Consider the following 72,089-nt stretch of genomic DNA (forward strand, 5'->3'; position numbering starts at 1 on the left):
CGTATTAGGTGGGGAATAAAGGGGGGTGCTATACACCGACCTGATCGGTGGGTGGAAGGCACCGCACACCCCCCACGGCCCACGTACTTCAGTGGGCCGCGGCCTGCCCACCACATCAGGTGAGTTTCTTTTTCCTTTTTCTTCCTTCTTTTCTGTTTTTTCTTTTCTGTTTATATTTTTGTTTTTTTTGAAATAACTTCAAAAAACTTTTTTCGAGAAAACATTTTTCGTAAAATTTGAACAGTTTTCTGAAACTAGAACAGTTTTTACATTTGAACATTTTTTGGATTTGTAATTTTTTCAAATTCAAAATTTGAACAATTTTTTAACTTGAACAATTTTCAAAATTTGAACGTTTTTTGAATGTGAACGTCCTGGCGATGAAGAGTGGTGGCTGGTGGCTGGATGATTCAGTCCTTGCTTGATGGGTTATTGAATGAATCCAGCTAAAGAGAGAAGTTGTTTCAGTCGTGGATTCACCTATCTTCTACAGTACCATAGATAGAACTTAGTTATGCCCATGGTTTGCTAGCAAAGATCCCTGTTGATCTGCTCACCTATCTTCATGTTTGTATAAATGTGTACTCAGTCTATTTTTTGTATGACGAATCTCTGTCTGTTTCCTGTTGACAATTCCGATGTTATGGGAACTGTGGTTATAGCTTGTGCAGGTTTCCTTTTTTGTGTCTGTATCCAGATTACTTCATTAATTAATCAAGTGTAGTACATACGAGCTATAGTAGATAGATGGGGGATCAATGATTTTCATTAATCTCTTGTTAGCTTACATATTGTATCCATTTGGGTACCACGACTTTACTTTTGAGATGGGCACCATGGCTTTAGCAATATAAGTAGTGCATGCAAAGATATCTTAATGGGTGTTAGCTTCGATTTATCTTTGAGGCATTGACCATAAAACGAAACGGATCTGTCCAGGACTTCAATTTGTGTCACACACACAAATTCCACGGAGAACACTGAGAATTTAAACACGGAGAAGTGGATAGATGAACGAAGAATTTTACACGGGGAAATTTTGTATCTAATCTTGCGTTTCATGGTCTCAAAGCTATTTTGTAGAACATCTTTTGTTGGCGGAGTTATTATTGTGCACGGAGGTTGGAATTCTTGCTGATCTTGCAAATGGTGGGGTCGTCGCTGCTATAGATAGTCTGATCTTAGACGGGCGACAAAAGTTTTATATCTTACGGATCATCCTCACATGTCCGAAAACTTTGAAAGCTCAAGAAATCCCACCTTAAATTCCAAGAAATTTATGCAACCTATGATCTGGTTTCTGAAAGTTGGAACACAATTAAGTAGTTGAAAACTCAACTTTCTGAAAGACGGTTTGAATGTTTTTGCAACATTTGATCCAAATTGCATGAAAAACCACACTCCGACAATTTCGAATGCTTACTATTTTCGGACATGAAAGCTGGAAAGAAAACGATGTGCATACATGTGGATGGAGTGGCTGTCAACTAGTACAAAGTTGAGCATGGACCAAAGTTTCAGCTTGCATTTCGAACAGAATGAGGGTAATGTATCGGCAAGAATATCAGACCATAAAGAAGCTGTCATATCTCATTTAAATTGGGCTAATCTCTTTCTAGGATTCCATACTGTGGGCATTTATGTTCGTAACGATGTCATGCTTTCTTTTGGTATTCCAGAAAAGCAAATCTTGATCAAACCTATATTTGCCCGACATATGAGTTCGATGTAAAATATATTAAGTAATTATCCGTTCAAGTATCAGACATACATAACTATTTAAAAACATCTACATATTAAGCATCTCCTATAGAATCATGCTCAAGTTCAACTTATAGAACTTTCCCTTTTTACTTTCTCAACCCATAAGTGGTACGAATTTTTCGTGATTTTTTCTCCAAAGGATGCCACCATACCCCGGGTGGCCGTGGCTATAAAAGGGCAAGCAAAAGTAAGCTCAAGCAACTGAAGTGATTCCAACCTTACATATCCACAGTTCATAGGCTGACCCGAGAGGCTTGCCTCTTGGTTGGTCCAACAACTTTTAGAGCCCATTCCATCGCAGTTTACACCACCCTCGTTAGGCTACTTCCCCTAGCAAGAAAAAGAAGTTTGGCCGGCCGGGCTCATCGAGCACTTATCTACTATAAATAATATATTCACACAGGACGTAGGGCTTTTACAGGATCATCTTGGAACATGAACATATATACGCCCCACCTACATATAACTTCCGGGAATAAAAACACCAACACCTGGCGTCTGTTTGTACTGAACCAAGCGCGCGGGGGCTAAATTGTGTTGCTCATCGAGCTAGTCGAGGGCATCCTGACCCGATATATTGAACTCATTTCCGCGTAGTGGATGTTGCGGAGGGAGTTATAAATGTTGGTTTGGAGGACGGCTTCGATGCCATAGGCCATGAAGAAGGGTGTATTACCCGCGGCTCGACTGGGTGTGGATCGGAGGCTCGAGAATTCGGAAGGCAGCTCGGCCACCCAGCGGCCGGCAAACCCCTTCAGCTCATGCTTGAGGAGGGGCCTGAGCCTCTAGAGGATCGCCCCATTGGCTCGCTCGACCCATATGTTCCCATGTGGGTGTACCACAGAGGCATAATCGACACGAATGTGCCATTAATTGCACAAGTTCTAAAAATGTCCTTAGTGAAATTGGACCAATTGTTCGTGATGATGTTGTGAGGGATTCCAAAATGATGGATGATTGGGTGAAATCTGCCGGATAGATAAACGTAGTAGTGATCACCGGTTTGGCTTCGGTCCAGTTGGTGGACTTGTTTTTCTCTAGTTTTTAATAAAATATTAAAAATGATGGGAAAAGGTTAAAAACCACACATACCGAAACAGTTTGATTATTTTCGATCTTGGCCTCGTCTCCAACACGATTCTGGCGGAGCTCCTCCGAGCTCGCAGGGGCGCCACGGTGACAGAGAGATGTAGGAGGGGTGTAGACAAGATCATGAGGAGATTGCGCTCACGGACAATAGCGGAGTCGGAGGCGAGTAGGTGGTCGCACAATGGCATTTGGCTGGGAGTTTATTTTCGTCGTTAACTCCAACCACCATTTGGGTTGGCAAAGGTAGAGAGGGTGCTCTATGGAATGGGTAACTCAGTGAGAAGTCGATTGGGGGGGGGGGGGGGGGGGGTGGGGGGGGGGGGGGGGGGGGCCCGAAAATTAGGTGCACTGGTTTTTATAGGGATTTGCCGAGGTGGCCGTCTGTGCGTGTGCAGATGTGGTGGAGGTTATTTCCTCCGTTGTAGCTTGGATTAGTCCGCGAAATTGTGACGCATCACGTTCGGGAGCAGGAAAATGTTCTGGCTATGGTAGCTTGGCTGCGCTAGGTCACTGGCGGGTCAGCATAGTGCGGTTGCGATGTAGGTTGGGCACAATGGTGGGGATTAGAGAAGTGGAGGGGTGGCTCTAGCACATGGAAGAGGGAAAGTGAGGCTCGGCACATTACAGGGGAAGGTGGCCGAGCAAGGGGACGCAGGACGATGGCAACCACAAAGTAGCGGCACCTCCTGGCACGCAAATGCCGATACTGACCACATTGTGGCCATGCCAATCCTCAGGTTTGGACAAGAACTAGAGCTAGGGTGAATGTGGTGTTTGGCTGAGATTTTTGTATTGCGGTTTCCTGTCAATTTCAATAATAGCGGTATACTTTTCTTTAGTTTTGAAAATTATGTTAATAGTGTGGCTTATTAGTAACACAACACTAGGTTTATGTTACCTATGGTGTGTATCGGTCTGTCGGTCACTCCACCAGCATGAACAGGACATGCCACCGGTATCAAATACTAGTGTCGAAACTGTTGTGAAGTGTATATGTGGATTGCCTAGCCCTTTCCATCAGTTCGGACTTTTGGTTCAAGTGGCTAGTGCATGAAGCTTAACACGGTATCAGAGCTCCAGGTCTCAAGTTCAAATCCTGGCTTTCACATGGTTTTCGCAATTAAGCCTAAAAATTGATGTTGCCCCCCTCTTTAGCCACCGCTGTTTCGGTGTGCTCTTATTCTTTCACGTGTTGATTTTCTCTTCTCCCGTCACACGCGAGTGTGGGTGTTGTGAAGTGTATATGTGAATTGCCTAGCCCTTTCCATCAGTTCAGACTTTTGATTCAAGTGACTAGTGCATGAAACTTAACAGAAACACCGTTAAGGTGTGAGTAGATTTGACAAAATCATTTTCAGCTATTCTCAGCCTCTTTCTGCAATAATCAACACGAGAGGATTTGATGCGTGATAGTGACCTATGACATCACTGCCATCGCTAGCGAGCTCTCGCAAGTTGCAGCTCCATAATTTGACCAATGATCCATCCTCCTAGCCGCCATACCCCACCAACAAATACAGTCCACCAACAACACCTCTCTTTGTTGACTAGATGCACGCTCCAGTTAGCAGCCATTATTACATTTCCACAAATAGTATGGCTTATGAGACGACGTGGATAGTCCTAATCTCACATGATTTTGGATATAATATATACTCTCACGGATTCCTTGCCATGTGATGTATAAAAGATACCTCCATCTCCTCCATTGATACGAGCTCAAGAGCTTGGAGTTGCAGCAATGGAGCCCAAGCCGGAGGCGATCCCTCTCCTGACGCCGTACAAGATGGCCGGCTCGTCCTTCTCCCTAGCGCACAGGGTGGTGCTGGCGCCGCTGACACGGCAGCGCTCCTACGGCAACGTGCCGCAGCCGCACGCCGCGGTGTACTACGGCCAGCGCGCCACAGCCGGCGGGATGCTCATCACCGAGGCCACGGGGGTCTCCGACACGGCCCAGGGGTACAAGGACACGCCGGGGGTCTGGACCGCGGAGCAGGTGGAGGCGTGGCGGCCCGTCGTGGACGCCGTGCACGCCAAGGGCGCCGTCATCTTCTGCCAGCTCTGGCACGTCGGGCGCGTGTCGAGCTACGAGTTCCAGCCCGGCGGCGCCGCGCCGGTGTCGAGCACGGAGACTATGGTCGGGCCGCAGGTCAGGCACGACGGTACCGTCGAGGAGTTCTCGCCGCCGAGGAGGCTGACGGTGGAGGAGATACCGGGGATCGTCGATGACTTTAGGAAGGCCGCCAGGAACGCCGTCCAGGCTGGTATGTGTATTTCTCACTAGGTCTATGCTTGATTACTCTGTCTCAATATCTAGCTTCCATTTATTTACACTCTGCTTTGCTCTGCACGCTGGTTGTGGGCAGGCTTCGACGGCGTCGAGATCCATGGTGGCAACGGGTACCTGATCGAGCAGTTCCTCAAGGACAGCGCCAACAATCGCGACGATGACTACGGCGGCAGCCTCGAGAATCGTTGCCGCTTCGCTCTTGAGGTGGTGGATGCTGTCGCCAAGGAGGTCGGCGGCCACCGCGTGGGCATCCGGTTCTCGCCCTTCATGGACTACATGGACTGCCACGACTCCGACCCGCATGCTCTTGGCCTCCACCTCGCCACGAAGCTCAACGACCATGGAATCCTCTACCTTCACATGATCGAGCCCAGAATGGCACTCGTCGATGGCCGGCGGGTGGTGCCGAAGCGGCTGCTGCCTTACAGGGAAGCCTTCAAGGGCACCTTCATTGCCAACGGCGGGTACGACCGAGAGGAGGGGGACAAGGCTATCGCCTCAGGGTACGCCGATCTCGTCTCCTTCGGACGGCTTTTCCTAGCGAACCCCGACTTGCCGAGAAGACTAGAGCTCAATGCGCCTCTCAACAAGTATAACCGGATGACCTTCTACATTTCTGATCCCGTTGTCGGCTACACCGATTACCCGTTTCTTTCTTGATGTGGCATGGAACCACGACTATCCACATTGGTGCTCCATTGACTACCATTTTCTACCATATGGAATCAGAATAAAAATGATCTTCATCTGCTTCTAAAATGTGTTCAACTTGTTACAGTCTCCACACGATTGTAACTTCAAATTTCACCAATACTGCATCCGTACTCCATTAATGTTGAACTTCAAAAACTACCATCGAATGCACATGTGTGAGATCAAAACATCCCCAAATTAATGTGATAACCAGGAGTAAACAAACCCAAATGAGAAAACCCCAATATCGATGAGATCGAATATACCCCAACGCACGTACATTGCATAATCAAGCATGAAAGATCATGCGCCCCATGTTAGAGCATATCCAGTCGCGTCCCCCAAATGACGTTTGGGGGACGGCGGACAAGAAATGGAGAAAAACGCGTTCAGTCGCGTCCCCCAAAGCTAAATAGCGCCTCATTTTATGTCCGGCGTCCCCGGTAGAGACTCTATGTACATAGTCTCTCTACCGGGGACGCTGGACACAAAAATAGAGTCCGGATGCATGCAGCCCCTACTCCCCACATGTCATTCTCTTTTTCCACACTTTCTCTCACCTACTTTTCCCACATGGAGTGGTCCCTTCTTGCTACGACACCAACCATCAAGACATGGCGCCGTCGTCGCGACCAAAGACGGGCCTTAGCCCGCCAAGCACGGCCCGTCACCGAGAAGGCCCAGCCCAAGAACTTTGAGGCCACATCGTCAGACAAATAGGAGATAGCAAAGGGAAGGAAATCATCGACCAATTATTGTAACGAGCTCGGCTCCGTTCCCCTCCTGTCTCTGTTCTTCCTCCTCCTTACACGAATTCATCCGTGTGATACTCGATACTATGATCTAGTACCTATGCGTGCCGCGAGGTGTCGATCTAGTCCGTAGCAAATGGTATCAGATGCCGTTTCGACCCCGGGAAATCTCTTCTTCGGAGTCGCGAAATCGCGGATTTCCGTCGGTAAAATCCTGTCGAAGGGTGCGAATCCTCCTCGGATTCGCGCAAAACACCGCCGGTGTACCCTAGATCGGTTCGACGGGAGGATAGCCAGGCGCGACGGCGAGATCCGGCCGACCTTCCCTCACGCAGCGAGTCGAGATGGCGGAGGTGTCCATGGCGGATCTCCGCAACCTGCTGGCGGCCGCGGCGGAGGCCAACAAGGCCACAACGGAGGCGGGCCAAGTCAACGCCGAGCGAATCTCCGAGATCAACTCCTCCCTGGAGAAGCTGACTCTCGCGCAGCAAGAGGGCACGAAGGCGGCGTCGAAGATGGAGACGACGCTCGAGCGAGTGATCTCCGCCAACACGGCGCACGATCGCTCGGTGGCCGATCTTCGGCAGTCGATGGAGCGGGTGGTGACGCGGTTGACATTAGTGGAGGCAACAACGGCCAAGCTCTCGACGCATGAACAGCCCAGCGGGCGCCGCTCGTCACATCGAACCCAGGGTGTTGGTACTGGAGAGGATCAAACCTCCAGCCGCGCCCTGGTAAGGGGTGAGCAATCCGCAACCTATGATCATGACAATTTTGATAGTGCTATAGAGGTGGACGAGATATATGATACTGATAACACAAAGGATATACATCACCATGGTCGCAACAATTTTGGGTCCATGTTGCTCAAAGCAGACTTTCCTAGGTTTGATGGGGACAATCCAAAATTGTGGAAAAAGAATTCTGAAAAATACTTTAAACTGTATAACATTGAGTCCAAATTGTGGGTAGATTTTGCTACTATGCATTTTAAAGGAAATGATGCATTATGGCTCCAAACGTATGAGGCGTTGCATAGCATTGATAGTTGGGCCGCGCTGTGTGTAGGAGTGCTTAACAAATTCAATGGAGACAAGTATGGTAAAATCATGGACATATTTTTTGCTCATAGGCAGAGTGGTAGTGTAGATGAATATGCTCATAAATTTGAGGAAATCATGCATAAAATCTTGCTTTACAACCATTCCTATGATGAGACATTCTTTGTTAGAAGATTCATTTTGGGACTCAAGCCTGACATTCGTAGAGCTATAAAATTCCATAATCCTAGAACTGTTGATTTGGCGTATTCTATGGCTCAAACGCAGGAGGCTCTGTTGGTAGAGGATACTCACCTTGCAAACACCAAATACAGTCACAAAGACGCTGTGAAGCTTAAATTCAAACAGCATGCTCAGCTACCTGGCTTTCTTGGGGCAACTCCAGAGGATAAGAAGACTGAGGCTAAACCACAACACACTCCATCTCGCTTTGACTCTCTCCGAGCTCAACGAAGAGCCAAGGGTGAATGCTTTAAGTGCGGTGGAAAGTATGGGCCGACGCACAAGTGTCCTGATCAGGTCCAACTGAAAGTGTTGGAGGAAATTCTAGAGACACTCCAGATTTAGGATCCAACTCCGAATGCCACTGACTCTGACACATCAGATTCCGAGGATGCAGATTCTGATACTGAAGAATCAATGAAAATCTCAGTGCAGGCACTGGCAGGCACCACAAGCAAACGAAGTATGCGCCTACAAGGTCAAATTGTCAAATACACAGTGCTGGTACTCATTGACTCAGGCAGCAGTAGCACCTTTATCAGCCAACAGTTGGCTGACCGTTTGCAGTACAAAATGGAGGACATCCCACCAGCTAAGGTTCATGTCGCCGGAGGAGGTAAACTGGCTTGCACAAAGATGTTGCCGGCAGTGACTTGGCAAACTCAGGGGCATCATTTTGTCACTGACCTAAAGGTGTTACCACTAACATCATATGATGTCATCTTAGGCATGGACTGGTTGGAAAATCAAAACAATGGTAAAATGTGGATTAAATGGAAGCAAAAGACAATGCGGTTCAAACTGTAGGGATTCGTTGCATAGAAAACAAAAAATTTCCTACCGCGAGAACGCAATCCAAGCTAAGATGCAATCTAGAACACGGTAGCAACGAGGAGATGATCGAGACTAACCCTTGAAGATTTCCAAAGCCTATAAGAGTAGGCTCTTATTGCTGCGGTAGACGATCACTTGCCGCTTGCAAAAGCGCGTAGAAGATCTTGATCACGGTGCCACGATCGGGCAGCACCTCCGTACTCGGTCACACGTTCGGTGTTGATGAAGATGACGTCCTTCTCCCCGTTCCAGCGGGCAGCGGAAGTAGTAGCTCCTCCTTGAATCCGGCAGCACGACGGCGTGGTGGCGGTGGTGATGGAGAACTCCGGCGGAGTGATACGTCTCCGACGTATCGATAATTTCTTATGTTCCATGCCACATTATTGATGATATCTACATGTTTTATGCATACTTTATGTCATTATTATGCGTTTTCCGGAACTAACCTATTGATGAGATGCCGAAGGGCCAGTTCCTGTTTTCTGCTGTTTTTGGTTTCAGAAATCCTAGTAAGGAAATATTCTCGGAATCGGACGAAATCAATGCTCAGCATCCTATTTTTCCACGAAGCTTCCAGAACATCCGAGAGTCGCCAGAGGGGAGCCCTGGTGGGCCCAGGAGGTAGGCCGGCGCGGCCCAGGCCCTGGCCGCGCCGCCTTACCCTCTCACCGCCTCTTCGCCCCTCCGACTCCGCCTCTTCGCCTATAAAAAGGTCCCTGACCTAAAACTTCGATACGGTAAAGCCACGGTACGAGAAACCTTCCAGAGCCGCCGCCATCGCAAAGCCAAGATCTGGGGGACAGGAGTCTCTGTTCCGGCACGCCGCCGGGACGGGGAAGTGCCCCCGGAAGGCTTCTCCATCGACACCACCGCCATCTTCATCACCGCTGCTGCTCCCATGAGGAGGGAGTAGTTCTCCATCGAGGCTCGGGGCTGTACCGGTAGCTATGTGGTTCATCTCTCTCCCTATGTACTTCAATACAATAATCTCATGAGCTGCCTTACATGATTGAGATTCATATGATGATGCTTGTAATCTAGATGTCATTATGCTACTCAAGTGGATTTTACTTATGTGATCTCCGGAGACTCCTTGTCCCACGTGTGTAAAGGTGACAGTGTGTGCACCGTGTGGGTCTCTTAGGCTATATTTCACAGAATACTTATTCACTGTTATGAATGGCATAGTGAAGTGCTTATTTATATCTCTTTATGATTGCAATGTGTTTTGTATCACAATTTATCTATGTGCTACTCTAGTGATGTTATTAAAGTAGTTTATTCCTCCTGCACGGTGTAATGGTGACAGTGTGTGCATCGTGTTAGTACTTGGCGTAGGCTATGATTGTGATCTCTTGTAGATTATGAAGTTAACTATTGCTATGATAGTATTGATGTGATCTATGCCTCCTTTCGTAGCGTGAAGGTGACAGTGTGCATGCTATGTTAGTACTTGGTTTGGTTATGTTGATCTGTCATGCACTCTAAGGTTATTTAAATATGAACATCGAATATTGTGGAGCTTGTTAACTCCGGCATTGAGGGTTCGTGTAATCCTACACAGTTAGTGGTGTTCATCATCCAACAAGAGGGTGTAGAGTCTAGCATCTATTTATTTATTCTGTTATGTGATCAATGTTGAGAGTGTCCACTAGTGAAAGTATGATCCCTAGGCCTTGTTCCTAAATACTGCTATCGCTGCTTGTTTACTGTTCTACTGCATCTGTACTGCCCGCAATATTACCACCATCAACCACACGCCAGCAAGCACTTTTCTGGCACCGTTACTACTGCTCATATATATTCATACCACCTGTATTTCACTATCTCTTCGCCGAACTAGTGCACCTATTAGGTGTGTTGGGGACACAAGAGACTTCTTGCTTTGTGGTTGCAGGGTTGCATGAGAGGGATATCTTTGACCTCTTCCTCCCTGAGTTCGATAAACCTTGGGTGATCCACTTAATGGAAACTTGCTGCTGTTCTACAAACCTCTGCTCTTGGAGGCCCAACACTGTCTACAAGAATAGAAGCTCCCGTAGACATCAAGCACTTTTCTGGCGCCGTTGCCGGGGAACGAAGGAAAGCTACACCATTTCCTCCCTCGTCAACTACGCGCCAAGCACTTTTCTGGCGCCGTTGCCGGGGAGGAAAGGTAAAAGGCACTCATACTCCGGTTCCAGGTAACAGTACTTTTCTGGCGCCATTGTGTTTGTGCTCGAAGCTATTTCCTTTAGATCCTGCAATTGCATCTTTTTGTTTCTTGTTTACACTAGTTAGGCATAATGGAAAACAACAAAAATATGAGAGATCTTTATGAACTTTATCTTGAATTAGGACATGATGTGTTTGAAGAGAGAATTAAAAAACCCATGGAACTTTATATGCATGCTAATGGGAATGTTATTAATATGAATTCTTTGAACACTATTGTTGCTAATGCTATGGAAAATTCTAAGCTTGGGGAAGCTGGTTTTGATGAGCATGATCTTTTTAGTCCCCCAAGCATTGAGGAGAAAATTTACTTTGATGATACTTTGCCTCCTATTTATGATGATTATAATGATAGTAGCCTTTTGGTGCCGCCTGTTATGGAGGATAAATTTGATTATGATTACAATATGCCTCCTATATTTGATGATAGCTACTTTGTTGAATTTGCTCCCACTACAACTAATAAAATTGATTATGCTTATGTGGAGAGTAATAATTTTATGCATGAGACTCATGATAAGAATGCTTTATGTGATAGTTATATTGTTGAGTTTGCTCATGATGCTACTGAAAGTTATTATGAGAGAGGAAAATATGGTTGTAGAAATTTTCATGTTACTAAAACACCTCTCTTTTTGCTGAAAATCTTGAAGCTGCACTTGTTTTATCTTTCTATGCTTGTTGCATTATGCTTCTTGAATTTATTTATTTACAAGATTCCTATGCATAGGAAGCATGTTAGACTTAAATGTGTTTTGAATTTGCTTCTTGATGCTCTCTTTTGCTTCAAACATTATTTCTTGCGAGTGCATCATTAAAACTGCTGAGCCCATCTTAATGGCTATAAAGAAAGAACTTCTTGGGAGATAACCCATGTGTTTATTTTGCTACAGTACTTTGTTTTATATTTGAGTCTTGGAAGTTGTTTACTACTGTAGCAACCTCTCCTTATCTTAGTTTTGTGCATTGTTGTGCCAAGTAAAGTCTTTGATAGTAAGGTTCATACTAGATTTGGATTACTGCGCAGAAACAGATTTCTTTGCTGTCACGAATCTGGGCAATATTCTCTGCAGGTAACTCAGAAAATTATGCCAATTTACGTGAGTGATCCTCAGATATGTACGCAACTTTTATTCAATTTGAGCATTTTCATTTGAGCAAGTATGGTGCCTCTTAGAAATTCGTCTTTACGGACTGTTCTATTTTGACAGATTCTGCCTTTTATTTCGCATTGCCTCTTTTGCTATGTGGGATGGATTTCTTTGTTCCATTGACTTCCAGTAGTTTTGGGCAATGTCCAGAAGTGTTAAAAATGATTGTGTCACCTCTGAACATGTGAATTTTTGATTATGCACTAACCCTCTAATGAGTTTGTTTCGAGTTTGGTGTGAAAGAAGTTTTCAAGGGTCAAGAGAGGAGGATGATATACTACGATCAAGAAGCGTGAAAAGTCTAAGCTTGGGGATGCCCCGGCGGTTCATCCCTGCATATTTCAAGAAGACTCAAGCATTTAAGCTTGGGGATGCCCAAGGCATCCCCTTCTTCATCGACAACATTATCAGGTTCCTCCCCTGAAACTATATTTTTATTCCATCACATCTTATGTGCTTTGCTTGGAGCGTCGGTTTGTTTTTGTTTTTGTTTTGTTTGAATAAAATGGATCCTAGCATTCATTGTGTGGGAGAGAGACACGCTCCGCTGTTGCATATGGACAAGTATGTCCTTAGGCTTTACTCATAGTATTCATGGCGAAGTTTCTTCTTCGTTAAATTGTTATATGGTTGGAATTGGAAAATGATACATGTAGTAATTGCTATGATGTCTTGGATAATGTGATACTTGGCAATTATTGTGCTCATGTTTAAGCTCTTGCATCATATACTTTGCACCTATTAATGAAGAAATACATAGAGCTTGCTAAAATTTGGTTTGCATAATTGGTCTCTCTAAGGTCTAGATAATTTCTAGTATTGAGTTTGAACAGCAAGGAAGACGGTGTAGAGTCTTATAATGTTTACAATATGTCTTTTATGTGAGTTTTGCTGCACCGCTTCATCCTTGTGTTTGTTTCAAATAGCCTTGCTAGCCTAAACCTTGTATCGAGAGGGAATACTTCTCATGCATCCAAAATCCTTGAGCCAACCACTATGCCATTTGTGTCCACCATACCTACCTACTACATGGTATTTCTCCGCCATTCCAAAGTAAATTGCTTGAGTGCTACCTTTAAACAATTCAAAATTTATTACCTCTGATTTGTGTCAATGTTTTATAGCTCATGAGGAAGTATGTGGTGTTTATCTTTCAATCTTGTTGGGCAACTTTCACCAATGGACTAGTGGCTTCATCCGCTTATCCAATAATTTTGCAAAAAGAGCTGGCAATGGGATTCCCAGTCCCAAATTAATTAACAAAAATAGACACTCCTCCATGGTATGTGATTGTTGGACGGCACCCGAAGGATTCGGTTAGCCATGGCTTGAGAAAGCAAAGGTGGGGAGGAGTGTCATCATAATAAAACTAAAATAAAAAGGCACTCCTTCATGGTATGAGATTGTTGGCAGGCACCCGAGGATTCGGTTAGCCATGGTTTGTGAAAGAAAGGTTGGAAGGAGTGTCACCCAAAAATAAAAATAATTCATGGGAGCCGCTCTTTGAAGGTTTGTCTGGCAAGGGGGTTAGAGTGCCCACTACCATTCGTTCACAACAACAAATACCTCTCAAAATTTTACTTTTATGCTCTCTATATGTTTTCAAAACCAAAGCTCTAGCACAAATATAGCAATCGATGCTTCCCTCTGCGAAGGGCCATTCTTTTACTTTTATGTTGAGTCAGTTCACCTATTTCTCTCCATCTCAAGAAGCAAACACTTGTGTGAACTGTGCATTGATTCCTACATACTTGCATATTGCACTTGTTATATTACTCTATGTTGACAACTATCCACGAGATGTACATGTTACAAGTTGAAAGCAACCGCTGAAACTTAAATCTTCCTTTGTGTTGCTTCAATGCCTTTACTTTGAATTTATTGCTTTATGAGTTAACTCTTATGCAAGACTTATTGATGCTTGTCTTGAAGTACTATTCATGAAAAGTCTTTGCTATATGATTCATTTGTTTACTCATGTCATTTACCATCGTTTTGATCACTGCATTCATTACATATGCTTACAATAGTATGATCAAGGTTATGATGGCATGTCACTCCAGAAATTATCTTTGTTATCGTTTACCTGCTCGGGACGAGCAGAAACTAAGCTTGGGGATGCTGATACGTCTCCGACGTATCGATAATTTCTTATGTTCCATGCCACATTATTGATGATATCTACATGTTTTATGCATACTTTATGTCATTATTATGCGTTTTCCGGAACTAACCTATTGATGAGATGCCGAAGGGCCAGTTCCTGTTTTCTGCTGTTTTTGGTTTCAGAAATCCTAGTAAGGAAATATTCTCGGAATCGGACGAAATCAACGCCCAGCATCCTATTTTTCCACGAAGCTTCCAGAACACCCGAGAGTCGCCAGAGGGGAGCCCTGGTGGGCCCAGGAGGTAGGCCGGTGCGGCCCAGGCCCTGGCCGCGCCGCCTTACCCTCTCACCGCCTCTTCGCCCCTCCGACTCCGCCTCTTCGCCTATAAAAAGGTCCCTGACCTAAAACTTCGATACGGTAAAGCCACGGTACGAGAAACCTTCCAGAGCCGCCGCCATCGCAAAGCCAAGATCTGGGGGACAGGAGTCTCTGTTCCGGCACGCCGCCGGGACGGGGAAGTGCCCCCGGAAGGCTTCTCCATCGACACCACCGCCATCTTCATCACCGCTGCTGCTCCCATGAGGAGGGAGTAGTTCTCCATCGAGGCTCGGGGCTGTACCGGTAGCTATGTGGTTCATCTCTCTCCCTATGTACTTCAATACAATAATCTCATGAGCTGCCTTACATGATTGAGATTCATATGATGATGCTTGTAATCTAGATGTCATTATGCTAGTCAAGTGGATTTTACTTATGTGATCTCCGGAGACTCCTTGTCCCACGTGTGTAAAGGTGACAGTGTGTGCACCGTGTGGGTCTCTTAGGCTATATTTCACAGAATACTTATTCACTATTATGAATGGCATAGTGAAGTGCTTATTTATATCTCTTTATGATTGCAATGTGTTTTGTATCACAATTTATCTATGTGCTACTCTAGTGATGTTATTAAAGTAGTTTATTCCTCCTGCACGGTGTAATGGTGACAGTGTGTGCATCGTGTTAGTACTTGGCGTAGGCTATGATTGTGATCTCTTGTAGATTATGAAGTTAACTATTGCTATGATAGTATTGATGTGATCTATGCCTCCTTTCGTAGCGTGAAGGTGACAGTGTGCATGCTATGTTAGTACTTGGTTTGGTTATGTTGATCTGTCATGCACTCTAAGGTTATTTAAATATGAACATCGAATATTGTGGAGCTTGTTAACTCCGGCATTGAGGGTTCGTGTAATCCTACACAGTTAGTGGTGTTCATCATCCAACAAGAGGGTGTAGAGTCTAGCATCTATTTATTTATTCTGTTATGTGATCAATGTTGAGAGTGTCCACTAGTGAAAGTATGATCCCTAGGCCTTGTTCCTAAATACTGCTATCGCTGCTTGTTTACTGTTCTACTGCATCTGTACTGCCCGCAATATTACCACCATCAACCACACGCCAGCAAGCACTTTTCTGGCACCGTTACTACTGCTCATATATATTCATACCACCTGTATTTCACTATCTCTTCTCCGAACTAGTGCACCTATTAGGTGTGTTGGGGACACAAGAGACTTCTTGCTTTGTGGTTGCAGGGTTGCATGAGAGGGATATCTTTGACCTCTTCCTCCCTGAGTTCGATAAACCTTGGGTGATCCACTTAAGGGAAACTTGCTGCTGTTCTACAAACCTCTGCTCTTGGAGGCCCAACACTGTCTACAAGAATAGAAGCTCCCGTAGACATCACGGAGCTTCGCTAAGCGTTGCGGGAGAGGTGGAGGAGAGGGGGCGGCTAGGGTTTGGGAGAGGGGGTGGCCGGCCACTATGGGGTGCGGCCTCCTTGAGGGCTTGTGGTGGCCGGCCCCCTCCCCTATGCCCCTCATTATATAGGTGGAAGCCCCAAGAGTTGTAGTCCAAGTCTTCGAATAAGACCCCAACACCAAAACTTCCCAAAGGTGGGAAACCTACTCAAGGGGGGAGTCCTACCCAAGGTGGGACTCCCACCTTTTCCTTAGGTGGGGTGGCCGGCCACCTTAGGTGGAGCCCACCTGGGACTCCTCCCTTAGGGTTTGGCCGGCCAAGCTTGTGGAGTCCCTCCGGGACTTCACCTTCCATAGTGCCTTTCTTCCGGACTTTTCTAGAACCTTCTAGAACCTGCCATAAATGCACCGGATCATTTCCAAACTTGGAATATGACTTCCTATATATGAATCTTATTCTCCGGACCATTCCGGAACTCCTCGTGATGTCCGGATCTCATCCGGGACTCCGAACAAATATTTGAACTCCATTCCATATTCAAGTTCTACCATTTCAACATCAAACCTTAAGTGTGTCACCCTACGGTTCGTGAACTATGCGGACATGGTTGAGTACTCTCTCCGACCAATAACCAATAGCGAGATTTGGAGATCCATAATGGCTCCCACATATTCAACGATGACTTTAGTGATCGAATGAACCATTCACATACGATACCAATTCCCTTTGTCACGCGATATTTTACTTGTTCGAGGTTTGATCATCGGTATCACTCTATACCTTGTTCAACCTCGTCTCCTGACAAGTACTCTTTACTCGTACCGTGGTATGTGGTCTCTTATGAACTTATTCATATGCTTGCAAGACTTTAGACGACATTCCACCGAGAGGGCCCAGAGTATATCTATCCGTCATCGGGATGGACAAATCCTTTGTTGATCCATATGCCTCAACTCATACTTTCCGGATACTTAATCCCACCTTTATAACCACCCATTTACGCAGTGGCGTTTGATGTAATCAAAGTACCTTTCCGGTATAAGTGATTTACATGATCTCATGGTCATAAGGACTAGGTAACTATGTATCGAAAGCTTATAGCAAATAACTTAATGACGTGATCTTATGCTATGCTTAATTGGGTGTGTCCATTACATCATTCATATAATGATATAACCTTGTTATTAATAACATCCAATATTCATAATTATGAAACTAATCATCCATTAATCAACAAGCTAGTTAAGAGGCATACTAGGGACTCTTTGTTGTTTACATATCACACATGTATCAATGTTTCGGTTAATACAATTATAGCATGGTATATAAACATTATCATAAACCCAAAGATATATAATAACTATTTATTATTGCCTCTTGGGCATATCTCCAACAGTCTCCCACTTGCACTAGAGTCAATAATCTAGTTTACATTTGTAAAGATATAACACCTTGGCCTTCCGGTGCTTTATCATGTTTTGCTCACGGGAGAGGTTTTAGTCAATGGATCTGACACGCTCAGAAACGTATGTATTTTGTAATTCATTTGCGTCTCAACGCATAACTCATTTCCTAATGAGTCGGCATTAAATATGTTTGGTCTTCTGGTGGAACCTTAATTCCGCGGTCTGAAATATGTCACTAATATTGTCACACACAATATAGCTTCAAAGTTCTGACTCTGTCGAAAGTACACCAAGTTCTCAAAGAACCTCTTGACTTAACATCCTTTGTCATTGTCAAAACAATGACATACTCTGCCTTCTTTTGTAGAATCCGTCACAATATTTAGAACTCTTCTAAATCTAGCATAGACAACTTCTAGCTCATTGTGCTACCTTTTAAACAACACTTAGTCTAATTTGAGATTGAAATTTTATTTTCATATGTGACAAAACAAATATCGGTGCAACACCTTACAGTGATTTGTTTGTCATTTCTCCATACAAAACTATATATATATATATCCTTGGTTCTTCTTAAGTACTCAAGAATATTCTTACTGTTTTTCAATGATCATCACATGAATCATTCTGGTACATGCTCATAACATTTTTAAGAGCACATGACATCTGATTGTGTACATATTATTTGTGATCTATAATCACTCATGTGTTTTTACTCATTGAGTGTCAGATACACTCAAGTCTTGTTAAACCTTCACATGACAAGAACATTTTCTTAATATTTCTATATTGAACTACTTCAATATTCATTTTATGTACTTTGACTTAAACTTATTATGTGTTTCAATCTATCTTCATAGATCTTGACACTAAATTTGTTTCAGTCCATATCCTTTCATTGAAGTTAATTTCTCAATGAAACCTTTTAATCAAGTATATAATTACATCATTTATAATCAACTATATGTCATCTACATAAAGTATTATAAATACGTCTTAGCGCTCCCACTTAATTTCTTGCAAATGCAAGTCTCTTCATCGTCTCTGATGAAATCAAAAACTCTTTGACTATTTCATCTGGTGAAGATTCCAACTCTGTGATACTTACTTCATCCAATTGAAGTTTATATACCTATCTAGTATTCCACGAACTAGCAAAACAATTGGTTGTATCTTTTATACACTTTTAATACACACTTCTGTTAAGTAATGTATTTTGCCATCCTACTAGCATATCTCATAAAAGAAATATGTATCGATTACTAGAATAATCCATATAGACTATAAGCATTGCTACGGAAGATCTAATCTTATCGTAGTCAACTCTTTGAACTTTGTCGTAAACAACTTTCGACAAGTCAATTTTCTTCAAGGATATTCTATCCAAGTCCATCAATTTTATAGATCCATTTACTTTCAAAAAGTATTCATCTATCTTGGATTTCATGGCGTATAGCCATTTTAACGGAGTCAGGGCCCATCATAACTTCCTTATTTGTAGTTGGTTTATCATTGTTAAAACTCAATCCTTTGTCCACAAATCATTTATTTGATCACAAAGTAAACCATACCTACAAGGTTCAATAAGTACTTCGATCTTCATGGCTAAAACATTTTGTAGTCATGGGAGCCATGATCGTCGTGGCCGCTTCCGGAACCAATTCCAATGCTGCACTACTCTGATCATTATGCTCAAGTTCATAAACCTTATCAAGTTCTATTGTCCTCCCACCCAAATACTTCGCTAGAAACAATTTCTTGGAAATAAGAAACATTGACAAACACTTTTGTCTTTTCTCCTGATACGTTCAAAACGTATCTACTTTCCCGAACACTTTTGCTATTGTTTTGCCTCTAATTTGTGTATTTTGGATGCAACTAACATGGACTAACGTTGTTTTCAGCAGAACTGCTCTGGTGTCTCATTTTTGTGCAGAAATCCAACTTTCAGGAAAATCCTCGGAATTTATGCAGAAGGTCCTATTTTCCCAGAATATTGGCGGAGCCAGAAGGGCAAGCCAGGTGGAGGCCCGAGGGCCCCACACCATAGGGCGGCGCGGCCCAGGAGGGGCCCGTGCGGCCCTACTGTGGCGGCCTCGGTCAGCCTCTGACGCCCTCCTTCGGACTATTTATTGCCTTCGACCTAAAAACGCACGGGGAGAAGTCGAAGTCGCCAGAAAGCCTCCAGAACGCCGCCACATCGCGAAACTCCGTCTCGGGAGCCAGAAGTCTCCGTTCTGGCACTCCGCCGGGACGGGGAATTGGAGGAGATCATCGCCATCATCACCACCGATGCCTCTTTATCAACCAGCCATGTTTCCCCCATCCATGTGTGAGTAATTCCCCCGCTGTAGGCCGAAGGGGATGGTAGGGATTGGATGAGATTGGTCATGTAATAGCATAAGATTGTTAGGGCATAGTGCCTAGTGTCCGTAATTGGTACTTTGATGATATTGTTGCAACTTGCTATGCTTAATGCTTGTCACTAGGGCCCGAGTGCCATGATCTCAGATCTGAACATGTTATTATTTCATCATGATATTCATTGTTTATGGTCTTACCTGCAAGTTGTATACACATGTCGCTGTCCGGAACCAATGGCCCCGAAGTGACAAGAATCGGGACAACCGGAGGGGATGGTAGTGATGTGAGGATCACATGTGTTCACGGAGTGTTAATGCTTTGCTCCGGTACTCTATTAAAAGGTGTACCTTAATATCCAGTAGATTCCCTTGAGGCCCGGCTGCCACCGGCTGGTAGGACAAAAGATGTTGTGCAAGTTTCTCATTGCGAGCACGTACGACTATAATTGGAACACATGCCTATTGATTGCTTTGTACCTGGACACCATTTTATTATTATCTGCAAATGCCCTGCTATGATTGTTACATGAGTTTCTCTCATCCATGCAACGCCCGTTATCCGTCCCCGTGCCTACAGTATTTTAATCCTGCTGTTTACTATAATCACTACTGTTTTACATTTACTCGATCTGCTTTCTTGTTATTTCACTACTGCTCTTGCTATAAAGCTGTTACTCTTGATAAACTCTTGCGAGCAAGTCTGTTTCCAGGTGCAGCTGAATTGACAACTCCGCTGTTAAGGCTTTCAAGTATTCTTTGTCTCCCCTTGTGTCGAATCAATAAATTGGGATTTACTTCCCGCGAAGACTGCTGCGATCCCCTATACTTGTGGGTCATCAAGACTGTTTTCTGGCGCCGTTGCCGGGGAGCATAGCTTTATTTGGAAGTTCACTTGGATTGATATTGTTCGCTGCAAATTCTCCATCATGGGTAAAACTCGCGATCCTAAATTCGCCATATTACCATCCACTACAAGAAAAGGTACAACTCTGAGTACCTCTGCTACTCTTGATTCACCATCTGTGATAAGTCAACTTGTTTCACTGCCGCAAGTTTCACTTGCTGGTACTTCTGCTGAATCTGAAAATTCTCATAATATTGATAATGTTTCTGTTGTGCTTGATGATAGTGGTTCATTGGGATCCTTTCTAGATGCTACAATTGCTAGGTCTAGACAAATTGAAAATGTTGAAACTCCTAATGAAAATGCCACTACACCTGTTAATTCACCTGAACTTGATTATTCTAGTGATGATCCTGATGAAGATTATGTGGAGCTTAATGATGATTTTATTAACAGATGCAATGCTACTGCTGATGCAAGAAAAATTAAAAAGTTTCTCACACAATATACTGTTAGACATAAGCTATCTCCTGATCCTAAATTTGCCACATCTCCTATATGCATTAAGGATAAAGATTATGATTTTTCTCTTGATCTATCTCATAGCTATTGTAGAGAAAGCACCCTTTTGTGGTACTGAAAAAGAAAGTGCTGTAGAACACATGATTGAACTTTCTTCTATGAGTAGCTTGTTTTCTGATGATGTCAAGATGCGTACTTACTTTGTCGCTGAAATTTTTCCTTTCTCATTAAAGGATGATGCTAAAACTTGGTATAATAATTTGCCTCCGGGTTCTATTAAAAGTCCAACTGAGCTGCGTGATGTTTTCTTTCGAAAGTACTTTCCTGCTAGTGCTCAACATGTTGCTTTACAGAAAATTTATAGGTTTGACCAGGGAGATGAAGAGAAATTGCCTGAGGCTTGGGCAAGATTTTGTTCTCTTATCAGAGCTCGACCTGGACATGATTTAGAGAAGAATGATCTACTTGATATATTTTATAGTGGACTAACCATTGAATCTAGAGCATATTTGGATAGTTGTGCTGGTTGTGTTTTTCAGGAAAAGAACTCCAGACGAAGCTGAAGAATTATTGGCTAGAATAAGCCGGAATCATGATGATTGGAATACACATGAACCAACTCCAACGCCAATATTGAAGAAGAGGGGTTTAATTGAATTGAATGATGAAGATATGAGGGAAGCTAAGAAGTCTCTCAAGGAGAAAGGTATTAAATCCGAAGATGTGAAGAATCTACCTCCCATAGAAGATATATGTGAGATAATTCCCCCTTCACCCATGATTGAGGTAAACTCTCTTCAACGCTTTACTAGGGAAGATACTCCGTATTCGAAACCTCCTGCGCAATGCTTAGATGAGTTTGATAATTATATTGTGAAGCAAGAAAATTTTAATATGAGAGTAGAGAATCATCTAATGGAAATTCTCAAGCTATTAGCAATTTGCATGATATTGTGGAGAGAACCTCCAATGATGTTAAGATGCTTGTTAAACATTTTCAAATGGTTCAAACTCAAATTGATCAACTCACTAAAGTGCAAAGTGACCTGTTAAAAAATAATTCTAAAGAGAAACATGCTTATGAAGTAACAACTAGAGGTGGTGTCTCTACCCAGGATCCTCTATATCCTGAAGGGCATCCCAAAAGAATTGAACAAGATTCTCAATGCATTGAACCTAGCGCTCCTTCTAAGAAAAAGAAGAAGAAACATAAAAATGTTGTAGAATCCTCTGAACATGCTAATGATCCTAATAGTATTTCTATTTCCGATGCTGAAACTGAAAGTGGAAATGAACATGATAATGATAATGATAATGATAAGAATGATGCTTCTGATAAAGAAGAAGTTGAAGATGAACCTGAAAAGCGTGATAAAAACAAAAAGTATACTAAAGAAGATTTTATTGCTAAGAAACATGGTAATGAAAGAGAACCTTGGGTGCAAAAGCAAATGCCTTTTCCTGCTAAGAAACTAAAATCAAAGGAAGAAGAACACTATAATAAATTTTGTGATTGGATGAAACCTTTATTCTTGCAAATCCCTTTGACTGATGCTATTAAATTGCCTCCTTATTCAAAGTATATGAAAGATATTGTTACTAACAAAAGGAAAATCCCCAATGAGGAAATTTCCACTATGCTTGCTAATTACTCTTTCAATGGCAAAGTTCCAAAGAAGTTGGGCGACCCAGGTATACCTACTATTCCTTGTTCTATTAAGAATAATTATGTTAAAACTGCTCTATGTGACTTGGGAGCCGGTGTTAGTGTTATGCCTTTTTCTCTTTATAAGAGACTTTATTTCGATAAGTTGATACCTACTGATATATCTTTGCAAATGGCTGATAAATCTACTGCTATTCCTGTTGGTATATGTGAGGATGTTCCTGTTCAAGTTACTAATAACTGCTTGATATTAACTGATTTTGTTGTGTTGGAAATGCCTGAAGATGATAATATGTCTATTATTCTTGGGAGACCTTTTCTTAACACTGCAGGGGCTGTTATTGATTGCAATAAAGGAAAGGTTACTTTGAATGTTGATGATAAGGAGCATACCGTCTATTTCCCCAAGAAGATTGATAAAATATATGGAGTCAATACTATTTCTAATGTGAGAACTATCAAAATTGGAACTATTGATTGTCCTATATATGAGCCTAAAGAAGGTTATCAAAGTCTTATGATTGGATCCATATCAATACAATTCAAGGTAACATGATTGATTTGAGGTTTATTTCTTCTTATGCTATGTAAAATTTATTTGGTGGCAAGACCTGATCAACCTTGTTAACAAATACCTTTTATATGCATAGAGGAGGTAAACAACATCTCTTTCTTCCTCCACTTGCTTTACTTGCTGTAGCACTTTTGATTTGCAAAGTTCCTTAGTTAATTAGAGATTTCAAAAAATTTCCTGGCCAGTAATAATAAACTTAATACCCAGAAATGTGCATTTTTCAAAGTTTTCGAAAATTCACAAAAATTATACCGTTGGTCCTATTTTTTGAAAATGCACAGGGAGCACACAGGGATGACCAGTGGGGCACCCCAGGGTGGCACCCCACAGGCTGGCGCGGCCAGCAAGGGGGGCGCGCCACCCTGGCATGTGGGCCCCCCTTTACCCCACTTCAGCATCTCTTCCTCCCAGACTCTTCTCTCTCCCGAAAAAATCGACACCAGCTTCCTCTCACTCGCATTTTTGCTCAAGAGCTCAGGATTTTTTGATCTCTTTGCTCAGCCCAGATTTCTGTCTGAAATTTGGCACATTTGCTCTCCGGTATGTGACTCCTCCGATCATCCAAGTAGAATTTTGTTTGGTTGAGTATATCTTGAATATTTTGTTGCTGTAGGTAACATGTTTAGTGAGCTTGCATGCTTGTTCTAAGTTGTATAAACTAGTTTTGATGCATGATTAGTACTCTAGCAAGTTCCTATAGTAGTTCCCCTTGATTATATGTCACCAAATCAAATTTTATATTGTTTGTTGAAAAATTTCAGAAAATGGAGTGGAATAGATATCAACTAAACCAACAAGAATTGGAGGTGCAACAAGTCATGAGAGTGAACCGCGAAGAGGGAGTATACCCCTCTTACTACCCGTGCACAGATTTCATGAGAAGTGCGGGAATATTGGAAGATGTTCAGAATCTAATTTCTCATGCAGGGTTGAATGATTTTGTTGATGGAGAACCATGCCAATATGCAAAATTGACTATGTCTGTTGTGCAGGATTTTAAGTTCAATTGGTCGCGATCTAACCCCATGGTTCAGTATAAGATTTATAATAAAACTGTCAACTTGCCATTCAATGATTTTTGTACAGCAATTAGAGTACCGCAATGGGGGTCATGCGAGAAGATAAGGGGATCGCCGCGAGAGCTCTTAAGCCTCTTCGAGATGATTTGTCATGGAAGGAGTTTCTCAGAGGATGGTCGTAAAATCACTAGCATTCAACTCACAGCTATCCGCTACTTTGCTTATTTCATTACTAAATGCGTTCTTGCTAGAAAGAATGGTGGTAAACTATCTATCCAGGATTTAGCTTTTCTAGCTGCTGCACTGCAAGGTAGTAAGACTTATAATTTGGGGGCATTGATAGATTATAGACTTGCTACTAACCGTGAGAAAGGTGGAATTTGTGGGGGTCTCATCGCCTCTCGTTTACTAGCTTTGCATGGTGTAGAACCTCATCATCTTGATATTCAACTTTCCATAGAAAAACTTGACATAATCTCTATGATCAGACATGAATTTGTTTCTGATTCATCTAATTTGGGTAACCTGTCTTACAAGATAACATTTTACAAGAAGTCTTGGAGAACAACTAAGAAAACTCAAAAAACTAGTGAGATTGCCTGCACCTGTTCTATTTAACCTTGATTCCAGGGAGGATTGGTCAGTCACAGAAAGTGCACTGAATGCACACATAGAGGGAGGAGGCCATCATGCAAGAGACAATGTGGAGGAGGCCGAGGAACACCTCGACTCATCATCCGATGCAGCAAGTTCTTCGCATCAACATTTTGGACATGTGGAGCCTCCGCGCTTTTCTTCTGCACAGGGACCTTACTATGACTACGCCATGCATTATCCACCGGCGAGGAATAGCGACCCTCGCTGGGATTGAACTCCACTTAGGCCAAAAGCCTAAGCTTGTGGGGAGGTATACCGGCATCACTCATTCTTTGCATATTATGATTGCTGGATACTTGTATATACTTGTTTGGTTTGTTTGAGTGGTTTTCTAATGAGAGGGAGACGATATTTGGGGAAGTGCTGCCTGAAAACAGATTCTGGGCTGTTACCGAAAAAATTCCCAAAAATAGCCAGAACAGTATTTTGCGAAGCCAATTTTTGTGCATGTTCCCCAGGTTGTTATCTAACTTTCATTAGTTGAACACTTTTCGATTTGAGCAGTGGAAGAATTTCTTAAAAATCGAGTACTGTACTGCTGTCAAGTTTGACGAATTTCTGCTGCTTTGTGTTTATGTGAGTCTTCTAGTTTGCTATTTCTTGTTTTTGTTTTGTTTCTTTCCTAAAACACAAAAAAACCAAAAATATTTCTGTTGTTTCTCTTCATCATTTGTTTGTTTTGGTTTCTAGCATTTGTTTCGCTTTATTTGCTATCGCTAGTTTGCGATAAGAAAATCCAAAAAGATTTTGCTTTGTTTGCTTGTTTCTTTTTGTTCTTGTTTCCAACTCGAAAACTCCAAAAATATTTGCTATTCTTCTTTGGTCTGTAAAGTTCATCATGAGTTCAATGGTCTTCGGTGGCTGGAGCGTGGTTTTCATTTCATATTATCCAAGCTACACAAGTGAAAGACAATAATGACGATCTACGACAATTGGATTGTGGTGAGAGGCTGGTATGAACTCTATTTGTTTTCATTTTTGTACATATACTCATCCATGTGAGCATGCTTAGTTGGTTCATGTGAGGTATATGTCATTTGAGAAAGTCTAGTAGTTCATGATCTCTCATGTTTAGCTCCAATTTATTAATATGAGTAGCATGTCATGGATGTTTGCTTGCATTGTTTTATTCATAAGTAGGTACGCCGTTGTGGTATCCTCCTCTGAATAATTCATTTATATCGACTTGGCACATGCTCACGCATGCATATGACTGAACAAAAGTCAATTAAGCCTCGATGATTTACATTGCTTCAGAGTTCTTGTATCACTTTTATGCCTCCGTTAATTTATTTTGCCGCAAGCATGATTATGACGATTCTTTGCTCTCTTGATTTGTCGCTCCCCAGTCTATTGCTAGCCTTCACTTGTACTGAGCGGGAACGCTGCTCGTGCTTCCAAACACCTGAAAACCAAGTTGTTCCAAAGTGTCCACCATAAATACCTATGCATGGCATTTCAAACCATTCCAAGTAAATTCTCATGCGCTACCTTTAAAATCTTCAAAATGCTTCTCTATTTGTGTTAATGTTTTATAGCTCATGAGGAAGTATGCGGTGTTTAGCTTTCAACCTTGTCATTTACTTTTGACGGACTTTCATTATGGACTAGTGGCACATCCGCTTATCCAATAATTTTGCAAAAAGAGATGGCAATGGGATTCCCAGTCCCAAATTAATTAACCTAAATAGACACTCCTCCATGGTATGTGATTGTTGGACGGCACCCGAAGGATTCGGTTAGCCATGGCTTGTGTAACAAAGGTTGGGGGGAGTGTCATCATAATAAAACTAAAATAAAAAGGCACTCCTTCATGGTATGAGATTGTTGGCAGGCACCCGAGGATTCGGTTAGCCATGGTTTGTGAAAGAAAGGTTGGAAGGAGTGCCACATAAACATAAAAATAATTCATGGGAGCCGCTCTTGGAAGCCCGGTTGGCGAGGTAGTTGGTGTACCCATTACCATTCGTTGACAACAACAAACACCTCTCAAAATAATTTTACTCTTGTTTTAGAAATGAAAAGCTCTAGCGCATGTTAATCCCTGCTTCCCTCTGCGAAGGGTCAATCTTTTACTTTTATGTTGTGTCTCCATTCTTTCTTTGAGCACTATCTTGAGAGCACAACTGTCATTCTTAGTATAATATGCTTGTCTCAAAATATGATTGATTGTGGTATAACTTTGATGCTTTTATCTTTGACAATCACTACTTCTAGTCTTTCTATGAACTTCAGAGGTGCCTAAGCATTTATGTTTTGCTAATCAAATATGGGCAAGCGAGATACCACTTTATCATACTCTCTTATGAACATTGCAATCCTGCTTATATACATGATTCATGATGCTTATTATTAATTGTTGGTACCTCTCCATGATTGACATAGCTGTTAGATGATCTTATTTGCATGTATCTTATTATGAACTGCCTAAGTGTTAGCCATAGCATGAGAATATATACATCATATGAGCAAATGTGTTCGTGAAAGTTCTTTTATCGCTCAGTTGTTAACTGAATTGCTTGAGGACAAGCAATAAGCTAAGCTTGGGGGGAGTTGGTACGTCCAAAACGTATCTACTTTCCCGAACACTTTTGCTATTGTTTTGCCTCTAATTTTTGTATTTTGGATGCAACTAAGACGGACTAACGTTGTTTTCAGCAGAACTGCTCTGGTGTCTCGTTTTTGTGCAGAAATCCAACTTTCAGGAAAATCCTCGGAATTTATGCAGAAGGTCCTATTTTCCCAGAATATTGGCGGAGCCAGAAGGGCAAGCCAGGTGGAGGCCCGAGGGCCCCACACCATAGGGCGGCGCGGCCCAGGAGGGGCCCGCGCGGCCCTACCGTGTGGCGGCCTCGGTCAGCCTCCGACGCCCTCCTTCGGACTATTTATTGCCTTCGACCTAAAAACGCACGGGGAGAAGTCGAAGTCGCCAGAAAGCCTCCAGAACGCCGCCACATCGCGAAACTCCGTCTCGGGAGCCAGAAGTCTCCGTTCTGGCACTCCGCCGGGACGGGGAATTGGAGGAGATCATCGCCATCATCACCACCGACGCCTCTTCATCAACCAGCCATGTTTCCCCCATCCATGTGTGAGTAATTCCCCCGTTGTAGGCCGAAGGGGATGGTAGGGATTGGATGAGATTGGTCATGTAATAGCATAAGATTGTTAGGGCATAGTGCCTAGTGTCCGTAATTGGTACTTTGATGATATTGTTGCAACTTGCTATGCTTAATGCTTGTCACTAGGGCCCGAGTGCCATGATCTCATATCTGAACATGTTATTATTTCATCATGATATTCATTGTTTATGGTCTTACCTGCAAGTTGTATACACATGTCGCTGTCCGGAACCAATGGCCCCGAAGTGACAAGAATCGGGACAACCGGAGGGGATGGTAGTGATGTGAGGATCACATGTGTTCACGGAGTGTTAATGCTTTGCTCCGGTACTCTATTAAAAGGAGTACCTTAATATCCAGTAGATTCCCTTGAGGCCCGGCTGCCACCGGCTGGTAGGACAAAAGATGTTGTGCAAGTTTCTCATTGCGAGCACGTACGACTATAATTGGAACACATGCCTATTGATTGCTTTGTACCTAGACACCGTTTTATTATTATCTGCAAATGCCCTGCTATGATTGTTACATGAGTTTCTCTCATCCATGCAACGCCCGTTATCCGTCCCCGTGCCTACAGTATTTTAATCCTGCTGTTTACTATAATCACTACTGTTGTCTCTGTTACTCTGCTGCTGTTATTTCACTACTGCTACTGCTATAAAACTATTACTACTGATAAACTCTTGCAAGCAAGTCTGTTTCCAGGTGCAGCTGAATTGACAACTCCGCTGTTAAGGCTTTCAAGTATTCTTTGTCTCCCCTTGTGTCGAATCAATAAATTGGGATTTACTTCCCGCGAAGACTGCTGCGATCCCCTATACTTGTGGGTCATTATCTCCATAGTGGGAAGAATTCCCAATCAATTCTCTGGGATAACCAACAAAGACATTCATCCGATTTTGGTTGTAAACTTATTTACTTATGCTATGCATACCAAAATTTAAGAAAAGACTATTAGGATTCAAATCCATGCCATAACTCGTATGGTGTCATTTCTACGGATCATGATGATGCTCTATTTAGTGTAAAAGCGGTAGTCACTAAAGCATAATCCACAAAAATATAATGGCGTCATAATTTTTTATCTCATCATTAATCCAACAAGGTTTGGATACATCTCTCGGATACTATATCATCATTATGATACTCCAAGAAATGTGAGTTGTAGAACAATTTCATGACTCTCTTAGATGTTCGCTAAAACTCGTAATTCAAATATTTCCACCATGATCCAATCAAAGATATTTGACTTTTCTATTACGATGATTTCCACTTCATGCTGAAATTTATTTGAATCTATTCAAATGTTTTAAACTTCTTCCTTATCGAATATATCCTCATATATATACTCAATTCATTGTTGGAAGTTTTCATGAAGTAGAAGAATCTCCCGCACACAACTATGCCTAGTGAACCACATACATCATCATGTATTTTTCCACTAAGTTTGTTGTCCGTTCAACTCTCGGCCTATGAACGGTATTTTAGTCATTATTTTTCAGAAAAGATTTTGCAAGCGCCAAACGATTCAACAAATCAAATGACTCCAAAAATCCATTTGCATGGAGTTCCTTCATGCGTTCCTTTCTAACATGACCTAAATGGCGGTTCCACAAATACGTGGAATTCAAATCATTTGCCTTATGGCATTTTAGCGTTAGTGTTATGTATGTGTGTTTCACCATTAAGATTTATAATAACTTATCCATCGTACATGGAGTAATGTCATAATTTGAACAACTCATTGTTTTCATTTGACCAGAGCAAAATAACAATTATTAAGTTCTTTATTATAAATTCTAAGGACTAGATAGAATGCTAACGACGAACATAATAACACTTTATTTTGTTCCAGACGTGCATTCCTATCATATTCCTTGTCAGTCACTTAGGCCATTGTATTCTTGTATCGCGTTGTTTTGTATGACATTTCATACCAACCAATATAGTACTAATACCCAAGAATTTCATAGTGTGACTTAACTAGGAATACAACCATAACATGTATATCATTTATATACACCTGAGCTAGACTTTCTAGTCTTTTCTTTTCTTTTTGCCAAAATATCTTTTGTAGTTTCTCTTTTAGCTTTCCTCATTATTCAGAAAAACACTTTAACATTATTAACTTCTAGGTTTGTTGGTCAAATACCAATAACCTTGAGGTTCTTACTTTAAGTTGATCATCATATGACAAGTGTTTCAGATTTCACTATTAGTAACTTTGTAATATGATGAACAATTTCACTCATAATTTTATCCATCATATCATGACGACTTTTCGAGACCATGTCTGTACATGCTAGGCTCGTAAACTTTTAACCTTGGTATTCGCATGTGCAAATCTGGCTTGCACCCGTTGTATGCACACGTAGAATCTATCACACCCGATCATCACGTGATGCTTCAAAACGACGAGTCTTAGCAACGGTGCATACTAAGGATGATAACTTCATGGATATGCGAATATTATTAGTGCCCCAATAGTTGGAGGATTGTGACGCCTGGCGTCTTCAACCTTCATACATTCCCATAAAACTTATGAGTTTATGTAGTCTCACCAAATTTATATTCTATCATCTTGCAATAAAGTCTTTAGATATCACATATATCTCATACCTTGATTATTTCTGAAAACTAAATTTTCAGCTCCTTACTTTTCAAACAGATTTGAACTTCAAGTTTCACGGAGACAAGATAACTTTAGGTACTAATTGAAATCATAGCTCTTTGAATCAACAATGTGAGGTTTACTAAAAGTTTGCAATATGAGTTAATCAATTCTTGATTCTTTAACAATACGGTATCAATCCGTAAAGTTTCTTGTCAGATTTTAACAGTATTTCTATCTCAATAACAAAACTAGCGCATAGTAATAAACGGATGTCAATACTACAAAATTAATTCAAAATACTACTAGGACTATGTTTATGATAATTAGTTCATGTTTTAATCTAATTACTAATGAACTCCCACTTAATACAACATCCCTCGTAGTTGTTAAGTGGTACACGATCCAAATCCACTACACCAAAACCGATCATCACGTGAGATGATGTAGCTTCAATGGTGAACATCAACATGTTGATCATATCATCCATATGACTCGTGTTCAACCTTTCGGTTTCCGTTGTCCCGAGGCCATGTCTGTACATGCTAGGCTCGTCAAGCAAACCCAAGTATTCCGCGTGTGCAACATGGCTTACACCCGTTGTATGTGAACGTTGAGTCTATCACATCCGATCATCACGAGATGCTTCGAAACGACTTAAGCGTACAACGGTGCATACGAGGGGAGAACACTTTATTATCTTGATATTAATGTGAGGGATCATCTTATAATGCTACCGTCGCGTTCTAAGCAAAATAAGATGCATAAAGGATTAACATCACATGCAATTCATATGTGATATGATATGGCCCTTTAGTCTTTGCGCCTTCGATCTTCATCACCAAAGCACGGACATGATCTCCATCATCAACGGGCATGATCTCCATCATCGTCGGCGTAGCGTCAAGGTCCATGGCACCGTCTTCATGGTTGTTCACCTCATGTAGCAACTATTACAACTACTTTGAAATACTACTCAACATGAAATTTAAAGACAACCATAAGGCTCCTGCCGGTTGCCACAATACAATAATGATCATCTCATACATATTCATCATCACATTATGGCCATATCACATCACCAAACCCTGCAAAAACAAGTTAGACGTCTCTAATTTGGTTTGCATATTTTACGTGGTTTAGGGTTTTCGAGTAAGATCTAATCTACCTACGAACATGAACCACAACGGTGATACTAGTGTTGTCAATAGAAGAGTAAATTGAATCTTCACTATAGTAGGAGAGACAGACACCTGCAAAGCCTCTTATGCAATACAAGTTGCATGTCGAACGAGGAACAAGTCTCATGAACGCGGTCATGTAAAGTTAGTCCGAGCCGTTTCATCCCACTATGCCACAAAGATGCAAAGTACTCAAACTAAAGACAACAAGAGCATCAACGCCCACAAAACCATTGTGTTCTACTCGTGCAACCATCTATGCATAGACACGGCTCTGATACCACTGTAGGGATTCGTTGCATAGAAAACAAAAAATTTCCTACCGCGAGAACGCAATCCAAGCCAAGATGCAATCTAGAAGACGGTAGCAACGAGGAGATGATCGAGACTAACCCTTGAAGATTTCCAAAGCCTATAAGAGTAGGCTCTTATTGCTGGGGTAGACGATCACTTGCCGCTTGCAAAAGCGCATAGAAGATCTTGATCACGGTGCCACGATCGGGCAGCACCTCCGTACTCGGTCACACGTTCGGTGTTGATGAAGACGACGTCCTTCTCCCTGTTCCAGCGGGCAGCGGAAGTAGTAGCTCCTCCTTGAATCCGGCAGCACGACGGCGTGGTGGCGGCGGTGATGGAGAACTCCGGCGGAGCTTCGCTAAGCGTTGCGGGAGAGGTGGAGGAGAGGGGGCGGCTAGGGTTTAGGAGAGGGGGTGGCCGGCCACTATGGGGTGCGGCCTCCTTGAGGGCTTGTGGTGGCCGGCCCCCTCCCCTATGCCCCTCATTATATAGGTGGAAGCCCCAAGAGTTGTAGTCCAAGTCTTCGAATAAGACCCCAACACCAAAACTTCCCAAAGGTGGGAAACCTACTCAAGGGGGGAGTCCTACCCAAGGTGGGACTCCCACCTTTTCCTTAGGTGGGGTGGCCGGCCACCTTAGGTGGAGCCCACCTGGGACTCCTCCCTTAGGGTTTGGCCGGCCAAGCTTGTGGAGTCCCCACCTTCCATAGTGCCTTTCTTCCGGACTTTTCTAGAACCTTCTAGAACCTTCCATAAATGCACCGAATCATTTCCAAACTTGGAATATGACTTCCTATATATGAATCTTATTCTCCGGACCATTCCGGAACTCCTCGTGATGTCCGAGATCTCAGCCGGGACTCCGAACAAATATTCGAACTCCATTCCATATTCAAGTTCTACCATTTCAACATCAAACCTTAAGTGTGTCACCCTACGGTTCGTGAACTATGCGGACATGGTTGAGTACTCTCTCCGACCAATAACCAATAGCGGGATCTGGAGATCCATAATGGCTCCCACATATTCAACGATGACTTTAGTGATCGAATGAACCATTCACATACGATACCAATTCCCTTTGTCACGCGATATTTTACTTGTTCAAGGTTTGATCATCGGTATCACTCTATACCTTGTTCAACCTCGTCTCCTGACAAGTACTCTTTACTCGTACCGTGGTATGTGGTCTCTTATGAACCTATTCATATGCTTGCAAGACTTTAGACGACATTCCACCGAGAGGGCCCAGAGTATATCTATCCGTCATCGGGATGGACAAATCCCACTGTTGATCCATATGCCTCAACTCATACTTTCCGGATACTTAATCCCACCTTTATAACCACCCATTTACGCAGTGGCGTTTGATGTAATCAAAGTACCTTTCCGGTATAAGTGATTTACATGATCTCATGGTCATAAGGACTAGGTAACTATGTATCGAAAGCTTATAGCAAATAACTTAATGACGTGATCTTATGCTATGCTTAATTGGGTGTGTCCATTACATCATTCATATAATGATATAACCTTGTTATTAATAACATCCAATGTTCATGATTATGAAACTAATCATCCATTAATCAACAAGCTAGTTAAGAGGCATACTAGGGACTCTTTGTTGTTTACATATCACACATGTATCAATGTTTCGGTTAATACAATTATAGCATGGTATATAAACATTATCATAAACACAAAGATATATAATAACTATTTATTATTGCCTCTTGGGCAAACATGAGGGAAAAAGGATCACTCTCCGAGGGGTTCGCAGTACCATTGACTCTTGTACTTTGATATCAGCTTCTAGCCTACAAGGGATGATACAAAGCGGCGAGGTGTGTCAAATCCTAGAACTACACCACATAACTGACACTCCACCTGATGCAGAACAACAAGTACCAGAGGAAGTTCAGATAGTGCTTCAACGGTATCAAGCACTTTTTGAGGAACCTCAAACACTACCACCACACCGTAAGTTTGATCATCACATCCCTCTGCTTCCAGGGGCGAAACCAGTCAATGTAAAGCCATATCGCTATGCTCCTCATCAGAAATCTGAGATAGAAAAGCAAGTGGCTGATATGTTGAAAAGAGGGGTGATCCATGAGAGTACCAGTCCATTTGCCTCGCCAGTTTTACTGGTGCGCAAGAAAGATGGTACTTGGCGCTTCTGCATAGATTACAAGGCGCTCAACAGCATTACACTCAAAAACAAATATCCCATGCCTGTGGTTGATGAGCTCCTCGATGAACTAGCAGGTGCCCAGTGGTTCACAAAGCTAGATTTGCGATCAGGCTACCACCAGATTCGATTGGTACCAGCTGATGAACATAAAACAGCCTTCAAAACACATCAGGGCCTGTTTGAGTTCAAGGTGATGCCATTTGGCCTTACAAACACACCAGCAACATTTCAAGCTGCAATGAATACCATGTTTCCTGACATCATCCGGAAGAATGTGCTCATCTTCATGGATGATATACTCATTTGCAGTCCATCCTTGTCTACACACCTAGTGCAATTACAACAAGTGCTTGACATTATTCAGCAGAATCAACTATCCATCAAAAGGAGCAAGTGTATGTTTGCGCAGAAGCAACTTGAGTACCTAGGTCATATCATAAGCAAAGATGGAGTTGCCACTGATCCTAAAAAAGTCCAGGCCGTTCAGGATTGGCCAGTCCCAACGAACACTAAACAAGTGTGTGGATTCCTTGGACTCACTGGATATTACCGCAAATTTATTCAGCATTACAGTTTGATCAGCCGCACACTGTCTGATCTGCTAAACAAAGACAAGGTGTTTCAATGAAATTTGATAGAGCAGCAAGCATTTGATCATCTAAAGCAGAAAATTCTAGAGGCACCAGTGTTGGCCCTGCCTAACTTTGATGTGCCCTTCACGGTGGAAACAGACGCGTCCAAACGAGGAGTTGGAGCAGTCCTAATGCAGGCTGGCCACCCTGTGGCTTATTTGAGCAAAGCCTTGGGCCAAGTAGCCCAAACGCTCTCCACCTACGAGAAGGAGTGTCTGGCTATCCTATTGGCCGTGGAAAAATGGCGCCAATACTTGCAACACGCACCATTCACCATTGTTACAGATCACCGCAGTCTTGTGCATTTGGCCGACCAGAAGATCACCACAGAGATGCAACAGAAAGCTTTTGTGAAGCTTATGGGCTTACAGTACAAGCTAGTCTACAGAAAAGGAAAGGACAATACTGCGGCTGACGCTCTCTCTCGCAACCCTGCTGCTCACGAGCTCCACAACATCTCGGTGGCTCGTCCCAGATGGCTGGAAATCATTGTGGAAGGATATCTCAAAGATGCACAAGCCCAACTGCTTCTCCAGGAGTTGAGCCTACACAGCCCTAATTCTAAAGGGTATGCACTATGCAATGGACTCATTAGATACAAGGATCGTGTATGGATTGGTAACACTAGTGAAGCACATCAGGCGATCCTTCTCTCGTTGCATTCCAGTGGTGTTGGTGGGCATTCTGGTTTTCTTGGAACCTATCAACGCATCAAAGCACTGTTTGCATGGCCTAAGATGAAGCAACATATCAAAGCATATGTCCAACAGTGTGAAATTTGCCAGCAGGCGAAGTTAGAGCATGTCCGTTTACCTGGTCTTCTGGATCCGTTACCAATCCCCACAGAAGCTTGGAGCGTCATTAGCATGGACTTTATCGATGGCCTGCCTAAGTCAGGCTCCTTCAACTGCATTCTGGTTGTCATCGACAAATTCACTAAGTATGGTCATTTCATACCTCTCACACATCCTTATTCGGCTATGACAGTGGCACAAGTGTTTTTTGGACACAGTATACAAGCTTCATGGCCTTCCCTCAATCATTATCTCCGATCGAGACCCAGTCTTCACGAGTAAGATATGGCAAGCACTGTTCAAGCTCTCCGACACCAAGATGAATATGAGCACAGCCAACCATCCTCAAGCAGATGGGCAAACAGAAAAGCTTATTCAATGCCTGGAAACGTATCTGAGGTGTGCAGTCCATGCTACACCAAAGAAATGGGCCAAGTGGTTGCCCTTAGCTGAACATTGGTACAATACCAATTTCCATTCGGCTCTCGGTAAGACGCCGTTTCAGGTACTGTATGGCTACCAGCCTAGGCACTTGGGGATAAGCAACTTGCGGTCCGACACCCCACCAGAGCTTGCAGCTTGGTTGGAGCACAGGAAAGAGCTCACTGCCATTATTCAACAGCATCTGCAGCGTGCCCAGCAATGGATGAAGCATCAGGAGGATAAAAAACGCAGTGAACGCGAATTTCAAGTTGGCGACAAGTGTATCCCAGCGAAGTGCTCGGGCGACGCATGATCAAACGCGGCCGCGGATTCATCCACCAAGTCCAGGTCACATGGAGTGGACTACGAGCATCCCTGGCCACCTGGGAACCTGAAGCGGAGCTCCGTCATCGCTATCCCGGTGCAGCTGTTTGGGGACAACCAACTCTTCAAGGGGAGGAGAGTGCTACTCAAGACATGGCGCCGTCGTCGCGACCAAAGACGGGCCTTAGCCCGCCAAGCACGGCCCGTCACCGAGAAGGCCCAGCCCAAGAACTCCGAGGCCACATCGTCAGACAAATAGGAGATAGCAAATGGAAGGAAATCATCAACCAATTATTGTAACGAGCTCGGCTCCGTTCCCCTCCTGTCTCTGTTCTTCCTCCTCCTTACACGAATTCATCCGTGTGATACTCGATACTATGATCTAGTACCTATGCGTGCCGCGAGGTGTCGATCTAGTCCGTAGCACTTCTATTAAAACGCATGCATCCGGACGCTGTTTAAGGGACGCGGCTGGGAAGGGTCTATTTTTTGTACAAATTTTTAGTCTCTTTTTATCCGGCGCGGTCCTAAACTTTCCCCAAATCATTTGTGTCGGACGTTTTTTGAGGGACGCGACTGGAGATGCTCTTAGCTCCTCGCCAAATTCCCACCGCCGCATTAGAGAGATGAGACATGTTGAAAAAAATACGAACTAGGAGCCGTGGAAAAGAGTACGGTCATGATGGGCATAAGCCGACATTTTCGTCCAGTCTCATTGAGTCTGAGCGCGCAACTGAATTAGCCTTTGCTTGGATGTGATTCTGATATTTATGTGATTGAAAGAATAGATCTTCTTTTGAAATTCAAATCATGAATCCAATGTAGGCACAGTCTTGCGACAAAGTACCGAAGGCCAAAGCAAGGTATATTTGCACTGGCATCCGATCTTTGCACAAAAGATCTGATTGTGTGCATCGCGATGCATAGACCGAGAGCTAGGAGCTGAACCATGCTATAAAATATAAATGTATTTCAGGTAGGTAGAATCAATAAGAAAAATAAAGTCTTCCATTTACAAAAGAATGATAATTACCGATGCACATAACCCTCCTAAGAGATCACGAACTACGTTCAATTATCCCCTTCACATTTCTGTGATCCTCACATTTCCCATCAACTCAGGCATTTTTGCCATTCCAATGAAATTGAAAATCATTGGAAGCAGCAACGGTGGCAGAAGATGCTCTTCAGATTGATTTGTTCATTTGAGCCTAGTACTGTTACTGACAAGGTTACGTCTGAATGCGTCTTCCTGAAAGGCTACTGAAGTGCAACTCGGTTGTTTGACATGTTATTGCTATGCTAGCGCAGGACATTCTCTTTTCTGCAAAAAAAAATGGGGTAACCATGCTAGCACCAATACTTTCACTAACTAGGTACATAGGTGTTCAAATAAAATACAAGCACAAGACTTCTATTCGTATCCGTCTGACAGATAACTCGGTTCACGGTGAGGAGTCGGATAAACCCAGTATGGCTCAGGCACGGGCCATCCATTAGAATTAGACTTCTTCGTAACCTCGGCAGCAATAGTCCGTCCTGCATTGAACTGACTAATGAATTCAAGAATTATACCCTTTGGTAGGTAAGGAGTATTTTCCATGTCATAGAAGTTCGAGCCAACAAAGTTCCCATCAAAATCAACAAGAGGTCCTCCAATCCCAGCCTTGGTGATTTTACAAGTGGACATCTGAAGCTCTTCGCAATCAAACCTGCTTCGTTCGCCAGTCAGCACCCCATCTGTGACCATTAACTCGCCTGATCGAAACCCACGCCCTAGAGCTACTACCTTATTATTTTGAAGTGTTTCACCGAGTTTCGCTACACCATGGCTAGTGTCACCCGAGAAGCTTACAACAGCCATATTATAGTTTAAATCATAGCGTTCCAATGACCCAGGGACACATTGCTTACTTGGAAGGCACACTTCGATCCTCAGCTTATGAACCTTGTTTTCAGTACCAGAAGCTCTAACCAAACTGGCCGAAGTCAGAACTCTAGTGGTGGATTTGTTGCATTCTATCAATATACCTGAGCAAGCAAAATATCTTCTTCCTTCGTCATCGAAAGAAGCAAGTGCAACAATATGTTGAGACATCTTTGAAGCAACTCTTTCGACGGATTTACTACAGATATCTTCGCTAAATTTCTCTTCAAAATCGCCCTTCAAATACATGCCTTCAACCTGAAAACTTGGCAATGGATAGCCAGAATCACCCAACATCTTGTTTACCCTCTTTGTGAATGCATTGTTATCACCAGATGGCCAGGGATCAAGTATACGCTTAAGATTTTCGTCAGTGAGTTCTGCTCTTGTTGGGTTACAGATAGATGATGGCTGGACGAGATCAATGACTTCTTCCGGACATTTATTGGGTGTTGATGATGTTTCTATCTCATTTGAACTTCCTTGCGTTATACTGCGAACATCTTGATTATTTCCAGAGCAGAACACATCAGGCCCGATGCATTCACAAATAAAGCTATTTGGCACATATGGGGCTGTTCCCCTGTCATAGCAATTCATGCCAACGATATTCCCATCAGAATCAACAAGTGGTCCTCCACTGGCATCCTCGGTTATTTTGCACGTGGAAAACTTGAGCGCATCGCTAACAACTCCACTTGGACTGTCAATCAGCGCCCCACGGTTGGTCATTAACTTGCCTGACTTGAAGCACCGCCTTACAGCTAATACCTCAGCAGCCGACTCTGTTTTCATGCTGTTTCTGAGACGTGCTAGCTGAAGATCAGGGAAGCGTGACAAGGGACCAGTGGTGATAAGAAGTAAATTGTAAGAAGGCATAAGATCCTGCAGCGTTGCATCGACCACTTCGCCGTTTGGAAGGCACACTTTGACCGTCATTGCGAGGACGTCATTACCATGTACAGATTTATACAAACTTGGAGAAGTCAGAAAAGCGGGAGAAGATAGCCTGCTGTCGGTAACAATGCCTGTGCATTCAGAATGCGGCGTCTCTCCATCGAACGAAGCAATGGAGACGACGCTGGGGGACAGCTTTGAAGCAAGCTCTTGATCAAGGTCGCACCATAGGACAGGAGTACAAGGTTCCTGTTTCTCGTTTTCGCTTCCCCCGCCGCTTGATCTATCTCGATTTACGATACCTTGTGGACTTAACCTGGACTTTTTTGGCGTATAATAGGGTTCGATCCAGCAACTGGCCAAGCATTTAGCGATTCGGTCTCTTGGCACGAATGGGGTTATTTCCCTGTTGTCGTAGCAGTTCATCCCAACAATATTCCCATCGAGATCAACGAGAGGTCCACCGGTTCCAGTGGCAGTGATCCTGCACGTAGATAACATGAAACCTTCGGTTTCAACTCCATTTGGACTCTCAATAAGTTCCCCGCTTGTGCCCATCAGTTGGCTCGAGTCGTAGCAACGCCTTACGGCGAATAGCTCGGGGAGGGGATCAACCTGCAGGGTGTCAGCGAGGCACGCTGCGGCAAGAACAGGGGAGTGCTCCGTGGTGATAACAAGCAGTTGGCGGCAAGGCAGCCTGTGATGCTGTACGACTCCTTGAAGCAGTTGGCGGTTTGGCAGACGAATTGTTATCTCGAGTGAATGTTTGAGCCTGCCCTTTGTATTTGCGAGGAAATCTGACGACGTCAGTATCGAAGTACCGCCCTCGCTGTTTGTGATAACTGTTGCAATCACAGAAGATTCAACTCAAATCACAAAGGATTATAGGCTAGGTTTCTACGGGAGGAAGAGAGACTGGGAACTGAGGAACAGAGGCTTATCTTCTCCTCTGCTTTTCTTTCTTTTATTTCTTCTACTTCTCCCCTTTTACATCTCAGTCCTTCTGGTACATACAAATTGTTAAGCAGTACAATACATAGGTGGTATGATGTATACATATACATATGTCACATATACTCCTACACTCCCCCTCAAGATGGGCTGAAAGCATCATACAGCCCCATCTTGCTGCACATGCTACTAAAAGATTTTTCTCCTAATCCCTTGGTTAAAATATCGGCTAATTGACTTGAAGACCTCACAAAAGGCATACATATTTCTCTCTTGTCCAATTTCTCCTTTATGAAGTGCCGATCGATTTCAATATGCTTCGTCCGACTATGCTGAACTGGATTGTGTGCAATGTCTAGTGCAGCCTTATTATCACAATATAGAATCATTGGTTTGGTCTGAAACAAACCCAGTTCTAGCAACAGAATTTTTAGCCATAGTATTTCACAAATCCCATGGGCCATTGCTCTGAATTCTGCCTCTGCAGTAGACCTAGCAACAACGCTTTGCTTCTTGCTACGCCAAGTAACTAAGTTGCCTCCTACAAAAGAGCAATAGCCTGATGTAGATTTCCTATCTTCTAGGGAGCCTGCCCAATCTGCATCGGTGTAACATTCTACTTTCAGATTTCCATGTGGTCGGTACAATAATCCCCGACCTGGACAACCTTTTAGATATCGAATGATCCGAAGCACCGCATTCATATGCTGAGTTTTTGGATCATGCATGAACTGGCTAACCACACTTACAGCAAAGGCTATGTCAGGACGAGTATGTGATAAGTAAATCAATCGTCCAACTAATCGTTGATATTGTTCTCTATCTACTGGTTCACCTGAGTCATTTGCCAGCCTATGGTTTTGCTCAATTGGAGTGCATGCTGGGCGACTACCCAACATCCCAGTTTCTGACAATAAATCCAACACATATTTTCTCTGAGACAAATAAATACCTTTAGAGCTTCGTGACACTTCAATTCCCAGAAAGTATCGTAGTTGTCCCAAATCTTTGACTTCAAATTCCCTCTTTAGCTGCTGCTTCAACTCCTCTATTCCTGCAATATCATTCCCTGTAATGACAATATCATCCACGTAAACTATTAGTATAGTAAGCATATTCCCTTTCTTCTTGTAAAATAAGGTGTGGTCTGCATTGCTTTGTTTATAACTCAGCTTTAGTACCGCCTTTCTGAATCTATCAAACCAGGCACGTGGTGATTGCTTCAGCCCATATAAGGATCTATGAAGTTTCAACACTTTCCCTTCAGTCTTAGCTGTAGCAAACCCAGGTGGTATGTGCATATAGACCTCTTCATGAAGATCCCCATGCAAGAAGGCATTTTTTACATCTAATTGATGCAGGTGCCAGTCAAGATTAACTGCGCATGATATTAAGGTTCTTATTGTATTCATCTTTGCTACTGGAGCAAACGTCTCCTCATAATCAACCCCATATTTTTGTGTATACCCTTTAGCTACTAATCTAGCTTTGTACCTATCAACTTTACCATCAGGATTTTGTTTAATGGTATACACCCATTTACATCCAACCGGCTCTTTACCTTTTGGTAGCTCAACCACTTCCCATGTGTTATTCTTCTCCAAAGCCTCCATCTCTTCCAACATAGCGGCCTTCCATTTGGGATCCATTATAGCTTCTCTCCAGTCAGTTGGAGCTGATTTAGAGTCAAGAGAACAAATAAAACTCTTAAAAGATGGACTACACCTTTCATAAGAAACAAATTTTGCAATATCATGTTGGTATTCTACACAGTCCTTGAGCCGTGCTGGTATCTCCCTCTTCCTTGTGGACTTCCGCGGAACAACTGGATGACTACCAACATTACTTGGGTTTGTAGAATGTGAAGTACCTGTGTCTTCACTGTGACCCATCTCCTTTGGTGGTATCTCATCACCAGCTCCATCATTATCAGTCACCTCTTGGTGTAGTGGCTCATCACATGACACTATAGAGTCCATAGATAAAATTTCACGGTCAGTATTAATTTGTTGACTAGGAGTATCATCAAATACCTCATGAATGTTCGCTTCCGCGTCATGATTTGGCTCCCCCTCTGTTCCATTGTCCAATGGTATGGTGTCCATTATTGGCACTAACACCGAGCTACCTGATCCATAAATATTATTAGAACTCTCCCCCTTACTACCATTACCTGCATTTTTCAAGGGGTAAAAGGGTTCTGTTTCATGAAATGTAACATCCATACTCACAAAAAATTTCTTTTCAGTAGGGCTCCAGCATCGGTAACCCTTCTGTGTAGGTGAATACCCTACAAAGATACACTTGATGGCACGGGGATCAAGTTTGCCAACCGAGTTCTGTGATCATGAACAAAACATGTGCACCCAAATATCTTTGGTGGCACGATAAAATGATTATTGCCAGTTAACATCCCCAGCGGAGTTTTGTAGTTTAGTACTCTTGAAGGCATGCGATTTATCAAATATGCAGCTGTTTTCACAGCTTCTCCCCATAGGAACTTTGGTACATTCATCTGGAACATCAAAGATCTAGCTACCTCGAGCAGATGCCTATTTTTCCTTTCAGCAACCCCATTTTGCTCAGATGTATTTACACATGTAGTTTGGCGCATAATCCCATTAGCAGATAAGAAACTATCAAACTCCTTATTAATATACTCTGTACCGTTATCAGAACGAAGTACTTTCACATTAACATTGTACTGATTACGCACCATATTATAGAAATCCTTGAACGCAGATAATACTTCAGACTTATGTTTTAACAAGTACAGCCAAGTACATCTACTAAATCCATCGATGAAGATAACATACCAACGGTCCCCGACAAAGAGGTTACAAACTGATGGTCCCCATACATCAGAATGTACTACTTCAAAAGGTGTCTTACTTCTCTCTCCAACACTTGGATAATTTGACCTAGTGTGCTTAGCTAACTCACACACTTCACAGACTAGTTTTTCCTTACAATACGCCTTAAACAGGGAAGGATACAAACGACTCATAGACTGAAATGATAAATGACCAAGCCTATAATGAAGCAAAAACAACTCATTGGTTGACGAACCATATTTAGTGCTGAAAGCATGCGGGATTGAAGTAGAGTCAAGGTAGTACAGCCCATCATGTTCACTCCCAGTCCCAAGTATTTTTCCTGATTCCAGCTCCTGAAATACACAGAAATTAGGAAAGAAGTATGCTATGCAGTTAAGTGTTTTTGTAATAGAACTGACTGACAGAAGATTCACAGGAAATTTTGGGACATGTAGCACTAGACTCAGTGGCAATGAAGGTGTACAATTAATGGTTCCAGATCCCATTATAGGCGCTGTAGATCCATTGGCTATACACACCCTATCTTTCCCCGAGTGTGGCATATAAGTAATAAAATCTTTGGAAGAGCCAGTCATATGATTAGTTGCTCCTGAATCAATGATCCAGGAGTTCAGTGAGAAGTTCGCACCTTGAGCATCACCAGAACAAGATGCCACTTCAGGGTTATGTGTTGTAGTTTGTCATCATTTTTGCCTTGAACTCCTCCGGTGCTTGGATTAAGCAGACCACTGAGTCTCATCAGTAGCTGCACTGAGATGACTCTGATTGAACCTCCTTTCAGTATTACTTCCCCTAACTGGTCTATTTTGGGGCCTCCTTTTCCATCCAGGTGGATACCCAACCAGCTCAAAACAGTCCTTTCTCATATGGCCAGGTCTATTACAATGTTCACACACAAATCTGGTCTTCTTCTTGTACTCTGACCTGATGGTATTTGCCTGGTCATATCTCATTCCCGCACTAGGTTGAATTTGAGTGAGAGAGGAGAGTGCAGCTCTGGTGTCAGCATTTATACTTGGAACAGTTATTTTGTTTGACAGTCTAGTTTCCTCCTCTAGTATACTTGATATGGTTTGGTCCAAAGTGGGCCAGTCAGGTAATGCCTGTATCAGTTGAGATCGCAGGTTGAACTCCTCATTCAATCCTTCAAGAAATTTCTCCAAGCCATGTGATTCCAAAATCAACACTGCATTACGAGACCAACTAAAGAAATTACCAGGACCAGTCAGTCTTACTGGATTAGCTTCCAAGCTTTTCAGAACATCAGAGCTACTACTTGATCGTGACTGTGCCTGCTCTAGCAATTGAGCCATCATGCGCTGCATACTCTCCATCAATTTTTCCATACTAGAAGATTCTCCCATGACCAGAACAGATACAAGGTATTCTTGACAGAACTGAATAACTGCAGCCGCTCCACAAAAGAAGTGAATAGCTACAGCCAAACACACTATACGAACTCCTCTCCACCAGTAATCTCTGAGCAAGAAGATCCAATTCACTCAAACCTGTGAAGTGAACTGAACGATGGCAACACCGAGTAGCACCCGGACGACGGCGTCGCGATGCAGCACCGGGAAGACGGCGACGCGGCGCAGCACCCGGACGGCGACCTTGACGAAGGCGACTGTGGCGCACGGAGGCGACCACCAGATCCCGCGTAGCTCGAATCAGACCAAATCCGAGTCAATCAGTTGCCCCTGGATCTATTGCTCTGATACCATGTTGCAATCACAGAAGATTCAACTCAAATCACAAAGGATTATAGGCTAGGTTTCTACGGGAGGAAGAGAGACTGGGAACTGAGGAACAGAGGCTTATCTTCTCCTCTGCTTTTCTTTCTTTTATTTCTTCTACTTCTCCCCTTTTACATCTCAGTCCTTCTGGTACATACAAATTGTTAAGCAGTACAATACATAGGTGGTATGATGTATACATATACATATGTCACATATACTCCTACAATAACTATGCCCGTGGATTGCCGATACATGGTCCCGTCATCGAATGAGGCGAGCGCGACGATGGTTGGAGACAGCTTTGACGCGAGTTCTTGGCTGAGTTGGCTCCATCCGGCGTCGCCCATATCGGTTGAGCTGATTCTGGTGTTTCTGTTGGTTTCCTGCATCTTCCAGTCAGAGTCTCCCTTGGGTTGAGAGAGCTGGGTGGACAGGCTCAAAAAAAAAAAAAAACAGGGTAAAAAAAAAGAGCTGGGTGTAGAGGGTTCTTCCGGCGGGGGGACGAGTCGGCGGAGGGCTGGCTGATACCTTGGGGGAGGAGGAGCAACAGGGAGCGGCGCGGTGTTGAGCAGATCCGATGGCTCAATAAACAGGCCCCAGCGGAGGAGTAGCAGATTGGGCGGGGGGACAAGATGTCCCGGTGGCGGGAGAAGCAGGGGACGGAGCCGGCAGGTCGATTTCTCTGGCGGCTGCAAACCCTAGCGCGCCGCCAAACTATCGTCTATCCTAGTCCTGGTTCGTGATGTGCGGGAGAACAGGCCTGGTGATCTCTGTTATAACTTGTTCGCGACTAGTTTCGGTCCGTTGTCTGCGTCGCGCTCGGAACTTTTTTTTTTTACTTGCGCTGGGAACTGAATTTACTCTGCCGGTCGTTTGGATGCGATCCTGATTTCTGGCAAAAATAGCAGAAGTTTTCAACTTTAAGTAATTTGTGATCCTGATTTCTGGCAAAAATTAGCAGAAGTTTTCAAGTAAATTGTGATCCCCTTTTGTGATTGATCAATTTGACTGCATAAATCATCCTCTCAAAAGAAAAATCGACTGCATAAATCTCCTTTTCAAATTATATATCAATTGTAAATCCAGCCATACAACAAATTTGCAGAGTCCAAAGCAATACATATTTGCCTTGACATCTTACTACAGTAGCACAAAAGAATCCGAGAGCACGGTACAGTACAGAGCAGTAGAAAAGAATTGAGACAACAATCACACCAAATCGGCACATCCCAGGAGGGCGGCAGCCGGTGGACCACGACGCGCGCGAGCACGCACGAAGCCTGGACGCGGAGCTCTCAGTCAGACATGGTACGAGTCGGCCCAGTTCTTGGCGCGGCGGAGGTCGTCGTCCCCGCTGTAATCCTCGCCATCATCATCATCAAGCCGCAGGGAGAAGGCGAGCGCGAGGGCGGCCCACTCAAGGACGAAGATGGCGGTGCCGAGGCCGCCGACCATCTTGAGGATGACGGCGCCGTCGTCGTCGCGGACGTAGGACTGCAGCTCGGCGAGGAAGTCGGCGGTGCGGGTGAAGGCGAGCAGCGCCACGGCGCCCTGGAAGATGGCCGTGAGCGCGGCGCCCGCGGTGTGGGCGGTGTGCCAGGGCGCCGGGCCGGCCGTGAAGGAGCCGAAGCAGCCGGCGGCGGAGAAGACGGCGGTGAGGGCGTGCAGGAAGACGAGGAGCAGACCGCACGGGGTGGGGAGCAGGCGCAGCGAGAGCGTGAGGAAGATGCAGCTGGAGGCCGCGCCGAGTAGCGCGTAGTTGCAGAGCAGGAAGGCCTTGTGCGTGTGCGTCTTGCCGCCCGCCATGGCTCTGTGATCGGGGAGTGGAGTGGGTCGGGAGTGGTCGGGGATCAGAAGAATTTTTTGCTCGGGGTGAGGATTGAGGAAGAGGAGTGAGGAGTTGAGGGTGGAGGCCGTGGGGTTTTATACGGCGCCGTGCGGCGGGATTTGGCCGTTGGGGGAGGAGCGGCGAGGGGCCAACGGCTAGTCGGGACTCGGGAGAGAGACGTTGCTTCGCTTTATTGATGGAGGGTGTTTCTCCTCGGCTGGGACCTGGGAATCCTATGGTGCCTCCAGGGTCAACAGCCGTTGATTGGAAAAATCTCCACCTGGTGCACCGTGTGTCCGTGTGTACACACACTTGGCGCAGAAGTGTTCTGAGAAAAAACTTTGCCACCGTGCAATGCAACCAAGGTTCTAATTAACTCATTTGGTACTATTCTCTCGTGCCAATAAGAGATTCTACTGCGTAACATTGAATTGTCACAGGTGGCTCCAGCTTATTTAGCATGTGTAGCGACAAAAAAAATATTGTACGAAATTAAGATTATTTTATCTTATGTATCTGCAAGACCTTAGTGTGGTCTAACTCGCCTTCAGTTTATAATTACCTCATATTTTGGGTTTAGTTACAGCTAAAATTTGCAAAATTTAACCGAAAATAGAAAAAGGAAATCAACATTCATAATACTAAATGCATATAATCTGAAAATGTACTCCATAATATTATAATACAATACTTTTTTGGCACGGAAATTAGCGCAAGAGTATTCTTTACATAAGACCTCCTGGCTTAACGATTTGAGATCAGAGTAAAATGAGGGAAATCGACAACTTCCTAAATTAACATAACAAATCCCACAAATCTCTCTGGTTGACTCTCCATATATGTGCAGCCAGGTTCTACTATTAAGGAAAGAAAAACAATACTTCCTAAATATAAGGAATCTCAATTAATTATTTCCCTTCTGTATGGATTTTTTCCCATGCGTGTCATGTGGGAGGTGACCGGTAGAGGGGGTAATTGAACAAAAAAGCCAAGCTACAACCTTATATTCTGAAACAAATGCCAAAAATCTATAGGCATTATAAAAAGGAACGGAGGGAATAGATTTTATATTGTATGTGTTGATATTTTTTTGAACGGGGGAGTAATGTCCGCACAATATCATATTTCACGATAGTTATCCAAACCTAACGACGATAAATATCGTCTTAATTACCACAATAAATGCATTAAAATTTTCTATACTCCAAAAAGCATGTACCTCTATATAAAAGTGGCCCACACTGAACATTAGATCGTAGTAATAACAAAACAAGGACCAAGAGAAAGCGGTGGGGATAGCCTACTTCCCATGGCAATCACCAAGACCGCAAGCACCATATGTTTGGCGGCTCTCGTGGTCATGGCCGTCCTCGTGGAACGTTGTCATTTGCTCTACAACATTGAAATAATTTCACTTGCATTTTCAGAATGTTGTTTTCCTTAAAAACAAGTATTTCATCGGTTCCTAAAAAAAGCTGCTTAACTTCTTTTTAGATACATATGTATATATACTAGATAAAGTAAGAAAGTTCTTTTTTGGATGGAGGTAGTGTTGAATGTAGATAGGCTGCAGCCCAATAAGGCAGCTCATGTAGTCTACAATTCCTGAAATCTCAAGATCCATCACGTTGGAAGCTTATGACAGCCTTGGGGAACAAAGTTTAGTCCTACATTGCAAGTTGGGAGTGGCTTTGAGTGGTATATAAGGGCTGCTCTTATAGTCCTTCCAAGTGAGTGAGAATAGAAGGAGCCCTCACGCACTTCTCCTCCTCTGCCCGCCCTGCCTCGGCTCGGCTCGTCTCGTCACGTCATGCACACACGTCGCGTTTCGTGACTCGAGTTCAAGTTCGAGACAAACTCAAAGAAGCCTAAATTTTTGCTTGGTGCACCAACTGAGTTGGGTACGTGTCGACCTGCATATGCATGCTCGCCGCGTTCCCTGACTTCCTACGCGTGGCAACGCGGTCGGGTCGGCTCACCTCCCAGGCTATACAAGGAGACAGATCAGATATGGAGCCATAGCTCTCAGAACTCTCTAGTCTGTCTCTCTCACGAAGTTCCTTTTGCTGCGCTACTCTCTAGTCTTCCCCATCTCGGCGACTGCGTGCACAGCCGTCCGGGAGAGCAGGCCTCCGAAACTCCGTCTGTTGAGATCCTGCACCAGGAGACGGGCGATAAGCTTTTTGGGGAGCGTCTCGGCGCGACTGCTCGCTGTTGTTCGTGCTCTTCTTCCCCGGTTCGACTGCTTCATCGACGACTCCGACTACACCATGGGCGACATCAACAATTCCCATGGTGCTGCTGCTGCTGGTGCGACCTTTCCGGTCGCGATGTACGTGCTTTTCCTCTCCTACCTTGCGCTGCTACTTGTTCCATGTTCATATCTGATGCATGTGCTTAGTCTGGTGTGTGTGGTTAAGTATCCTTGTGCATCTGTAATGTTGCTTTCGGTAATTAAACTCACACGAAAATTACCTAATACTCTAACAATCCAAAAACCTTATTTGCTTAGGCAATTTTCACCGTCTAGTTATGCTGCTGCGCTCAAACCGAGCCCGTTTACGGGTTCTCATTTCAAGAGATGGCAGAATAAGACCCTCTTGTGGCTCACTTCTATGGGCGTGCACCGAGTTGTGGAAGTTACTCCCAGAGGTTCGCTTACTCCTGGAGAGGATAAAGCGTTCGGGGATGCCACCGTAATGTTTGTGGGTGCCATCCTAAGTGTGCTTGGAAACAAGTTGGTTGATGCTTATCTGCACATCCGAAATGGGAAAGAACTGTGGGATGCACTGGATGCTAAGTTTGGTGATGTCGATGCCGGAGGTGAACTGTATGCTATGGAGCAGTTCAATGAGTACAGAATGGTTGAGAACCGATCTGTAGTAGAACAGGCTCATGAGATACAGATCATGGCAAAGGAACTTGAGCTCCTCAAGTGTGTGCTACCGGACAAGTTTGTCGCGGGATGCATTGTCGCTAAGCTTCCCCCTTCATGGAGGAACTTTGCCACTTCTCTGAAACATCAAAGGCATGAGTTCTCTGTTGAGAATATCATGGGCTCTCTGGATGTTGAGGAGAAGGCGAGGGAAAAAGACAAACACACTAGAGGAACCGAGAGACGTTCTGCTGCCAATATGGTGCAGAAAAATTCCCACAAGTCCAAGGGAAAGAACAAGGGAGTCTCCCAGACTACCAACTTCAAGAAGAAGGGGAAACGGAGAAGAAAGATCATTGCTGGGTGTGTGGCGAGACAGACCATTGGGCTAATCGTTGTCCACAACGCAAAGGAAAGAAAGGTCAGGCTGGACAGAACTCAAACTCTGTCAACATGGTCATTGACAACACAGGTGAAGGAACTACAGGGTATGGTAATATCTTACCTAATGTTCTTTCGGTGTTTCAGCCCACATAATGGTGGGTTGATACAGGTGCTAATGTTCATGTGTGTGCTGACATCTCCATGTTTACCTCTTATCAGGTCTGAGGTTCCTCAGTAATGATGGGGAATGGGTTACATGCTACTGTTCGTGGTGTTGGCACGGTAGATCTGAAGTTTACTTCGGGAAAGATCGTACAACTGAAGAACGTGTTGCATGTCCCTTCTATCAAGAAGAATCTCGTTAGTGGCTTCCGTCTTATGAAAGATGGGTTTAAATTGGTGTTTGAGTCCAATAAAGTTGTACTGTCTAAGTATGGAACTTTTATTGGAAAGGGCTATGAATTGAGGAAATGTTTCGCTTCTCTCTAGAAGACTTCTGTGATAATGTTGTGAACCATGTAAGCACTAGTGTTAATGAAACTAATGTTTGGCATTCACGACTTTGTCATCTTAATTTTGGTTGTATGACGCGGCCTGTTGATATGAGTTTAATTATGAAATTCACCTTTGTCAAAGGCTCTAAGTGTCATGCTTGTGTGCAAGCAAAGCAGTCCCGCAAGCCTAACAAGCCTGCGAAGGAAAGAAACTTGGCATCACTAGAGCTCATACATTCAGATCTATGTGAGATGAATGGTGAGTTGACAAGAGGTGGAAAGAAATATTTCATGACTTTGATTGATGATTCCACTAGGTATTGTTATGTGTATCTCCTGAAAACTAAAGATGAGACTCTTGATTTCTTTAAAATCTATAAGGCTAAAGTTGAGAATCAACTTGAAAGAAAGATAAAAAAGGGTTCGGTCCGATCGTGGTGGGGAGTACTTTTCTAATGATTTCAATTTATTATGTGCGGAACATGTTATAATCCATGAGAGGACGCCTCCCAATTCCCCACAAACCAATGGGATTGCAGAAAGTAAAAACCGTACTCTAAAAGATTTGGTTAACGTCATGTTAGATGTTTCGGGTTTATCCAAGGAATGGTGGGGGAGGCTATATTGACTTCGTGTCATGTCCTAAACCGTGTGAAAGTGCATGGAGCCCCCATGTGTGGTTTTGGTAATTAATGACAATCCCTATGGACTAATGTTTGCATTGAGTTATATTTGTAGGTGTTTTCCATAGGCAATGCTTGAACCATTTGTTGGCTTCAAGGTTGCAATAAGAAGAAATTGATGAAGGATATCAAGTGTCAAGTATGTCTTGAAGATGAAGATGAAGTGAGCCCTCAAGTTACTTCAAGACATCAACGAAATGAAGTGCAAGTTCAAGATGAGCCAACGTGAAGCGATCATATGCTTGAAGCTTGCCATGAAGAAATGAAGTGCAAGTTCAAGATGAGCCATCTCGAATAGATCCTTTGCTTGAGTCTTGCCATCCAAATGAAGAAGATCAAGTGTCAAGTTGTTGCCTGCCAAAACCCACCGGCGAGCAGCGACGAGCAACACGAAGAGCCGGGAGGCTCCCGGAACTGCTGGTGGGCCCTGGTCCCTCGGGCAACGGCCCGTAAAATCTGGCACACGTCCTGGCTGTTGCGAGGGCGTGCCACCTGACCTATACCTGGTCAGGAAGGTGATGGATTGCTTCAATTAGTTTCCTGCATGGCAGACACGTAAACATTAAATCTGAGCCTCGATCGGCTCTCAGGTTACCCTGTGAATCGGCTCAAGGAGCCGATTGATCCATGGTTCGTATTGGATCTACGATAACATGGGGATCCTGCTTGATCAATACCAAGCCAAATCGATCTACGACAGTCTAGGGTTTTCACTGCATAACTGGAACGTCCTACACGTAGTTGAGCCTGGCAGATACGAAAGATAACAGAAAACTAGTCCTAGAAGAGGCCTAAAACCCAACACAGAGTCGATTCCCGGAACAACCCCTCTTGGATCGGCAAACCATACCTTACGCACTACTGGATCGTTCAACCCGTTTGCAAGGCCTAACCATGCGGATATCAAACTAATCCTTGGAGAACAAGGAACAACCATAACAGATCAGATCTACTAAATAAAGATCAAGCAAGATGCTGCCCTTACACCTAAGATAGGTGCAAAGGCAGCTAGATATCTAGGGGCAGCATAACTAAGCAAACATACCAGAAAAGTATCGATATTAGCCCCAAAACATCTATGATAACAGTATTACTCGCCATCAACAAGACTTCAGCACGAGCAACACAAAACAACGAATAAACTGATACTGCTCAGATCGCGAGATGCGATCTGGGCAGCATGGCGCTTACCCGGAAGAAACCCTCGAAACAAGGGGTGGCGATGCGCCTAGATTGTGTTTGTTGTGAACGTGATCGTCCTCCTTTCTCAATAACCCTAGGTACATATTTATAGTCCGTAGACTTCCTATCTTTGGAATAAACCTAACTGTGTACGAACCAAACTCTATCTCTTAATTCTAAACTGAAACGTAATCTACCATAATGTACAGATATACGGGCAATCTAGCCCAAACTCTCGCACGAGGCCGATTCAGAAACACTTTATGTACATATCCTCTAAGCCCATCTCAATCACGGCACATCTCCTTATTTGGCTAAAATCCGGCGATAACACAAGTATGTCTTGAAGATGAAGATGAAGTGAGCTCTCAAGGTTAACTTCAAGACATCAACGAAATGAAGTGCAAGTTCAAGATGAGCCATCTCGAAGAGATCCTTTGCTTGACTCTTGCCATCCATATGGTGATCATGGATATGTGAAGATGCGCCGAAGAAGAAGCTCTCCCATGGTGGATTATGGGGGAGCAATCCATATATGGTGATCATGGATATGTGAATATGCGCCGAAGAAGTTGCTCTCCCATGGTGGATTATGGGGGAGCAATCGACAAGACTTCGTCAAGCAAGCACAATCAAGAAAGGCGTTCCATCTTGTTGAGGTCAAGATCGTCATCATCGAGCTCAAGTGGAATGCGCAAGTATAAGGTTTTCTCTTGATAGGGTTTCTTTCTCACCGGTCTCATAGTGTAGTTGGAGACCGGTTTATAGTTTAGTTGCCGTACTATCAAGAGGGCTCTCGAGTGAGTAACTCGACTGTATCCTTTGGATAGCTCAAACCTTTGCATCCTTGCACATCATCTTTCTTGGTTGTTATTTGGGTCTTATCCATGTGATGTTTTAGAGCTTGTGCTTATTCTCATGACAAGCTCTAGTTCTTCGAAAACGGATTTTGCATAGATCATTTGTTGTGTTTTCGAGTTTGGTGATTTTCTCGGTTTCTCATGTTGAGGTGTTGCACCTCTAAAAATAATAGAAAATCACCCCCACTGGTTTCCATATTTCCAACAAAATTGGTTTCACTCCATTCGGAGCTACCAATCTTGAGATATTGATTTTACAAGTTTGGTAGGCAGGATTTTCCGGGCCGGATATTTGCCAAATATCCGGCCCCTGAAATTTGGCTAAGGACTCGAGGCGATGTGGCTCAGTAATACCCTGGCATGAGGCCGGATATTTGGTCGGAATTTTGACCGGAAATTCCCCAGGGCCGGACTTTGGGGGGGGGGGGGTGATACGTCTCCGACGTATCGATAATTTCTTATGTTCCATGCCACATTATTGATGATATCTACATGTTTTATGCATACTTTATGATGATTTTATGCGTTTTCCGGAACTAACCTATTGACGAGATGCCGAAGGGCCAGTTGCTGTTTTCTGCTGTTTTTGGTTTTAGAAATCCTAGTAAGGAAATATTCTCGGAATCGGACAAAATCAACACCGCAGATCTTAGAATTCCCGGAAGCTTCCAGAGCACCGAAGAAGGGCCAGAGGGGAGCCAGGGGGCCCACCCCACAGGGCGGCGCGGCCAAGGGGGGCGCGCCCCCCTAGTGTGTGGGCCCCCTGTGGCCCCTCCGACTCCGACTCTTCGCCTATTCAGTCGTCCCTGACCTAAAACCTCGACCCAGTTCGACGAAACCAGAGAAAAACATCCAGAGCCGCCGCCATCGCGAAACTCCAATTCGGGGGACAGAAGTCTCTGTTCCGGCACGCCACCAGGACGGGGAATTTCCCCCGGAGTCATCTCCACCGCCGTCTCCACCGCCATCTTCACCGCCATCGCTGTCTCCATGATGAGGAGGGAGTAATTCACCCCCGGGGCTGAGGGCTCCGCTGTAGCTATGTGGTTCATCTCTCTCTCTTTGTGATCTAGTTGAATATCATCTATGTGCTACTCTAGTGATGTTATTAAAGTAGTCTATTCCTCCTCCATGATGTAATGTTGGCAGTGTGTGCATCATGAAGTACTTGGCGTATGCTATGATTGTGATCTCTTGTAGATTATGAAGTTAACTATTACTATGATGGTATTGATGCGATCTATTCCTTCTTTCATAGTGTGAAGGTAACGGTGTGCATGCTATGTTAGTACTTGGTTTGGTTGTGTTGATCTATCTTGCACTCTAAGGTTATTTAAATATGAACATTGAATATTGTGGAGCTTGTTAACTCCGGCATTGAGGGTTCGTGTAATCCTACACAATTAGTGGTGTTCATCATCCAACAAGAGGGTGTAGAGTAGTCCTATTATGTGATCATTGTTGAGAGTGTCCACTAGTGAAAGCAGGATCCCTGGGCCTTGCTTCCAAGCATCGAATCTCCGTTTGTTTACTATTTTGTTGCATGTTTACTCGCTGCCATATTTTATTCAGATTGCTATTACCACTCATACTCATCCATATTACTTGCATCTCACTATCTCTTCGCCGAACTAGTGCACCTATACATCTGACAAGTGTATTAGGTGTGTTGGGGACACAAGAGACTTCTTGCTTTGTGGTTGCAGGGTTGCTTGAGAGGGATATCTTTGACCTCTTCCTCCCTGAGATCGATAAACCTTGGGTGATCCACTTAAGGGAAACTTGCTGCTGTTCTACAAACCTCTGTTCTTGGAGGCCCAACACTGTCTACAAGAATAGAAGCTCCCGTAGACATCAAGCACTTTTCTGGCGCCGTTGCCGGGGAGGAAAGGTAAAAGGCACTCATACTCCGGTTCAGTGTAATGATGCTTTTCTGGCGCCATTGTGTGTGTGCTCGAAGCTATTTCCTTTAGATCCTGCAATTGCATCTTTTTGTTTCTTGTTTTACACTAGTTAGGCATAATGGAATACAACTATGAGCTTTTTGATTTATTTCCTAAGTTAAGACATGAATTGTGTGATGCGAAAATTAAAGAACCTATGGAACCTCATTTGCATGCTAGTAGCAATGTTATTGGTATGAACGCAATCACTGCTAATGCTATGGATAAGTCTAAGCTTAGGGAAGCTAGTTTATATAAAAATAATCTTTTTTGCTCCTCAGCTTTGGAAGAAATATTTTGCTCTGATAATGCTTTATCTCCCATATGCGATAACTCTAATGATGCTTCTGATATTTTAAATCCACCTGCTGAAAGTATTCCGTATAAAATACCTATGAAAATTATTGAACGTGTTATGGATAACCGCTATGAAGGGGATGGAACTGTCCATCCTGGAGATCATTTACTGTTTTTTCATGAATTATGCGGGTTATTCAAGTGTGCAGGTATCTCTATGGATGAAGTGAGGAAGAAGCTATTCTCTATTTCGCTGTCTGGTAAAGCGGTGCATTGGTATAAATTGTTGAAGAATAGTCATTCTCTTGGTTGGGAGGAAATTGTATCTCTCTTTTACTCTAAATTTTATCCTCCTTATGAAGTGCATATTGATAGGAATTATATTTATAACTTTTATCCTCGTGATGGAGAGAGTATTTCTCAAGCGTGGGGGAGATTGAAGTCACTAATGCTCAAATGTCCCATTCATGAGCTCCCCCGTAATGTTATTGTTAACAATTTTTATGCGAGGCTTTCAGGACAACACAAAGACTATCTAGATGCCTGTTCGGAGGGATCTTTCACAAGCAAGGAGGTTGAAGCTAAGTGGGATCTTCTTGATCGGATTGAGGAGAACGCTGAAGGATGGGAGAACAACAAAGGTGAAGAGTCAGGTATAAATTATGATTATGAATGCATTGAAGCTTTTATGGATACTGATAAATTTCGAGATATGAGTGCTACTTATGGTCTTGACTCTCAAGTTGCTGCAAATCTTTATAAAGCCTTTGCTTCTCATTTTGAATTGCCTAAGAAGAATTTTGATAAGTATCATGAACCTTTTAAAGAGGCTTGCATGAAGAATGAAATTGTTGTTAATGATTGCAATAAGCATGCTCAAACTCCTAAGAATGCTATTTCTTATAAGCATGTTAATTTTTGTGGAATGCATAGACCTTGTGGAATTAACCAAATCAAAGATGAATATTGCATCCATCATATTAATGAAAAAACTAGAAAGTGGTTTAGGGCTCTAGATGATCTTGGTAAAAAAGTGTGTGCCCTCTATCCTTTTATTTGTGAACTTTGCCATGGAGTGGGTCATTTTAATTTTCAATGCTCCTCCAATGATAATTTGAACCCCATGAGTGCTACAAATTGGTATTGTGATGATGAAATTACTCCTAATCAGCATGATGAACTTACTTTATTTTTATGGTGTGAAGAGCTCTCAAGAAAAATCTCTTTGTTACATATGAGTGATCTTGATATTGATGATGTCCTGCATGGGTGTTTTTCTTATTGCATTGATAATAGCCATACAAATACTTACATACAAAATATTTTAGAAGATGACACCTTGCCAAAATATGATAGGACCGCTGTGTGCTTTGAACTAATTAATGAAAAGGAGGAATCCTCCCAAGTTTCTTCTATTGTTTCTGAAAGTAAATCAGGTTATGCGGACAAGCCACCCTTCAAGCCTCTTCCTCCTAAAGAAGGGAACGAGGAGAAGGAAGAGAAGAAGAAGAAGAAGAAGAAGAAGGGAACGAAGAAGAAGAAGAAGAAGAAGGAGAATAAAGAGAAAGAGGTAACGGAATATCCCCGCGTGAATGAGATAACGCTAGGTAACCGTAAGTATGTTACTCCTAATAATTATTATGATAATGAATCTGAATACAATGATCTTCCTATTCCCTTTACATACATTAGTGATCATGATTTGAATGAGCACACTACTTTTGATATTGCAAATCTCTGGGAAACTAATTCTGAAAATGATGGTGATAATAATTGCCATAGTATCAGTGCTATCCATGCTTCCTCCCATAATGATATAGGAAGCTTTAAGCTTGGGGAAGAGGTGTTTGAAAATCCTTTTGCTACTGATCATTATGTGTTTGATACATCTCCTTCTAATAACAATGATGGTATGGTCAAAGATAAACCGACTGTGAAAGATAACTATTCTATTTCTTATGATGACACTGTGCCTCCGACCTTTGATGATTATAAAGAATGCTATGATATAGGTTATAACTATCCTTATGAAACTTGTCATAGTCATGATTGGATTACCAAAAACAATTCCCTTAATATGCAACTTGTTTACCATGTTCAAATTCTTGATAATAATCTTGCTCCAATTACTATTAATGAGAAGAACTCTTCTTATGCCAAAATTAATGATACTTCTATGCATATGAACCATGATAAGAATGTTTTAAGTGATGGGTATATTGTGGATTTCATCAATGATGCTACTGAAAGTTATTATGAGAGAGGGAAACATGGTTATATGCATCTTAATAATATTAAGTTTCCCCTCTTTATGTTGAGAATCTTGAAGTTACTCGTGTTTTATCCTCTTATGCTTGTCACTCTGTTCTTCATGAATTCATTTGTGTACAAGATTCCTTTGCATAGGAAGTGGATTAGACTTAAATGTGTTTTGAATTTGCTTCTTGATGCTCTCTTTTGCTTCAAATGCTATTTCTTGCGAGTGCATTACTTCTATAAATGTTCCTAGACTACCCGGCCAACCAGCCATCCAAAAGGGGCACATCAATCTGGTTCACACGTTTTCACCAGCACAGTAAAAGTTGGCTCCCGCTTCTACCCCAGCCGTTGGATACGGTACATTTTTCCTCACTTGTTCATCCTCCAAGCAAGTCCATGACGCATGGGACCGAATACATGCGGGATCCACCGAGCAGAGGGAGCGATGCTGCTCGTCCGCGTCGCGTGGTTTGGCTGTTTTCTCGTGGGAGTGGGTAGACAAACCCTAGCTGACCAATCCCCATATTCCCATCTGCCCAATCCTCATCCCCACTTCCCTCCGCCGCCTCTCCTTGGCCGACCTCCACCTTCCGCCTGGACGCGGCCGCAGCAGCGGCAGAAAACACGCGCCCGAGCGAACGCGGTTGGACGCGGCAGCGTCGGCTGCATGCGGCGATGGAGGCTCGCCGGATGCGTGGCGCTGGCCGGACGCGGCGACGGCTGGCGGCGGTGGAGGCTCGCCGGACGGCCAGACGCGCGGCGCTGGCCGGATGCGGCGACGGCTGGATGCGGCGGCTGTACCGGCAGCGGCGAGGGCGCATCCCCGGCTCCGATTCGCCCGCCACCTGCGCTGGAAGCGGGAGCCGACGGCGGCGGCTGGACGCGGCAGCGGCAGCAAGGATACGCGGTCAGGTGCAGTGCTGGCTTTTCCCTCGTCTCTCTCGCTCTTCCTCTTTACCTATCTCTCTCATATCTCACTCTTGTTTCTCACTTTTCAGCTGTAGGGAACGGTGGTGGAGTGGGTGTGAGTCAAGGATGGCCAGGATCCGGGGCAGGGCCGGCCAAATCGTGTCGGGCGACGGATTTTGACAATACAGGGACAGCAACGGCAAGCATGGCTGGTTTTAAGACGCCAAGGTGGGCTTAAGGTGAGCTTTTCCCAAATCCCAATCCCAATCCCAATACAGTACCATTTAGTTATTGCAGACATTTATGGATAAATCTTGGTTCTCAACTTCTCATTGACTGATTTATATTTTATAATGGTTGTTCAGTGTGTTTGTGCCGGCTGAGTAGATCGAGTTGTATAATGCACATACCACAACTATCGTTGTTGTGGTGACTTAGACAGGTTCCTGAAGGTAAAGTGACTCATTTCCATCATGTCAGATGTTTACAGTTGCTTGAGTTAGTTTGATAATTCCAGTAGCATGTATAAGATTGGGTTATGTTCGTTCTAATACAGTTTGGTTTTCAGTTATTTTGTGTATTAGCTAAGAGCTCCTAATAGTTTGTTTTTCCTCTTTGCAGCTACTATTTTAGTAAAATATTTGATGTGCTAAAACAATAATGTGGAGAGAAGTCGTTTCTCCAATGAAAAATAATAGGTACAGTTTTGTTTTTGTTTTCAGTACCATTTCAGGCTTCAAGTTAGCTGGAAGGGAATACATCGAGCAATGTTGGACCATGTGGTTGTGCATTTCTATGTGTTTCTAGGCTCTGTGCAATAGGATTTGGTCATTTTTGTCCAATATTTACTTTAATATAGGGTGCCCACTACTATCAAAGATACGTCTGACAATTAAATCCTATTTCCTCCAGGTTTGTTTGTGGTGGTCAAGCGCAGTTTTTTAATGGTGAGACCCGTTCGGAACCAAGGCATTGAAACAATAGTGTTGTTGATAGTGTTGGTGAGAATTGCGATGCCTCACAGGTACAATAATACAATCCTGCTGATCATTTATTTTTGGGGACCTTGCTGCTGATTTTAACATTCCGATATTTATTCGTGTTTTCGGTTCCTTGCGGGATGGCATCGACCAACTTTGCGGATAATAATTGACTTTCTCTACTTTCCCTGGATGTATGGGAGGATGATAATAATTGATTTATCTTCAATGATTTTATCTCTTTATTCTGTCCATTGCTGGTCTTTGGGCAAAAAGATAAATGAAGCATATGCTGATGAAAAAGGACATATCTGCCAAAGAACAAGGCAGCTTGTTTTGATGCCCTTGAGAGTTTGCCAGCCTTCTTAAATTATCTTTGCTTAATTGCTTTTGTTACTATTTGGCTCGATGCCAAAATTTTGTCGAGGTTATGTTCTATTTTCCCCCCAGTTCATATTTGGAGACTAAAAGAGCAAATATTTGAGTTGCCAATTTGATATGCGGAATTTGGCTTGGTTTTCATTGGCTTCTTTTAGGCACAAAACCAATCAGGAATTTTTTGTTTGCAGCATTTATTTGCTTTCTTTGTTTCTGCCTTCTCATTGTTGCATGATCCTTTTGAGGATCCTCGGGAGAGCTTATTTTCTCAATGCCATATGGTGATTCAAACTTTGCTTTCATTTTGGCGTACTTAGTTTGGCGCCTGGTCCCATGTTGTGGTTAATAGACGACTTAAATCTATATTAGAGTTTGTTTCCATCAACTTGTGTTATTTAGACTGAAAGAAATGATATGGTAATATAATTTTTCTAATAGAGTATTAGATTACAATTATACTTCTTTGCAATTGGTGTTCCTGTGGGTAAATAAATTTATGCTATCCATGTACAGATGTACATGCTTTATGCCCTACCCCTTATGTCTCTCTTGCTAGGGAGGAAAAGAAAGAATGTTGTTATCTGTTCATGAGCATGATTATGATCTCAAACAATTGACCATTTGCACCCTTAGAGTTACTGTCATTTACTGCTATAAGACTTCCTTGTGGTTCTTGCTTGTGCTGGTAAGCAAATAAATGGTTAGTCCTATACATAGCATAACACTGAGGTCGCAGCATGAGTTTGACACCACAGCTTGGTTTCATTCAAAGGTTTATGTGCATTTCAGTGTACATAGACTCAGTCATGTCTATCTGACTCGCCTTTTTTTTGCCTAATATGTTGTACTACCTTTTGCACCGCTGAAATCTCATTGTCATTGTCATTCTACTGTACAAGTACCTATAGTTGACTGGACTAAAACTGATTGCAATGAGCAGAAGTGGAACTGACACAGATTCTGTAAGAATTATGAATTTGCATTTCTATGTATTTAGTCATTTACTCATGGTTAATACACTCTACTAATATACCATCTAACTGGTTCAGTTGTGTTATTTGATTTAATCTCCTATGAATAAGTATTCAAAAATTATTTATGCGTACTTGTGCTATGTTTGTGCTTTAGCTAATTGTTTTGGCAATCATCTGGAAGCAATTTTGATGTGGTGGCTTGTTGGTGCTAATTAATTCATTTGATCTTACCAGCAGGAACCGTGTTTCGCTACATCATATCTTGCTTGATGGAACTTTGCATGCACACTGACCATGGAACTCACTCATGGCAAGTGGGAACTGGATACCGTGCATTCAAAAGGTTATTGTGTGGTTATATTTAGATATATTTTATTAATTTCCTGTTGGCTTGTGCTAATATGTATTATATTGAGTTATTGGCATTCTAATATGATTTTCAGATATTTTGAGTCATGCTAATTTGCTAATTGGATCTTTGGTTGTATTCAATATGGTCGTTCACTTGTTGCAATATTTCAGAAATCTAGCAGTGTAAAATAAAGTATATGGAAATCTGAAGTCGCAGATTTTTGGTAGTTGCAGTGCGGATATTTGGAGACCTCATGATTTGTGTTTGAACCTGACCCTGATTAAAAAATCTGGTCCAAAATTATGTGGTGTACAATATCTCAATTTTTTATGAAATATGGTGCTTAAATCGTCAATGAGGATGACCTGGTCGACGGTGCGATTTGGCTGGCCGCGTGGACCAAGTCGATGGCGGCTGCTCCCACGGTGAGACGAATATATCTGCCTCCATGGGCGGATCCAGGTTAAAATTTTAGTGGGGGCAAAAATGTGCTAAGTAGTGAAAATATATTTGCTGAGTGGGGGCAAACCAGTCTTTAGCCTAACTAATTACAAGGTGAGTGAAAATTGAGTGGGGCAGCTGCCCCCCTTGACTATGTGCTGGATCCGCCCATGTCTGCCTCTTTCTCTTCCCTTGATTTTGGGCTCCAATTTTCCGTTGATTCGTTGGGTGCACTGTCCTGTCCAGTATATACTCGCTAGGCTAAGAAGAGAAATTGTCGTAGCTGAAAACCAAAGCTACTTGCTGCACAACAACTACCTGAAAGTTGAGGACGCCCGGTCAACAACTGCATTATGTTGGTGCAATAAAATGCACTGTCATCATATAAATCTTAACTGTGAGAAACTACTGTTATACTGATGTTTCTTGCCTGTCATTACTGATGCATCAGCACAGGGCCTTTTTCTTACTGTTATACTGATGTTTCTTGCCTGTCATTCATACTCTCATACTTCTTTCTGATGTTTCTTACTGATGCTCCACATCCTGTGTAGGTACCCTGTCAATTATGCATTTTATAAATGATATTGCATTCCCTAAAAAGGATGGGTAGCTCATCAGTCTTTTTCTGAGAGTAGTTTGGTTGAAACTACTGAGTACTGTCAAAGATTATGCAAGACCCTGAAGCCATTGATGACAGAAGCATGAAAGGCTGACTAGGTTGCATGTGTGGTTACAGGAAAATGAAGTGACTTCTGCATCAGTTTGTGAACCAAGCAAGAGATGTACGGAGATCAAGTGTAAGTACGATGCCTGAGCAATACATTTCAGTTGCTGGTCTTCTTAGACAATAGTTAGCTTGTCTGTGAATATTTCACTGCCAATTATTTGCCAATTGACAATTCTAATATAGTTGAAATATTTTAAGGCTCGGTAGTTGAATAGGGATATTTTTGAAACTATTTACAGGCTGAATTGGCTGCTGAAAAATAATCTACAGGCCACAGCTACTTTAGTTACATCCATTGTTTTATTTTATCTTCTTTAACAGACTGTGAACTCATACAATGAGGATCCATACGCAAAAGAATTCTGTGTAACTCTGCAGCCACTGGTTAACATCTACTGATTTCATATGTTTCTCTGAATTTCACAGCTTCGTTGTTATTACTGTATTAGCTACAATTCCATGATGATTGGAAGGAGAACGAATTTTGTATCAAAATATAGTTGATGGAATATTTTCAGTAATACTGTTCCAAGATAGATCCATGCACCACATGTGAAACTGAAGTTTCTCTGAAACTGAATGTTTGCATTAATTTTTCTGAAACTGAATTTTAAACTGCAGTACCTTCTTCAGGTACTCACGGCCAAAGATCTAGCACCAGACCAAAATATATACAATGCAAGCAAGACATAAAACTGATGTATATGCCAAGGATCTAGCACCATAACAAGAATATATACGACGCTGAGCACAGATTTATCAAAACCCCCACCACAATGACATCAAGAGAAGGCGCTCGCACGCCGTGTCGAAGGCCACACCCACCTAGAGCTTGAGCTATAGAGAGCTTGATAGTATAAAAATAATTAAAATTGATTTTGAAGCTTCAACAAAATCTGAAAATAAAATCATGAATGTAGTTAATGATGTATCTTACCAGTTTGCAAAATCTCAACTTGAAATACCTCGCCTTCTAGGCTGCACAAGATTGATGAAAGTATTTGAACAACTATTCCAACTCCCAAAGTGTTTCGAGTTGATATTTTGCGGACTGGTAGATCATCGATTAAGTTTGTAATTCGTTTCAGGTTCTTTGAAGCTTTGAAATACCGTTTCATTTTGTCAGAAAAAAAGCTATGCGTAGGAAGGGATCTAAAAGTAATTTCTGTGTTGGCTTTGTCGTTAGTTTTTCAGATAGTACAGGGGCCAATAATTGACTTGTAGCAAGTCGGATCGGGCAGGCCCTGGAATATTCATGATCATGAATCACGAGGGAAAGGGATCCGGAAACCCAATAAATGGACGCTAGGCCGGTGACCTTGGGTGCTGATGAGTTGTTCACTTGCAGGTGCAACCAATCAGAAATTGGAGAGTGCTTTGCTACCATATCTAAATTGGAAAGAAAAACCAAGGTACTGATTTATTAAGCGTAGTGTCCCAACTACTACAAAAAAAAGGTACATATGTAAATACGTAGCTGTTAGTGTTAGTGCTGACTGTAGAATTTCTTAATCCCAGGCCATAGGTTGTGTGCTATCATTTTTCTGGAACACTAGCCTCTAATACTTTGACAACTCTAAATCAGTCTTTCAGTTTAGTTTGGTGGATCACATGCTAATATACCATGGAAAGATTATTATGCATGCAGTTTTGTTTGAATGCATCCAATACTTCTGTGCACTGAAAGTTCTACACACATCTGTTTTCTAGGTTGCAAACAACGGCAGGGAGGCCATTGCTAAAGCCTATTCCAGCCATTTGGTGAGCTCATTGCGGACAACAAGGCTATGTTGTACTTTGAAAACGGAGCCACATTTTGCAAGTTTTGGTGACTCTTCAGAGTTCTTCATTGATCCTGGTGGCACACTGATAGCCTGAAATTTTATCCTCTTGGCAAGAACGTGAGAAATATTCTTGATATGGTCAAGGTTCTGTTGTTCTCTGTAGATGAGGAAAATCTTTTGAATCAACATAATTGATATATATTCCCATTTTAATAGCATAATGCTTAGTCATATTGGTTGCCTATACTTGCTATGTATTAACCGGTTAGTTAAATAATTCTGATGACATCTCTGCTCTATGGGAATAAAACAGAATTGTAGGAGTTGGCTCTCACATGAGACCAATAAAATGAGTATTTTGTTTAGTTTTCTTTTTTGCCTTGTTTGCTTACTGGAACAAGCATCATATTATTGATTTATGCCTTATTTGCTTCAGGCCTTCTGTTATTTCATACGTTCCAGTGAACCTGAAGAATTGATATTATGTATCCCTCTTCTGTTATTTTCAGCAAACAATCAAAGTTTGATCATAGTGTAGGTCATATGCTAAATAGTTTGTTGGTTGCATCTAAACTCATGAGACATCTGTTGGCGATTCAAAATTTAAAGTGAGTTTCAAACGATTTTGTCCAATAAAGTGTATACCAAAATGAAATTCTTTATGTTTGGCTGAGCTAATGGACTTAAATTCAGCAAATAGAGTTATTCTGGTCTGACTTTACCCACACAATATGTTATATGCTGATATGTGATTACTTTGTTTTCTATACATCACTTTTGCTGGTGGAAGCTAGCAGATTTTTGGCATGTATAAACTTATTGGAAAACCCTTCTAGGTATGCATAGACTGAGTGTGCTTGGATCCAGGCCACCTCTCTTGGATTCCTATCAAGAGCTCGGCTTACGGCACAGCTGTTGACCAAGCGAGAGTTTTTGTGATGAGCCAGGTGCGCTCCTGGAAGAAAAAGAGGATGGCACAAGGGAACCGTCGCCGCGTGGACGTCGCAGTGCCTCCCACACGGTGTTATTGTGGTAGCATATCATCGCTGCTCCAGGTGACCCCGTGGTGCTATCCACATGCGTTGTCGGAACATCCATTCCATGATTCTTCCTATACCCACCTGCCTGTAGCCTGGGAGTGTGTCGTCTGAACTGGAGCCTGAAGCACGCTGCACGGTAGCAACCAACATTGCTATCCATGTTGAATATTGCTGCTGCAGGTTTGCTCAACCTCCACATTTTTGTTTCCCCCACTCTTGTGTACTATATTGACTTTGTTTTGACCTCCAGGCCTTGTACAGACTACATCTAATCTCTTTCTTTTCTCATCATGCAGCAGCCAGGAATGCTGGGGATAGAGGTCGGTGAAGACCTTGCTTGCTTGTCGAATAAACCAAGTAATGAGAAAATCAAATAAGCTGTCCAGGGGGACTGGTTGTGGTAAGTGTGCACTATTTGAATCGTCCAATTGTTGTTTTAAAGTTGATTGCCTTAATCCACTGTTTCGCCTAAAGGACAGGAATATGGATTCAATGAAAGACAAACACTATTTGCTTAGAAACGTTCCTGTTGTTTTTTTCGTACTTTTTAGTTTGCGTTGTTTACTCTTTGCAAAACACTGATTGTCCTCTGCTCTTTACATTTTTGAGTTTCAATAACAATTTTCCTCTTGAGTTCCACATAACCATGAACTGATGTGCGTAAGTGCTCATACCCCACTAAGTTCATATGTATAAATCTGGTGGGTTGGAGTTTGCTGTGAAAGTCCTGAAAAAACATGGAGGACGATGACGGATTAGATAGTGCAGAGGAAAATAATATATGGTGCATCTGGCCTATCCCAGTTTGCCATTTTGAAAAAGAAACAACATCTATCTGTTAATTTGAGCGTATGTTGAATATAACAATACTCAGTTCGGTGCACATTTCTGATTTTTATGGTAGTATGTGATAAGATTTCTGAACTCCAATTTTACCATAGAGCACAAAAGAATATAATAAGTTATATGTATGAGATCAGGTTGATTTGTGATTCTAAAATAGGGACCTACGAGTAATTTATTTCTCTTGCTCACTGTAATTAACTAGAAACATATATTGCTAATAATAGGAATTTCTGTTGAAACTCAGCTCAAGCTTAATAAACATTGAGAGCAGTGATGTTTTCTTTTATTGTCGAGAGTGCGGAAGAAATCTGAATAATCAAATTTCAAGGTTAGAGTTTTCTTTCAATATCCATCTCCACGGTTTTCCATATACGTGTGTTTGGATGCCATGCCACCTTAAGTTAAGTACAATGTATGTATATATCATGTTGCGTGGTCCATCCAGTGACACATGTGCAAATATAAAGTTTCATCATGCTACAACGCTTCTTGAGAGAAAAGAACCAGACTGATTCGGTATTTTTTTCTTGCAGCTCAAATTCCATATTGTTTTCAGGTTGTTCTTCACTGCTTTGTGTTCTTCAACTCTCTGTTCAGCCTGATACAAAAAAAAGCATTGTATTGCTGTACGATATACCTCTGAACACAGTTCAGCTAAAATGTCGCTTGGACAGAGCACTATTGTTTCTTGTTTTTGTAGAGTTCTTATTACGATTCCCTTTTAGGTGTATGAAACACTTCTTTTCAATTTCAAAAGCAGCTGTGTTGGGTATTTGAGAATAGTGGCAGCACGACATGAGGGTATGACACTCTGGCAATTGGTTATACTCCCTTCTCTATTTTATATTGTTGAATATATTGACGTAAGTATGATACGTTAATAATGACTTAGATCTATTGGTAAGTTCTTGGTTGGCCTTTCCTTTCTCACTCCATCTGTGTGTTTATTTGATAACTACTACAACATGCAGGTATAATGTGTGGGTAACTTTTTCCTTGGTTCTTCAGGCTGCATTGCAATAGTTGGGGAGGTGTTGGAGAGGAACGGGAATTGTACAACTGCAGTCTCCTGTAATCATCCTCCCTAAACTTTGGTGTGTCATATTTGCATTTGTTGTACTGAACTGAAGTTTTGATATTGTAGTCCTCGGGTTTTAATTAATTCGGTGCTTTTTAGTGATGATCCTGATGTATATTTACTGGAGAATAATAATATTACTTCACAAATGCTTCTTATCAAATAAGACATCGGAGTAACAGTATGTATATTTCCTTGATCTACCGATATTCCTTGTTTGTTGAAACATGTGGTTTGTTGACATACAATGCATTCTTCGCATCAGATGATTCAGGGGTTGACATAACGTGTCTCTCCTATGCAAATCATTTTTATTACCCTTGTACATATGTTTCCGTTAAATTTTCTTTGTTTAAGAAAGCACTAGCTGTAGCATGTCCACCATTTATCTATTTTCCTATTTTTCTGTTCATTACATTCGCTTATGCTCCAAGATGCAGCTCAAAATACTGTTGTTTGTGTTGTGTCCTCAATCCGAGCATATTTTGAAGTGGTTTCTTTGAAATTTTACTTTCCTAAAAGAACGGATGTCCACCAAATTTATCCTTTATGATATATCATAACCTGCGGTGAAGCTCCCTAAACACTTTCTATATGGCCTAGGGTGAGATAATTGTCATCATGCATCTAGAATGAAAATGGGATGCTCATATATTTCCATCCTTTCAGGGCACTCCATTTTCTATTTGTATTATATATATGCACCCCATGCTAATAAAAGGTAAAAGCAGCAAACAAATTAATGTAGATTTTAATGGTTCCTGCTTTTCGGGTAATTGAAATCTTTTGTGTGTGTTTGCTTTCCATAGTTAATGTCATGTAGATTACTGGGCTCTTCTGCATTGTAGGAGATCGTGAATGGCAGAATTAGGTTACAGATAGTGTGAGAAATCACTGATTGGTAGACTGTGAGCTAATTTGTAACATCTTTTTTGCTTCACCATGTAGTACCTACCTTAGTTTTGCTATTTCTCAAACTTCATGATACTATGGTCCTTTGTAACTGCAAAGAGAAATCTACAAATAATATGTTAAGTGCTCAAAGTGAATATGTAAATTGAGTTAATTTGTGGTATTACGTAGGAGCTTATATAACTAACTAAATGTAGGCGTGCCAGAGGTGCAGGTGACCACAGCTGCGCTTACTTTCGCTCATGTCATGAAGAGACTGGCGGCCTGCTGCCGAGGGAGGCGACACTGACTGCGCTGAGCCGATGTCATCTGAAGAATCATACGGCGGCTTGCCATGCACAGCACTGTGCTCGGTTTACCTTGGGCTCATCATCAAGGACGATGGCAGCAATCAGGCCTGATCTGGAGGCGGTGTGGTCAGCGAGTCCTCTGTCGGAGGAGGCGAGGACCAGCATGAGGTTTCATAACTTAAAATCATTCAGTAATTAATCTTCGGGAAATGTATTAAGAGCATCGTGTAGAAGTTCATGATTGTTTGACTCAGTTATGGCAAATGAAGCAAATGAGTTTTTCATGTATTCTTGTTTGTAGCAAAGTATAAGGGCAATAATTTTTCAGATAGCTTATTAACATATGTTAAACAATGGAGATGTTGCTTGTTCCTTCACCATACCACATGCTTCAAAGGGTGCGGCATGTCACCATCCTCAATCCATGAGTGTGCTAAGCATTAGGTGCTTCATGCTGATTCCATATCTGTATGTGACAAGCCGAAAAATATGCTGACACACCTTGCACGAATCTTTGCCCAAATGAGCAATTTGGGATTTGATCTTACATTCAACAGAATTGCGATGCGTTTCCAAAGGGAATGCCATGCTTTGAATCATACCTATTATTTATATCACTACTATATCACTTATTTGATACTTCAGACTACACTTCAATTTTTTTAGAGTCTTCCATTGTATGTCATTTTGTTTGGTTATATGCTACAACATAAATACTTTTCATAATGCCTGCAACTATTTGGTTCAAATATTCTTCGTTAGTGGAACAAGATTCAATAGAACCACGGTGTTTTTCCTAACAATAATATTAGTACATCAAGTACGACCAGACCGTAAAAGTGGAAGCACACACATAACCCAGTATTAGATATGTTTTCAAAATTGACACTTCTAACCATAAAAAATGTGGTATCAACTCTTTTGTCTTGAAGTAGATACATTTATCTTGAAATTAGTAATTATCCTTCCATGCCTCTTTTACAATGCTCCCTCTTTTGGTACAATAACCATAATTTAGTGGAGGAGCTTATACAAAAACATAAAAACTGAAAATATTAGTGCAAAATAGTACTAAATTTAAATTGTCATATCTTACTATGGCACCTTGATGGAATGATGTGTCTGCAAGATATTAAAGTACTTAAATTTTGAGTTAATTTTTAATATTAAAATAAGGTAAAACTCATGGTTTAAATTTCGACTTGATTTTGCCATTTGCGCGATAGCGCAACGGGTCATCTAGTCATTAAAACTGCTGAGCCCATCTTAATGGCTATAAAGAAAGAACTTCTTGGGAGATAACCCATGTGCTTATTTTGCTACAGTAATTTTGTTTTATATTTGTGTCTTGGAAGTTGTTACTACTGTAGCAACCTCTCCTTATCTTATTTTATTGCATTGTTGTGCCAAGTAAAGTCTTTGATAGTAAGGTTGATACTAGATTTGGATTACTGCGCAGAAACAGATTTCTTGCTGTCACGAATCTGGGCCTAATTCTCTGTAGGTAACTCGGAAAATTATACTAATTTACGGGAGTGATCCTCAGATATGTACGCAACTTTCATTCAATTTGAGCATTTTCATTTGAGCAAGTCTGGTGCCTCAATAAAATTCGTCTTTACGGAATGTTCTGTTTTGACAGATTCTGCCTTTTATTTCGCATTGCCTCTTTTGCTATGTTGGATGGATTTCTTTGTTCCATTAACTTCCAGTAGCTTTGAGAAATGTCCAGAAGTGTTAAGAATGATTGTGTCACCTCTGAACATGTGAGTTTTTGATTATGCACTAACCCTCTAATGAGTTTGTTTTGAGTTTGGTGTGGAGAAAGTTTTCAAGGATCAAGAGAGGAGGATGATACAATATGATCAAGAAGAGTGAAAGCTCTAAGCTTGGGGATGCCCCGGTGGTTCATCCCTGCATATTTTAAGAAGACTCAAGCATCTAAGCTTGGGGATGCCCAAGGCATCCCCTTCTTCATCGACAAATTATCAGGTTCCTTCTCTTGAAACTATATTTTTATTCGGTCACATCTTATGTACTTTACTTGGAGCATCTGTATGTTTTCGTTTTTTTTTGTTTGAATAAATGCTTGTGTGGGAGAGAGTCATGCTCCGCTGGTTCATATGAACACATGTGTTCTTAGCTTTTAATTTTCATGGCGAAGGTTGAAACTGCTTCGTTAATTGTTGTATGGTTGGAAACGGGAAATGCTACATGTGGTAATTGGTAGAATGTCTTGGATAATGTGATACTTGGCAATTGTTGTGCTCATGTTTAAGCTCTTGCATCATATACTTTGCACCTATTAATGAAGAAATACATAGAGCTTGCTAAAATTTGGTTTGCATAATTGGTCTCTCTAAGGTCTAGATAATTTCTAGTAAGAGTTTGAACAACAAGGAAGACGGTGTAAAGTCTTATAATGTTTACAATATGTCTTTTATGTAAGTTTTGCTGCACCGCTTCATACTTGTGTTTGTTTCAAATAACCTTGCTAGCTTAAGCCTTGTATCGAGAGGGAATACTTCTCGTGCATCCAAATCCTTGAGCCAAACACTATGCCATTTGTGTCCACCATACCTACCTACTACATGGTATTTCTCCGCCATTCCAAAGTAAATTGCTTGAGTGCTACCTTTAAACAATTCAAAATTTATCACCTCTGATTTGTGTCAATGTTTTATAGCTCATGAGGAAGTATGTGGTGTTTATCTTTCAATCTTGTTGGGCAACTTTCACCAATGGACTAGTGGCTTCATCCGCTTGTCCAATAATTTTGCAAAAAGAGCTGGCAATGGGATTCCCAGTCCCAAATTAATTAACAAAAAAAATAGACACTCCTCCATGGTATGTGATTGTTGGACGGCACCCGAAGGATTCGGTTAGCCATGGCTTGAGAAAGCAAAGGTGGGGAGGAGTGTCATCATAATAAAACTAAAATAAAAAGGCACTCCTTCATGGTATGAGATTGTTGGCAGGCACCCGAAGGATTCGGTTAGCCATGGTTTGTGAAAGAAAGGTTGGAAGAAGTGCCACACAAAAATAAAATAAAATGGGAGCCGCTCTTTGAAGGTTTGTCTGGCAAGGGGGTTAGAGTACCCACTACTATACGTTGACAACAACAAACACCTCTCAAAATTTTACTTTTATGCTCTCTATGTTTTCAAAACCAAAGCTCTAGCACAAATATAGCAATCAATGCTTCCCTCTGCGAAGGGCCTTTCTTTTACCTTTTATGTTGAGTCAGTTCACCTATTTCTCTCCATCTCAAGAAGCAAACACTTGTGTGAACTGTGCATTGATTCCTACATACTTGCATATTGCACTTGCAATATTACTTTATATTGACAATTATCCATGAGATATACATGTTACAAGTTAAAAGCAACCGCTGAAACTTAATCTTCCTTTGTGTTGCTTCAATACCTTTACTTTGAACTATTGCTTTATGAGTTAACTCTTATGCAAGACTTATTGATGCTTGTCTTGAAAGTACTATTCATGAAAAGTCTTTGCTATATGATTCAATTGTTTACTCATTGCATTACCATTGTTTTGATCGCTGCATTCATTACATATGCTTACAATAGTATGATCAAGGTTATGATGGCATGTCACTCCAGAAATTATCTTTGTTATCGTTTACCTGCTCGGGACGAGCAGAAACTAAGCT

General features: G+C 42.5%; 3 protein-coding genes and 3 long non-coding RNA genes across 10 annotated transcripts; 3 read left to right on the forward strand and 3 right to left on the reverse strand.

Moving 5' to 3' along the window:
• The first annotated feature begins 4,513 nt into the window (after window positions 1-4,513).
• Window positions 4,514-5,902, forward strand: LOC127345048 (putative 12-oxophytodienoate reductase 5). Its single transcript, XM_051371455.2, has 2 exons — window positions 4,514-5,117; window positions 5,220-5,902. Exons 1-2 carry the CDS (start codon window positions 4,595-4,597, stop codon window positions 5,801-5,803), a joined length of 1,107 nt encoding a protein of 368 aa, XP_051227415.1. The 5' UTR covers window positions 4,514-4,594; the 3' UTR covers window positions 5,804-5,902.
• Window positions 5,903-37,584: 31,682 nt separating this feature from the next.
• On the reverse strand, window positions 37,585-42,658 carry LOC127345047 (uncharacterized). Of its 3 annotated transcripts, none has more exons than XM_051371454.2 (5): window positions 42,553-42,658; window positions 42,192-42,449; window positions 41,883-41,996; window positions 41,274-41,390; window positions 37,585-40,373 (listed from the first exon to the last, which is right to left on the reverse strand). In XM_051371454.2, the coding sequence occupies exon 5, from the start codon at window positions 39,926-39,928 to the stop codon at window positions 37,961-37,963; it is 1,968 nt and encodes a 655-aa protein (XP_051227414.1). In that variant the 5' UTR covers window positions 39,929-40,373; window positions 41,274-41,390; window positions 41,883-41,996; window positions 42,192-42,449; window positions 42,553-42,658; the 3' UTR covers window positions 37,585-37,960. The 3 variants fall into 3 exon arrangements, with proteins under 3 accessions (XP_051227414.1, XP_071684676.1, XP_071684677.1); XM_071828576.1 differs by having other exon boundaries at window positions 39,932-40,373; XM_071828575.1 differs by having other exon boundaries at window positions 37,585-41,390.
• A 2,303-nt stretch (window positions 42,659-44,961) lies between these two features.
• Window positions 44,962-45,682, reverse strand: LOC127338786 (uncharacterized). The gene is made up of 2 exons (XR_007874500.1): window positions 45,426-45,682; window positions 44,962-45,332 (listed from the first exon to the last, which is right to left on the reverse strand). It is a non-coding gene; the product is annotated as an uncharacterized lncRNA (long non-coding RNA).
• Window positions 45,683-45,939: 257 nt separating this feature from the next.
• On the reverse strand, window positions 45,940-46,804 carry LOC127345046 (uncharacterized). Its single transcript, XM_051371453.2, has one exon. The coding sequence runs from the start codon at window positions 46,701-46,703 to the stop codon at window positions 46,197-46,199; it is 507 nt and encodes a 168-aa protein (XP_051227413.1). The 5' UTR covers window positions 46,704-46,804; the 3' UTR covers window positions 45,940-46,196.
• An 11,264-nt stretch (window positions 46,805-58,068) lies between these two features.
• LOC127345045 (uncharacterized) lies at window positions 58,069-60,593 on the forward strand. The gene is made up of 5 exons (XR_007878390.2): window positions 58,069-58,614; window positions 58,701-58,850; window positions 58,977-59,063; window positions 59,233-59,309; window positions 59,524-60,593. It is a non-coding gene; the product is annotated as an uncharacterized lncRNA (long non-coding RNA).
• A 5,332-nt stretch (window positions 60,594-65,925) lies between these two features.
• Window positions 65,926-68,851, forward strand: LOC127345044 (uncharacterized). Of its 3 annotated transcripts, none has more exons than XR_011754331.1 (3): window positions 65,926-66,692; window positions 66,862-67,207; window positions 68,324-68,851. It is a non-coding gene; the product is annotated as an uncharacterized lncRNA (long non-coding RNA). The 3 variants fall into 3 exon arrangements; XR_011754330.1 differs by having other exon boundaries at window positions 65,931-67,036; window positions 67,108-67,207; window positions 68,324-68,843; XR_007878387.2 differs by having other exon boundaries at window positions 65,932-66,937; window positions 67,108-67,207; window positions 68,324-68,842.
• Window positions 68,852-72,089: the final 3,238 nt, after the last annotated feature.

Source organism: Lolium perenne, chromosome 3 (genome assembly GCF_019359855.2).
Source record: "Lolium perenne isolate Kyuss_39 chromosome 3, Kyuss_2.0, whole genome shotgun sequence".
Classification (NCBI taxonomy): domain Eukaryota; kingdom Viridiplantae; phylum Streptophyta; class Magnoliopsida; order Poales; family Poaceae; genus Lolium; species Lolium perenne.

What these genes read in the sequence shown, in the direction of transcription:
- LOC127345048 (XM_051371455.2), top strand. Translation starts at nt 4,595, where the DNA reads ATGGAGCCCAAGCCGGAGGCGATCCCTCTCCTGACGCCGTACAAGATG. An exon ending in CAGGAACGCCGTCCAGGCTG is followed by an intron (nt 5,118 to 5,219) that starts GTATGTGTATTT and finishes GGTTGTGGGCAG; the next exon opens with GCTTCGACGGCGTCGAGATC.
- LOC127345047 (XM_051371454.2), bottom strand. Translation starts at nt 39,928, where the DNA reads ATGGGCACAAGCGGGGAACTTATTGAGAGTCCAAATGGAGTTGAAACC.
- LOC127345046 (XM_051371453.2), bottom strand. Translation starts at nt 46,703, where the DNA reads ATGGCGGGCGGCAAGACGCACACGCACAAGGCCTTCCTGCTCTGCAAC.